Source organism: Dermacentor variabilis, chromosome 3, assembly GCF_050947875.1.
Source record: "Dermacentor variabilis isolate Ectoservices chromosome 3, ASM5094787v1, whole genome shotgun sequence".
NCBI classification, from domain to species: domain Eukaryota; kingdom Metazoa; phylum Arthropoda; class Arachnida; order Ixodida; family Ixodidae; genus Dermacentor; species Dermacentor variabilis.
In genome coordinates, this window is record NC_134570.1 from 209,358,216 (window position 1) to 209,430,304 (window position 72,089).

Here is a 72,089-nt window from a genome sequence, read left to right on the forward strand (position 1 = left end):
TATAGACAGTCTATAGACACAGACATTCTATACACAAGTCTACAAAAAGTGTATAAGCCCATAACTCCATAGCTATCGGCTACCTACAAGTTAGGTTACATCTTTGTTTACATGTGGTAACAAAAAAGTTTGAATGTACCTATGCATGTGCACCTGTTGCGTTTCAGCTACACTTATGCATTAACGTTAGTAGACAAATAATGCTCCTGAACCAGCTGTACTTTCATGTATGTTGCATAAACAGAAAGAATTTAATGCTGAGTCATGCAGTGCAAAAAATAAAACAAATGCACCGGCAATGTATTAACTGTTTTTATTGCACGAAATAATAGATGAATTCCTTAAAATGCGTGTCTTATGCTATTTTGGAAGCAGACTAAATATTTACACAACTTCCCCTTAGCAAGCATGGTGGACAGGCTGGCCTTGACCTTTGTGTCATTAGTCCCAAAGGTGCTGCAGGTGTATGCTGCAAATAAGTAGATGCAGCAATATGAGGCAAAAATAACAAGTGTGTATTCTTTGTATGTTCATTAAGCAGCTTAATATATTTGCTCAAACCATCTAAGTCAATACTTAATGCGGTTTAACTATGACTAAGGGATGCTTGTCAATACAAATCAGTACCTTTATACAATGTTTTATTTTATGGTATGGTGAACAATTAAACAGTCAGAACTGCTGCTCGTGCCAGCAACAGTATGTTCCGTTTTATGTTTTAGTTCATATATGATGCTATAATGTACTCATCCTAAACGATCTCTATATTTATTGCTGAAACGTTAACCAGTTGGACTGTCTGTACATTTTTTTGGCTGGTAGTTAAGTATGCCCGTGCAGAGGGATATGCTCAGAAGGCGTGAGTGGAATATTCACAGTATCATGCCAAACATTGTAGTTTATATTGCTTAATACACATTTAAATGTCTTTCTCATACTCTTAAATGAATGGGTCATTGTCCATAAATTCACCAGAAGGCAGATGGATTGATTGTATTGATATGGTCACTTAGTTTCTTACAGGTAATGAGGCCTCTTGGGCATGCTAGCAGGTTTCCAAGTTAGGTATACCCTAGAGCACCCAAAATACCACGCGAGCACTTTGTGTCATGCCACGACAGATATGCACCTCCTAGGAAACAGAACTGATGGTATAGTTCGAATGAATTCTATCACAGTAAATTATTTAAGGTGCTTTCAGAGATAAATTTTTTTCTGGGGTTTCGAGGTTGGCGAGAAATTGCCACATGTGGCAACCCTGAGATTCTAAAGAAACATGAGTGGGAACAAAGAAGCGCGTGTCAGATAGCCTCGAAGCCAGCTATTGACGACATGCGGCGGCCGCCTTCAGAAACAAAGTGGAAAGGAGGACGCTGTTTTAATAGCTGTTCACGCTTCAGAATGGTGCTGCCACTTGACCACGCTTCGGAGCACATAGTTATCAGTAACCGCAATATTGAACAGCTTTATCAATGTGCCCTGGCGATGCGATGTTCCACACATTGTGTAAACAGACGCATGGTGGGAGTGCCGACGTAAGCTATTTTTGTTACAGTGTCAAGCAGAATATGACAAGGTAGAAAATTGTCCTGATAATTTAAAGCGGCGGACACGTTACGGTAACTGTGTAATATTAGTTACGTGAAACAATGACACATGCTGCCTTTTCACTTGTTTTGCCAAGTGTTTTTCTGTAGTTCAAATCATGCATATTTTGACCAGTTGTTTCTTATTTTTGCAGTCCCCAAATCATACATTTAGTTAGTGTTTGTCAGAGTCAGGAAGTGGAGTTAGCAGACGACCTGCGAGGAATTCTTTGCGGCCGCGAGCGTGATGACAGCATATCTCCGCTGCTCAGTGTACTATGACCGTCTGCACTTTGCCTTTAAAATGCGAAGATAGTACGCCATGCCACGCAGTCCAGTGTTCCCGCTCACTATATTCATAATGAAACGACGTAGTCCGTGGCCAGGCGAAATCATTTCCCGAAGGTAACACAATAAAACACTCGAGTCGCAGCTAACGAAGCACTAAAATCAATACTGGATGCCATGTGGCCTCATATGCGGCGGGTTCCTGTGACAGCATCAAAACGAATTATTACAGGACAGAAAAAAATCTTAATTTCTGGTCACTTCAATAAGCTAGAAACTTGATCATAACTAAGAGCTAACGTCGCTGGTTAAGCTTTGTTGAGAACTCACACATACGTTTTTTTTCTCTCGCATCCACAGCAACAACAAGTACATTCTGAAAGGGCAATAATAGACAACAGTACATTTGTCAAGCCCACGGCTAGCCTTTAGGCGTGCTATAACAAAAAACAAATGTCAAATTTAATAACCAAATCCCACGTTGCCTCACAGAGCGCAACCTGTCGGAACCCGTGGTTGCTAAATTTTGTCACTGTACGCCTGAATTTTCTTTGCAGGCTACATTTTAGTCTTGTTCTATGTCAGGAGCACCTGGAAGACATTGGGTAGAAGAATACGTTGTCTACTGTTTATAATGTACATGAAAGAAAAACAACTCATCTCTTACGACTTTCGAAAGAAATGGAGCAGTGCTGAAATGCGTTCACACGAAGAGCAGCCATCTTGATTGTGGCACGGGGCATCAAAGCATTACCGCAAACAGCGCGTCGTGCGTGGTATATGCGAAGCAACGGCGTGTATGAAAAAAAAAGTATCTTATAGTTTTTGATGCAATTACAATAATTTAGAGTGGCTATATTTTTCTTTTGACTCGCTCTATAGGCTGCAGATCAAGAACAGGAAATTTCGTTTTTTTTTTACACTTGTATGTCATGAATCATTCACAGAAAATTTATTTTACGGTGCCCAAAATTTCTCTACATGCTAAATTAACCGATTTTTTGTTACAGTGTAGGTTCACTGACAAGTGACAAGTGATAGAACAGTGGGAAACATTCTAAAAAGTTCAGATACATGCAGCCGTGTGCTTCAATGAGGGTTGAACATTGGTTAGCCGGTGAAAAGGGGTCACTGGAGCAAGAAAAACAACCACACGTGTGAATGCATTCGTCCTAAATAAAGCATCGTCCCGATGGTTCTATTAAACGTTAGAGCGAAAAAAATTCATCGATGATTACGATACTCACTAATGTGAACCTTGAGTGCAGGTGTTTAAGTGTTTTTTCTTCGTGAGATATTGTGGTAAAGAAGCTGATCCTGAACGACAGGGTACTCTCGGCGGCGCTGCTGAGCCCCAGGGGTGAATCTCCGCATGGCTGCCATTGGCTGCTTTTAAGCAGACGCTCTTTAGACGCTAGCGCCAATGTCCCCGTCTGCTGCAGCCCTAGCAGGAGGCCGACACTTTGGTAAAATGACGTTGAGCGCAATGGTTTAGGTTGTACCCGCCGCGGTTGCTCAGTGGCTATGGTTTTGGGCTGCTGAGCACGAGGTCGCGGGATCGAATCCTGATCACGGCAGCCGCATTTCGATGGGGGCGAAATGTGAAAACACCCGTGTACTTAAATTTAGGTGCACGTTAAAGAACCCCAGGTGGGCAAAATTTCCGGAGTCCTCCACTACGGCGTGCCTCATAATCAGAAAGTGGTTTTGGCACGTAAAACCCCATAATTTTTGTTGTTTACGTTGTCATGGCTACAGGAACAGCAGCCGCGCGACGCCTCCGCACCCTAGCTCTCTTTGTGTTTTTCTTTTTTTTTCTTTCTTATGACAACTCGCTACGTCCGCTTTCGCCTTCTCCTTATGCCCCGCGCACCTTTACTTTTGCTTGGTTTGTGCCTGTCCACGGTGCCTATTTTTTTTTTATCGCGCGAGCTGTCGCTATGCCAGACATTGATTGGCATTGTTGTCACATTGCGCGTGTTTGCACGCGCGCAATGTTGTCCATGCTTTGAGTATGCCAGCCTATGCCAGAGCCTATATAAATTCAACTTCCAACACAACAGATCTTCGACCTTGGTTTATTGACTTTCATTTCCGAAAACAAAGATTTTAGCAGAACTTGGTATCATAAACACTCGGAAAATCAACAAAAGTGCAAAATTCATGGCATATACATGACAGATAAACAACATGAAAGTTCACAGACATGAAACAACAAAAAACAAGGTTGCGGGATAGAATCCCGGCCACGGCGGCCACATTTTGATGGGGGCGAAATGTGAAAAGACCCGTGTACTTAGATTAAGGTGCACGTTAAAGAACACCCGGTGGTCAAAATTTCCGCTATGGCGTGCCTCATAATCACAGTCCAAAATCAAGAAGGGGGCTGACAGATGGAATAGCACACTGTGGTATATAGTTTGTAAACAGGAATAAGGTGCCTCAGAAAGGCTGGCCAACGTTTCGATAGGAGGATCTATCTTCGTCAAAGGCGATGATAGGTCCTCCCATCGAAGATAGGTCGTTTGACGAAGATAGGTCCTCCTATGGAAACGTTGGCCAGCCTTTCTGAGGCACCTTATCCCTGTTTACATACTTTAGACCTCACAATCAGAATGCGGTTTTAGCACGTAAAGCCTCATGAATTTCATGAGAAAAGTTAATAAAATAAAACTCCACAAAACACGAAGGCTGTTGCATGCACACAAATATAAAAAAAACAATGTTATATAATGCCGTTAAGACCAAAGTGTAGAAGTACTGCTGCTATGTGCACTGAGAGCTTCTGATATACTCATTGAGATGTTTTACGCCACTGGACGACGTGTATGACATAGTCATCACAACTAACTAAAAGGAAAATTCACTGGTATTGGCAAAAACAATGACACGCTAAATAACAAAAACTAGAGTAAAATGCTAAGATTGTTTCATTGACAACCATAAAAAAAAACTTACCTATATACCCGCACAAAAGTATATAAAATGCGTGCCATATTTATTACTACTCAACAAAAAGAAAATGACATGACAGAACAAAAATAACATTGTACTAAAAACGGAAATGCACATTATCAGATTATTTCGCACTTGGTTACAGCTTGAGTAACGATGGCAAGGGAGAGCAGGAGGCAGTCAGCTTTTGCAGCGGCACATAGAAAACATTCGCAGAAATGCCTATTCCTCAATCAAAGACCACGTGAAATAAGCCAACAACACTTTTTTTCAGCACGAATGCAATGCTTAGCAGTAAAATTACGTAAGTTAAGGAAAGTGAACTGCTGGGCTTGTTGGTTAACCGACATAATATACGGAACAGAACAGCCCGGTGTTCACGGGGACAAGCTGGGAGAAACGACACGGACGAGCGCTGCTTGTCCCCGTTAACACCGCGCTATTCTGTTTCAAATATGTCTTACCAACTCGCCCACACGTCTGTTTAAATACTATACAAGTTTTGCACCAAAACCACACACACACGAAAGCACCCATGCTGTGGCCTTTTTATGTTTGTGGTTCTGGCGGAAAACTCGTTTATTATGTCACCCTAAGGCACTACGTCATACCTACTGGGCACTCCTTTGTGCAAATAAACACTAACTGCATATATCTGCATATAGGACACTTGCAATGATCATGCTTTCAAGAAAAAAGAAAGCGTATCATAGCCTACACATGAAGGTTGTTCGGGCGGTTTTTCCATCGGCAATTACTGAGAGAATACATAAACATGAACAGGAATTTTTTAGTTGTTAGTACGTTTCTAGAACGGTGACACACAGAAAAACAAGTGAGAGCGGAATGGAAAGCAGGGCCAGTTACTGGAGTTGCAAAATGAGACTTGGCACAGGAAAACACAACTCATAGATCAAGTGACAATGAGGAGGAACTTGTATTTGTCAGTTTTCTCAAGTGGTAAGAGGGAAGTGTAGCACAATGAATGCGCAACGACGTCCGGAGAGTCATGGTGCACACATGTCGACAATGGCCGTGTTCGTGTACACGCGCCTTCTTATGTCCTTCGTTCTGTGCGCTCACATGTTGTCTTTAGGCTCCTGGGAGAACTTTGCAAGGCTTGTTTTTGAGGTATTCCTGTAGAGCTTCACCATGCACGACCGGTGAGAGTCGTGAAACGGGTGAAACATCGTGGAGCACAAGCACGCAGTTATCGAGGACCACGAAACTGACGAAACTTCACTCACCGGCACAGGCACATCAGCGTGCGCTTCCCGATAACAGCAGATAAAGAAACGTGAAACTACATGCAGCTGGCAAAGCTAGCGCCGGGCGGGCGCGCGGGCCCAGAGACAGTTGAAGGTTTGGGAGGACAACGGGAGAGGAGTCGAGAGGAGGGGGCGAAAGAACACGGCGTCCTGAATCGGCGCGCAGGCGCGCAGGCGCGCGCCGATCTAAGTGGTTGTAGAATGTACGCGTATTTACTTTCCCGCCGTCCTGATTGATGGAGTAAATTACCTCTGCTACCGAAGCGGCGGAGTTTCCGAGGCCAGGATGAGCCTCTGCTCGGGTACCTAGTTTAGCTGTTGCGGCAGAGGAAACACTGCCGCAGAGGAAGCGCTTTCACTGATTGCGCCGCACATGGTTCAGAAAGAACTGGCTGACCCTATATTCTATTACGATTATATTGTCACGTGGTTGTGACAGTAGAGAACGACACAGTGTCGAAACTGTCATTCATTGGGCGAACTCGTGTCTAGCAAACCAACGAGGAGGAGGAGGAGGAGGAGGAAACAAAGGGGACGAAAGACAGGGAGGTTAGCCAATGTAAGTAGCGGCTGTCTACCCTGTGCTGGGGAAAGGGGTAAAGGGAAGAAAAGGAGAAAGGAGAAGAGAGGAAAAAGGAAACCGGAAAATTCACACAGTAACGCGATACTACGTGTTACAACACTCAAAGACGGTCGCATACTTCGCATGTCCTTAAAAACTTTAGCAAAGCCATTAAGGCCTTGAGTGCCCAGGCCCGTCTGGACGAGTGTCCTAGAAACAAACCAATTAACTCTCAAGCACAACAATAGCGATGAGCAGAGTCGGCGATCGTCGGAAATCTGGCCTGCGGGTCGAGCGCGTGGGCTTTTATACATGACTCATCGAAGTTCGAGCGCAATCGCTGGTGCGCGCATGGCTTCCACAATGTTCCAAACAAGTCGCTTCACGCGTGCAATCGGATTAGAAAAAATTACAAACCATGACAATCGAAACAAACACGATAGATATCAAACAATGCAAGCCAAACAAGTGCGAGCGAGAGCTGGCGCGAGTAGACGATATGGTACGATACGAGTTGTTGGGGTGGTCCGCATGAAACCAGTTTACCGCGCGCACGTCATTGAAGGGACCGCACTCAGTGGTATCCGCCGTACGGGGCTCGCCTCTTTCACATTCTGCTCAGTGTTCGCTCTTTCATCTTTCGCTCTGCTCGATCGCTCGGTTACGCCGCCTACGCCAACGCTCACCGCGGGAACGGGCACCTAAGAGTTGTGCTCCAGGAAAAATTTGACAGAACGCGTCCAACGAACAAACAAAAACTAAGTACTGAAGTTAGTAAGCGGGTGAAAAAAAAAAGTTTAATACGCACCACGCGCACAACGTCAAGTCGTGCGCGGCGCCCCTCTGATTGCGAAATGTCGCCTGGCGCGACCTCATTGTTCAGTGCGCAATAGGTCGGACGATCTCGTAGGCTCCATAATAGCGTCGCATAGCTTCATCACCAAGTCTCGTCGGCGTTTCGGTGTCCGAACTCAAACACGCTCGATGGTTTGATATTTCAAGCAGCACCGTCGAAGATTGTAGTGTCGGCTGTCGGAGGAGTTCATCGCCCTCCCTCGCCTCACCCCCAGGCAGCGCTCCACAGGAGAGGCCGCGCTTCCGGTCCGCCTTCCTCGCTCGCGCATGCGAGATTGAGTCGCCTTTGCCGGCTCACCTTCGCACGCCTGCGAAGGTGAGCCGCGGTGCTCACCTTCGCAGCATGCGGTGCCCGGCGAAGATTTTATCTTCCTTGGATTTTATACGGAACCCTATCTGCTGGATATTGATACGGAGTAGAGCGAGCTGTTTGGCTTCTTCGGTATGCTAGTGGTAAGCCTCGACCATTGACTTATTTCTAGGTGTTGACGTCGACAGTGGCCCCAACAAGTCCACTCCTATCTGCTGGAATTGTCGCTATGGTGGTTCGATTGGTTGCACCAATTACGCTGGCCTTTATTGTGGTGTCTTCCGTCGCGGGCAGTCTAGGCATGTCCTGACGTAGCGGGCAACGTCGGCGGTGAGGCGTGGCCAGTAATAGTTCTCTTGAATGCTCGACAGCGCACGGGAGGATCCGAAATCGTCAGCCGTCAGAACCTCATGTAAGACGTGCAGAACTTCTGAACGCCGTGCAGAGGGTACAACAAGAAGGTAGTTGACAAGGACTGGTCAGAAGTTCTTCTTTATGAGGACGCCGTACTGCAGGAAAAACGAAGACAATTTTCACCTAAATGTCCTTGGGACAAACGTCGGCGTTGCCTTCCAAGTACTCCACGAGGCTTTTCAGCACTGGGTGGGCTCACTGCTGTTCAGCGAAGTCTTTCGCTCTTGTTAATCCCAGGAAAGCGTCTTCATCTCTGTTCACCTGTGGTGGCGAGTCAATGAAGGCGCGTGGTATGCAGTCTGCATCATAGTGCTTCCTTCCGGACTTGTAGAGGTCGCTGATGTTAAATTCTTGGAGTCTGAAACTTCATCGTGTGAAGCATGTTCAAGGTTCGATTAAATTTGAAAGCCAACACACTACATGGTGGTCGCTTAGGACTTTGAAGGGCCTGCCGTATAGGCAAGGGCAGAATTTCATCATATCGTTGACTACACCGCCGCAGCGCAGTGGAGTCCCCGACGTCCTCTCCGTTCGCCTTCACCAGCACGGTGCTAACACCGCAGTGCTGACCGCACAGAGGAACAGGCCGTGGGCGACCAGTAAGCTCATATAGAGAAAAATAAAAGCAGTAACCAACGGAGGTGCTCTTGCTCTTCGTCGAAATTCCGAAGATCCTGTGCCCTCAAGAAAGATTAAAAAAAAACACCTCCCGACAAAGCAACGATGAGGTGACTCCCCGCGAACGAAGCTCTAAGGCAGGAAAACGCCGCCTAAGGGCATGAAGGCCCGATGTAATACAACGGGAACAACGACACGTAGGCGAGACACGCTGCCGCACCATAACTGCAACGCAAGGAAAAGAACCACCGACCTCGACGTGCCTCTCCACGGCCACGAAATCATGGCTCTTGTAGACAGGGTAGCCGAATACTCCGTCATAAATGGAATATTCGTCGCCAAGTTGAACAAAATCGGGACTTCGTGGGACGCACATTTAATTCGGACAGCTGGAGGACCGCTGTGAACACCGACTGCAGTCTTCGCGACAAAAATTAAAGTTCATGACTGGATCTATCATTCGACGTGCGTTGTCCCCCAGCAGCGCTAGCGAAAGGTAATTCTCCGCACAGACTTCGTTAGTAAACACGGCGCACTCATTGAATTGAAGTCATGTGGATAGCTCTATCCGAAGACCATGTGATATAGTTGAAAAGCTATATGGGTCACCATGCCTTGAGTGTGCTTCAAGATCAAGTCAACGTCCTGCCTCGCTACAGTATCATCGTGTCAGAGGGCACAAAAATGACAGAAGACGTAGAAGGTGTCGGCGAAGGCGACCAACACCTACTGCTACACGGCGAAGCTTGCGCCGCAAGAGGAATCACTCGACTGCATGGAGGAAAAGCGAAAGTAATGTCGACAAATTTCGCCAGGAGTACAAACACCTCAGCAAGGAGAGTCAATTTCATACATCGAGGTCATTGTGGCAATTAGAAATTCGCTTATCTCCTCGCATGCTGCCGCCTCTACCCATACAGCCATTGTTCCTACGTTCCTTCCAGGGGATAGAGTTGCGGCCTGACAGTGCGCTGGCGTGAGCTGGAAGGTGACCGGGACGTCAAGCAACGGTGGCGTACGTTATCACTTCAGGTTGGGGCTGTGTGATCCTGCCTGCACTTTGGGAACTCCCAATGACCACGAAATTTCTTCTCACACAAGGTCTGTGATTGACGTCACCTAACTCTGGAACGTTGGAAACATCATCTGTAGCTCCTCGAGCACATTTTTTGGATGGTCTCGCTCAAGTCATCGGAACCAAGTGCTTCGAGCTCGTACTTCGGCTTAAGCATTTAATGATCATATTCTCTGGAACGCATTTCCTGCGTGTTTCCGATGGCAGTAGTTTCTGATAAAAATCTCGCGGCGATCTTTGGTGGACCTCGAATTAGTCCGGCGAACACGAAATGAAACGAATGAGGAAACGAACTTCCTTCTCCTAAGGCGTATTGGGGCCTGCATGGAGAAACTGACAGGCCGTATGTTGCGTGTGAATCGCAGTGTTTTCGTTCGCGAGCTGCACTCGTGCTTCAAAGAGAGTTTTTGCCCTTTCCTTGCGCATGACGCTCTTGAGGTCGGCGGAAAGCCGTTAGAAACATGTGCCATGTGGTGAGGGTGGACTCCCGGTTCTCCAAACAGGTCCTCGCGGAATCTTCCAAGGAGACTTACACATGGCGCAACATGTACTGAGAGGTCCACTTGTCGAACGTCGCGACCCTTTCGTATGTATCTAGCCAGCTTTCGGGGTCTTCTGTCGATAAGCCGCGGAAGGACAGTGGCTCCCTCGGATATGGCAGGACTGTCGTAAACACAGGTGCTGTGATTTCGGCTGTTGGCTTGGTCTTGATCTTCCTGGAACTCTCCGGCAGGAATTTTCCAGCCAGTAGCTAGCTCGGTGGCCCGTGAAGAGATCGCCAACGTCGCCACGGCTTGGGCTTGCTTGGGGTTTCCTTTACACAACCAACCACCTTCACCAGATGTCACATTGTAGTGAGCGAAGAACACAATAGCAAAAATGGTGTATTACGAAACCAACTCTTTATTGGGCGAAGCCTTGTCCAGAAACAACATGCCACACTCATCCCAACAATCGCCAAATCACAAGGACAGCGGCAAGCGCAATGGGTGATATTGCATTTGATCTGCGGGTCAAGCACGTCGGATTTTATCCATGACTCTTCGAAAGTTCCAGCATAATCGCATGTGCCATTATGCCTTCCAGAAGGTACCAGACCATTTGTCCCCAAGGTTCTGTGAAAAAAGACAGTAGATAAAAGAATCGATAACATTTGGAAACATTCCGTTTACATGCAGGCGTGTCCTGCGCCGAGCGTTTAACATTTGTTAGCTGGTGAAAAGCGGTTACCGGAGCTATATAAACAAGTACACGTGTCAGCCTGCAGAAGTATCAATACATGACATAGTTTCGTGCGCATCCCCATTGCCTTTATCATTGAGACACCATTCTAGACATTCAATAATTTATTGTTGCACTCACAAAAAACTACGCTTTCCTACAAATATACGCAGGTTGAACGGGGTGTTCAATCTGATGTAACATTTCATGTGGAAACTGTTCAGCAAGATTGCATAGAAACAATGTCATATGTCATCAGATATCTGTCTCGCGATTTCTCTGATCACTTCTATAAGGTTTTCTTTCCTGGGCACCTTCATATACACTTAATCAAGCTCCCTGTTCGGACGCTGTTGTCGTTGCAGTAGTGCACTGCAAGGTGCATACGAACGCAACGGGCATTGTCAGTTCAGACTGTCTGCACACTGCGAGTGTGCCTTGAACTGCTTTCAGAGAGTGGCCTTCGGTCAACTGTTTGCGGACTGTTGCTTTCGCTGTAGCGCAGCCTTCTGTGACGCCTACGGCGGTTCCTCCGCCTGGCACTCGAATGAGTCCGTCGGTGCGGTGGCTCCCTCTTCCACCGGAGATAAGCCTTCGGGTAAAGCCTGAGAAGGAAGAAAAGACGAACGGCGCCATCGGGAACATCCTATGGGCTATACCAGAATGCCTCCCCTGTTTGCTTTCACACAAGAGAGGCCTGCTTTATCGAACTAATATATATTATATTTGCGCGACTATTACGTTTTTACATAAAGTGAGTTGATGCTCGCTATGGCTACTCCCGGTTCAACGGCCAAGTGATAGAGTGGCTTTACAAGTAGCCGGCTTTGCCATGATGGTCGACGGAATTCCGAGTCACTAGACCACTCAGACTGTGTGCTTTCTTTAGCATACCATTACAAAAAAGCACTAAAGCTCCTGCGGCACCTGCAAAGCTGGATTTACATCTGGGGGCAAACACCAGCCTGCCCTATTGGCCAAACAGTCCGGTAATAAATTCATGCAGGTGCCATCGGGCAAGGTTACATTTGCATGACCCGATGGTGCTTGCGCAATTGCCACCCCTACTCTCGACTCCAACGCTTATGCGTGTCGCTGAAGCGCCGGAGCCGAGAGCGTTGTTCGCTGGATGTCGCTCACGGCGCCAGCTGATATGTGGAACCCGCGCGGGCCAGCAAGCGCTAGGTAGTTTGAGTTCGCAACTTAAGTATTTTCATGCCGTGAGGCAACGAATATGGCACGTCAGTTTCAAGCAAAACAGATGTGAGCCTTTGCCCACAGTTGCCTTAGCACGACGCGTCGAGCCAAGCTCAGTCACTGGCCATGCGTCTTGCGAGAAGCGCATGCTCTCCTATGTTCTATCACGTCAATGCCCTGTTATTTCAGAAGGCGAACGCACGTGTCTCAAGATGCTCGTTCAATATGCTGACGTGTAATGGCAGCACGTGCTACTGAAAGCTGTCTCCTCCGCTCACGGGGCAGAGTGTTAAGACTACTCTTGGTACGCGAAGTTTCAGCGCTGGATGTTCAGGCCGTGCAATTCGACTATAGCACGTGTCCATCAAAGGCAAATCAAGAAAGCAAAGCAAAAAAAAAAAAAAGAGAACGCCTGCGTGATCGCAAGTGTGATTTCCCACCACTAGGCTAGCGTAGCGAGCCTCAACATACAAGCCATTATGGACTGACTTGACGCTGCTAAGGTTTGACAGCCCACCGTCAAATGGACGGACGGACGCCCTAGATTTTCCATCCGACCTGCGAGTGCCGAAAGTCGAACTCTGGAACGAAATAGAAAAGAAAAATATTTGTTTTTGGTTTAGGTTGGCTACCTTGAGATATTTTCATCCATGCGTTGACTGCACTTTTAGCTCTACCATGCTCTACCATGTAAATTTACAAGAGGCTGCTGTCATTTGAGAACTGACAGCACCGTTACTGCTGTTTTCAGCGTGTCGTGTCGGGATGTAGACGTAGGAGCAAACGGAGTGCGATCGTTTATAATTGGCGAACGTCAATGAATTGTCTAGTGGTGGGAGACATAAACAAACGCTGAAACTAAAAAGCGACTCCTTGCTCAGTGGTCGCTTCTCCGACACAAAATTATAAATTAAAGTACGGGCCTATGAAATAAGTAATTGTGCAGAGGAATTACTTCCGAGTTGGGCATCAAAGTGTAATCTTTCTTGCAGATAGTTGTAAAATATTCAAGGTTGGCAAATACGCTACTTATATTTCAGATTAGGTTAGTAAATGAGCATAAACCGCTTCAAATGGACCTAGTCATTATTTTTTTCCGTTGCAATTGAATCACACCAATGACTCTGCTTTGTGCAGTTATTGACACATGACCTATCCCATGTGACCCCTAGCTTAGTGCTGCCAAATATAGTGCAATTTCTCTATATCTAGAAACTTCAGGGGTTGTTTAGAGAAAGGGAGTATTTGTCCATATCGAGAGAAATCGCGCACTGACACATTGAAACAATGCAACGGCTGACGTAACAGAAGTGTTTTTATGTCACTCACTGCAAATTGCCTTCGCATTAGCATGCGATGTATGACGTTTGATTGTACCGCAGCGCAGTGTGCGCATGTTGCCAAGTTCAATGGCGGCAGATGCACAGGGCTCTTTAACAAAGTACTCCTACTGCAGTACCACTGTTCGTACCTGTAGCTGTATTTTCGATCCCTGTGCGTTCCGAGTGAAAGGGTTACGTTGTCTGCAATTGGCGAAATAAACGTCTGCTGCGACACCCAAAAAGTACGAAGCACGGGGAATTCTGGGCGGAAGGCGGTAACAGAAAACGTATCCTAAGACCGAGCACCACAATGTGGCCGTAGCGCTCAGCCGCCGACTATATGCACACGCATGCCAACGTTTATCAAGAACTACCCAGAGGCGAAGGAACCTTGGACAGAGTACCAATTATCATGTGTTTGTTTCCTTTCAAAAGAAAATCATGAATTGGCCGCCGCCTACCCTGCGCGATTCGCTGCAAATGACATGAGAGCACATAGTACGCGGCATGCGAAAAAATATTACCACCATTTACAAAGGTTCTGTCCACTGGCACATTTTTTCACATTGCTACATCCTGCAAGGGTCGTTCGTTGCCCGACTTTCTTCAAAAGAAGTTTCGCGTAATTCTGACACCCTGCTCTTCGTACAATACAAGTTTGGACAACAGCAAAAAATAGTCGGGCTGTCATGTTCTTTTGTCGTTATTGAAAACTTAACAAGAGCAATTCTTGTTAGCAAATAAGTTGCATTTCGATATCATTTCAGCTTGAATGCAGTGACTTCACTACTCCAATTTTGATGCAAAATCGTCAAATGGCCCATTAAGCGAAAGTGTCTATCGTCTCCAGCAGCGAAACAGCAACAAAACTAGCATTGCCATTGGCTGCGATGCCACATCACGAGCTGCGCCTCGACGGTGATCTTGGAAACACAAGCTGTACAATAGCGCGCGAGGTGTAGCGTGAAAGGTGAGGCAGTCGCCGCGACCTTAGCATGCGGCGTTGCCACCACAGGCTTGCTGGCTCGGCCATCACGCATCGCTGTGGCAGATTACTCGCAAGGCAGAACTCGAAGCACCGCTCAGCGCTGTTGAATTGGACATTACTTTTTTGGAATTAACAGCTCATAGTGCTTAGGTGTCATCAGATTTTTTAACGTGTTTACAAACAAATTTCAGCTATATTATTTGTAATATTTTCCCTATACAAGCAAAAATTTATTTTTTGAGAAATCGTATTGACAAACAAAATACGAACAACTTTTTACAAAAAAATAGAATTTAAAGAATCTAAGTAAGCCTTTTATCCAAGCGAAGGAAGAACCGTCATTGGAGGTCGGCAGCTCTTCGCTCCCGTCGCTTTTAAGCTGAATGCTGTGCACTTGTCACGTGAAATTCGGGATTGAAAGGATAAACAGAACCACCTCGGCCTCAACGTGCAAATTCTGCATCTTCTTTTACTAGTAATCACTTTTGACAGAAAAATTATCTTCGGAAAGATCACAAAACCCTCAGAAGTGTGTCTAGGCGATGCGGCAACATGTTTTAAGGGTAAGAAATATGAAAATCTTCGTCGCGGTGGCGGACATCGTTAGGAACTATGAATACGTCCATCCATCGATAAGGTCCCCCATACCAGCCTATATTTGAGATCAATGTGTGGACCAATATTGTGGAGTGGCATTAAAAAGAAACATTAGCTCGGGTGCTCTTATCTAAATACGTGTAAAAGGAGAATTCGTTTTTCTCGGCAACCACTGCACAAACATTGAGGAGGTTTGTTGCATTTGAAAGAAAAACAAAATCTAGTGACTGCTAGTTTTGAATGTTTGATTATAAGGTCAATTTTTATCGAGAATTGGCAAATGTCAAAAATATTCAAAAAACAAAACTATCAAGTTTAGAGTTCTAACTAAGCAAGCAAAAATGATGTCACAATTCTGTGAATTGCGCCTAATAGTATATCTAAAGCTGGCAAAATTGGTATGTTGCACATCATTATAAAAATAAAATTAGTAATACGTAAATACAGCTTTTGCAGAATCCATGTACACAACGCAAGAAGTTCACGTAAGATTGCCTTGACTGATCTAATAGATGCCTTTTACAGAACCGCGATATCTGTTCTTGATGCAGAGATACTTACTTATAAACTTCGTGAGTCTATCTTTCTTGAACATGCGAATCTTTTAAATTTCTTTAAGCAAAATTTAAACCCTTAAGCGAAATTCTGCTTCCTATATTCACTAAAATTTACCTTTCTGCCTCAAATGCGAGAAATTTAATTAAAATCGCTCCAAGGGTTATCTCAGAAAAGTTTTTGTGCGTTTTACATGTATTTTAATAGGCCGCATCGGAGTGGGGCACGAGCTAAAGCTTCCTCTTAAAGGGCCCAATTTGAGGCTGCATCGGAAATTTTAGTAAGTTTTCAAGCCACATCAAGAACTGACAAAACTCAGGGTGTCTACCAACCGTGAAAACTAGAAATTCTCAAGAATCTTGAATAGCTTGGGAATACTCAGGGAAATCTCAGGGAATATGTGATTCTAACAGGGAAAGTTAGCTGTAATTTTGTTGAAAGGGAACGAAAGTCGCGGCAATGCGGGCTCGAGTAACAGAGAAGAATCGTTACGAGTGTACAGTCAACGACCGACATTCCGGACACTCGATAATTTGGACGGCTTGGCGGCCCCACCATGCAACACCCCCCCCCCCCCGCACCCCCATAGAGTCAAAGTATAAGAACGTCTGAAATTTCGGCCGCGAAAATCCATCGCCATCCGATTTTCAGGACTTTTCGCCGTGACCGTGACTTGAAACGGCAGTGATGAAAGCCACCACCACCGCCATTTTGATTAACTTGCCGTCTCGAACCGGTCCTCTCACACGCAGGTCCGCTGGCAGCCATAGCCACCACCGCGACACCGCTCTAGGCCTACTGCTTCAACATTCGCTATTAAGCTTTTTGCCATTCTGTGCCTTGTTTTTCATTGAACTTGTAACTGTAATTGTAATTTTAGCTGCACCAAGAAATGTCGGCGTACACGGTGGGCGTACACGGTAGTCGGAAAGGTAAAAACCCTTACGCGTGAGCGCCCGTTAGCCAACCACCATATAGGCACCCGCTGTCAGAAATTACACAGACTACGCCTTTGTGGTCCTCGCGATTGGCTTCGAAGCTGGGGAAAGCACGCCGCGTTGCATAATGCCGTTTGCTGAAAGCCAACTTCGCCTCAATGTAGCATTGTTACATGATGAAGCATACGCAAAAGTATTCGGTGAAGCATAAAAATTGTGGGAAGGGGCCATTGTCACGGAACACAGTGAGTATTCCTTAATTATACACGCGTGAACCCGCCATCTCCTGTCACAGTTCAAGCACCGATATACCTAATAAGTGTACTGGCAGACCTTCAGAGCTTTTTCGGATGTTCCTGTGGCAATTTGAGCCGTTAAGGGCAGTCTCTTCGAACTGCCCGATTTTTTCGGACGCTTTCACGGCCCCTAGGAAGTCCGAAATGCGGACTTTGACTGTACATCTTGCTAAGAGAACGCTTCAATTGGTCCGTGGGGCGAACGCGCGGCGGAAGGATGATGAGAACAGAAAGAACCTATGCACGGGAAAGGAGGCGTGCGGCCGCATTTTTGAAAGAGCTTCAGCTAAAAAAACAAAGTGTTGGTTGACGCTGAGATGCAATGTCGCTCAGCCAAACCAAAATAAACACTTTAAAGCAGTGAAATGCAACATTCAAGCGTTGTGCGCGGGCTGAGAGCATCGCAGGACAGTAGAGGTTGGCTTACCAGCTGTTGAGAAAGTATCTCACTTGTGACAATGTTCAGACTCATAGCAATGAGCTTGCTTTCAGTTGAGAGAAATAGCTCACGTTTTCGAAAATATTTGCTTCTGTATGCATCTTCTTTTTATTTGTATTTGAGAATGTTCGACTCGATTTTCAATGGGTATTACCATTTTTGGTAATATATTCGCTGGGCATTTTACTAACCCTGCCCTTCTATTTTCTTTTTTTTTTCATAAAATACACAGTACCCCTTACTATTCGAACTAGATTAAGTCGTTTAGTTATTTTTTAACATGCTTACTAGAGAGTGACAGCATCAGTCCACATGATGTCCGACCCGTCTTGACATAAAACAAAGTTCTGTGTCGCTCGGGGATTTTCGCAAAGGCACGGAGGGAAAACCAGAAAAACTCAGGGAATTTCCAAATGTAAAATTGGTAGACACGCTGAATACGGTTCATTGGCAGATTGAAACAAATGAGTTGTTGACTGGCTTGTGCCCAAGTTCACACCGTTAAAGAAGATTTCATTCGGGGAAAAGGTCCATTCATAAAACTAGCAGAAGACTTCAAATGGTTGTTATATAGCGAGGTGTATTCGGAAGGCGAAATATATAGGTAAAAGGGCTACAAAAAGTCACCTATTGGCCCCTTGGTTAGCTATGGTGGGAGTGATTTTGTCGGTAAGGTTAATTCCAGGGCTGAATTGCCGGGCCAATAAAAGTTTTATCTTAAATCTGCGAATTTCTAGGCCACTGAAAGATTTATTTGCAGTATCCCGCTTGAACAAGGAGGAGTGCATTTTGTCCGCACCTTTTATATTCAGTTCCCGTTACTCGAGGCGGCCAGGCCAGTTATTAACGCTTAGCTATAGCCGAACTAGTCGCCAATGGTGGGCTTACCAAAGCGCGTAGATTGCCGCCAGGCCCCAGAAACAGCTCTGCGTGGCGAGCAACAGGATCACGGGCGCGGCGAGCGGCCAGGACACGTTCGCCAGGGCCACGTCAACCTCGAGCCAGGCGAACGTGAGCGCCATTATCATGCTGCCCGCGAAGGCGACGCTGATCAGGAACATCAGGTGATCTTCGACGTGATCATCATCCGTCAGCCATTGGGCGAACGACTGCGCGCCCATTAGAACCGTCGTGTTACACAAGCCAGTCGGGACCTCCGAAAGCTGGATGTTACGTAGGGTTGACCACGTAACTTTATCCAAACTTTAAATATATGCAGATGCCATGTAGGTGGACAAAACCAAGGTAATATTCATTGCCATCGCTTGCACATATTCGGATTATATTTCTTATTGCATTGAATTACATAATTGGCCTTAATTATAGAAGTTCTCATATACTATAGTTCGATCAAAACTACCACTGAGAAAATTCTACAGCAGTATGCTGAACTAACTCCCGATAAGGATTCAGTTGCTCAATACGCGCTGCATAAAATTGTTTTTCGAAGCATGAAAGGAGCCCGTGAGTACAAACAAAGCATCGCGACGGCCCGTCGCGGGACGATTTTGCGTGTAATCGCGGGCTACTCTCATGCCTACAAAAGCACTTTTATGTACCATTGAGCAACAGAAAGCTTTATCGGGATTTTTTCATGTTGCTCCACAATTTTCTCATTTACACTTCTCATCCATTTATAATATTTGAGAAGTTGATGAATTAATGAAGAGTAATTATGCGATGAAGCATAATGCAAAAAAAAAACTAATGTCAGTATCTCTATTCGACGGCAAATAACATTTAGTTGGCTTTCTCTATCTACATGGTACCTGGATATGTCGCAGATGGTTGCTTTAAGAATTCGTGTTGCCTGTAAATAAGCAGCATTCTTTAAACATTGGCCCTATATAAGTGGTCCATTTGAAAACTTCCCCGTACATAATAGTTTCGAACACTTGATAAATAATTTTATAAAGGCAGTATTTCAACCAAGGTATTTCGAATTTTACTTCGTGTGAACGTTGGCCATGATGTCTCCCCATTGTCACTAAAAGTGATCTTTGTGTCGCTTGAAATTACAACATAACAACAGCTTCCAGCATGAATTTGGTAATACGCACCTAATACGGTCCGGATAAATCGCATGCGCAATTTTCATCTGAGGCTCATGTATTGTCGACGCACAATTAAGTTCGTCCACACAAAAGCAGGCCTCTAATATTTCACAAATATGAGCAAGGTGTCTTTATTCGTTTACCAAGTGTTGAAAAGACTTGCGCTAGCGCTATGTAAGCTGTTTGATCAATCAAGCGCATTCGAAAGACGTGAGTCTCTCTTCAACGTAGTCTCTGGTGTCGAAAGGCGGGAGAGGACTGGCATCTTGCATCAATGATGGATCGACGGCGACGCAGCAGGGGGCGTGCTTTGAGCCGTTGCTACAAGGTTCATCTCCTCCCCTACCAAGCACTACAACCGAGCATCCTTTGCCACGCTACCTGAAAGATATTTCGGATGACCTGCAGGACAAGGACTCTGCGCCTGCAACGCTTAAAGAGAAGATTGCCAACCTCATGAACGACGGTGACGAGTACGAGGCGAAAGCCACCGCAGCTCTCGAGTACCACGGCTAGATCCACAACACCATGAGCCGGGTCGGGTTCTATCTGAATTCCACTGCATGGGCCCGGGGCACAGCCAGCTAAGCGTTCTGAACGAAGCCACCACACAAGACGTCTCCATGCAAGCAAGTTCCCGAGCACCGATACAACGAGTTACGGTATCGAAACTACAGGTACCCCTTTTCTCCGGTGAACTTCGCTAGTGGCAGGGCTTCTGGGAACATAGCAACCGCGAGCTGTCCGGCATAGAAAACTTCAGAATAGCGGCTAGTAGGGCTTGTTCCTATGGACACATTCTTTAGCGAACAGCGCGAAGAACGGCATACAGGTTGGAGCTCAGTCACTGTGTCGTGTGTCTCTTTTCTCTGTCCCGTTATTCGCGCTGTTTGCAAAACAAAGGACATAGAAAAGCTTTCGTATTTATGAACACACTTAACCAGTACAGCAAAGCGTGCAATTTAACTGTGTGCCTGGCGGAAGCCAGCTACGCGGTAACAGTGAAGATGCTCGGAGAGAGATCCGGTTGTCCAATCACGCTCATCGATGACTTTATTCAAAGGATGCATGCCATCGTGCCCGTTGATTGCTCTTCTCAGGTATCGCAGCTGCAAGAACTCTACTAGGAGGTGCACTTTCATACAAGCTGCGTCCACAGCATCAGAGTCCAAGCGTCACAACTTGGTCATACTTCGTGGTCTTATGTGATCGCCAGCGGGAGATATCGCTATTCTCTGCCGTTAACGCATGAAGTAAACTGAGGCCGATGAGGGGGCTACTCCGAGGTCGCGGCAAGACCAGGTGAAAATTCCTGCAGGCGCAAGTCGAGGGCAGAGGAGAGAGCCAGGCCTCCCATTCAAGATGCTTGCCGAAAAATTCCACAGTGTGACATGGGCGATGCCAACTTTGTCTACGACCACCTGTACCGTCACCATAAGCGCTGGCCGCAGGATCGGCATCATACGACTATCCCTGCTTTGTAATGTGCAATGACTGTGACTACGCCGCAATGGAATACGCCACTTGTATCTAGGCTCAGACAGTCGCCACAGAAGCCGGCCTCTTAACGCTGGCACAATAGCGTCGACGACCCCAGTCAGCCTCGTGCCAGCCCGTCCTCGAAATTTGAGTCCATCCTGTCCATCTGCCACGACGACAAGCGACATTTGAACGAGTTGCAAATACGGTGTCTCAAGCTCGACCATTAGTTCAGAGTTATAGAGAACAACCACAGCCCCACGATGAAATCAACCATCGCTGAAAAGAGCGTTTTCACTGAGCAAGAAAGTAGGCTGAACGGAAACCGCCGAGGGACCAGTGACTGTGACAGAGAAAAGTCTTCGAAGAGAGCGAGGTCACCTGAGTCACGACCTATACAAAGGTCACGGTCGACGAGGATGCCCAAGAGACCAGTTGCTGAACCGCTCAGCCACCATTACAGTCTTACACGAGACCAAAACAGTCAACGCTCAACGCGCGCAGATCTCGCGTCAAAGGCCAGTCGCCTAATACCAGCCGACCTGTTTGTTGAGAAGTACATTCGTCCCAGTTACATTGTGAACAAAGTGTGTAATAAACAGAAATTGGCGCGGCAAAATTATCACCCCTCCTCCTACCGCCACCGCAGTAAGAAAACCAAACATAACAGGGGCTCAGTGCTCGGAACCGTGGTATCGACTTCACCATCTCGACGGTTTTGAGAAAGGACTGCAATTTTATCTCTGTGAGGGACCGCTACATGCAGCTGCACCGGCTGGTGCAGCTGCCTACAATGACGAGTCCGGTATCCTGAAAAGCTTCTTCGACGGCGTTGGCAACGGAAGAAGAAGGGACACTTCCCGTTTATATGCTCTGTTCAACGCACCAAGCCGATGGTCTGTTCAAACTAACAGCCTGAAGTTCTTGTCGTGGAAGAAATAATGAAAGGCATGGAAGAGCGGCCGTGTCGTCAAGGTGTTTCCAGGAATAGACGGTATTACGCAGTCCATCCTGATACTACTGTTAATCAGCGTGAACAAAATCCTGAGCATCATCGCTACCTTCTGGAAGTGCACACGTGGAACCTGGACGCGCAGGTGTGTTCAAAACTGTAGAAAAAGAAGGCGAGAACGCATAAGGCGAAGGTTTGCGCTAGCCCCAACCTAACACTTGGATCAATCAACCGCATGCAACGGACGTCGGTCACTGTCTTTAACACCGAGGACACAGGGGAAACCAACTGAGAACCTTTAAAACCCGAAAAGAAAAAATGGTGAAGTAATTGTTTAGCACGGTTGTAATGAAGGGAAGAACAAAGTTATGCAGATCCCGCGCGCTGTGGTAATCGTTGAAAGCGATGCTTTCTATGCTGGATGCTTTGATTAATGATAATTATCGGTGACGTTGACAACTAAAGCTTAATTTCTTCAACGTTTAGGCTGAGAGGAGAGTGATCAGTTGATGTTAAACGTTACTTTGCCTGCACCACTGCTGTTTGTCTGCGTAGAACACAGAACACACAGGGAGAGGTCATTGCTTGAGGAGTTTTGTGGGCCATATTTTATCTCAACTGTTCGAATTAATTACTGACCTTCATTGTGCTGTCCATGCTCACTCTAAAATAGACGCCGTATTTGTAGATTTCGCCAAAGCATTCAATAAAGTTCCACACAAACGTCAAATAAAAAAAATTTGACAATCTGAACATTAATTCGAAGGTTATTTTATGGATAAGAAGTTTTTTGTCCAATTGCTACCAATCAGTCTTTTTAATGGCCCTTCACAAACCCTCTCCCACGTTAAACCTTGAGTACGACAAGGGTCTGTACTCAGACCTATGTTATTCTTAGTTTATAATACTGACATAAGCTATACCCAGAGTTCTACGGTCAGATTGTTTGCAGATGAATGCGTGATATACAGACAAATTAATGGGGCTTTTGATTCCCTTCAGTTACAATCGGACATAGACAAGATTAACAATTAGTGCACGCAACGGGAAACGGAAATTACCACTTTAAAAGTAAAGTCGTGAGGATTACCATAATATCTGACCCGGAACCTCGACATCACACTGTAAACGGCATGACCGTAGAATCGGTACCTGTCATAAAATATTTAGGGATCCATTTAGCATCTGTCCTTTCGTGGAACATTCATATAGATACAGTTATTAATAAGGCTTCTAAAACACTCGGATTTCTCAGACGCAATCTGCGTTTACCTAACGCAGACACAAAAATTTTAGCATACACTACGTTAGTGCGCTCGCACTTGGATTACGCCTCTTTCATTTGGAACCCGTACCAGGCATACTTAATAACAAAGTTAAGTCTCTTCAAAATAAAGCCGCTCGATTCATATCAAAGGACTACTCGCGTACGGCAAGTTGGACTAAAATAAAGAAAGCTCTCAAGTTACCTTTTCTTGGACATTATGGAATACTTTCCATTCTGTCCGTTTTCCACAAATTATATCACAGGCACTCTTCCTCTGCTATGTCCCACATCACGCCAGCGCATCGCATATTCCCAAGCATTGACCACCAACTGAAAGTCGAATCCATCTTTGCTCACACTAATCTCCTCCCTCATTCGCCTGTCGTCTTCGCCATCCGTCAATGGAGTGTTCTGCCTGGCACCATTGCATCGGTTATTGATTACGAAGCGTTTGTAACCAGCCGGAAAGTCATTTTCAGCCCTAACCTGCATCCTACACACACACACACACACACACACACACACACACACACACACACACACACACACACACACACACACACACACACACACACACACACACACACACACACACACACACGCACGCGCACACACACACACACACACACCGTGTGTGCGACATGGGCGACTTGTGTCCTAGCAGAACGTCTACGAGTGTTCGTGAGGCGCGCGAGAGAATAATTCTCTTCGCTGACTTTGTCGATGACAATATACGGTCCATCGTGGTTTGCCAGATGCTTTTGCCCCAAACCGCGCTTCCTTGTGGGAGTCCAAAGCCAAACAAGATCACCAGGGTGATATGTAACAGGCCGACGTCGTGCGTCGTAGCAGGCTTAGGAATTTTCTTGTGATGCTAGTTCGCAGACGCGCAAGTCTCCGAGCCTCTTCATCGAGGCATAGTGTATCGGCCACTGTAAGATTGTCATGGTGGTAAAAAAGGAGGACAGTGTCAAGCGTATACCGGGACGGCCGAGCATATAGAAGGAAGAAGGGGCTGTAGCCGGTTGTCTCGTTCTTGGCGGTGCTGTAGGCGTAAGTAATAAACGGTAGAACTTCATCCCAATTCTTGTGATCGGACGCAACATACATGGAAAGCATATTGTTGATTGTTCGATTAGTGCGCTCAGTGAGGTCGTTTGTTTGCGGATGATACGGCGTCGAGGGCCTGAGGTGCGAGTCACATAAACGCACAAGCTCTAGCACGACATCCGCCGTGAATTGACCTCCCCAGTCGCTTATGAAAACACCAGGCGGTCCATGTCGCAGAAGAATAGCGTGAAGTAAGAAAAGCGACACTTCGGCGGCAGTGGCTGATGGTAAAGCCGCCGTCTCGCAATAGCGTGTAGTAAAGGTATGTCGTTCCCTTGTTCTGAGCGACTTGCTGATCATTGACAGAAGATTTTCGTCAGAGACGGGTCAAAGGTCAGCAGGTTCACACGGCGGGTCTGTTAGTACGGCTACGGACGAAGACGTGTACTATTCTTTAAAGTAGGCGAGTTTCAAGCCGTCTGGAAGCAGGACGGGTTCTGCCGAGCAGTTGGCCGTCCACAAGCCAGCACGCCCTTTGCCGATGGATAGCGCACACTGAGGGACAAAAACGTTCTCTTTCGCGCAATTTGGATGCATTGGTTCTACGGAGGCATCGAAACTTTCTGCGACTTCACCGCGACATACAACCGGCACGCACACAGAGGTGGAAGCAGGCACAACACACGAAGTTCACCTTGATTGCAAGTCTCCTCTATTAACCCGGACGAAACATGACCATGGACGCAAACTTCCCCCGTGCGACAATCAACGGTCGCGTCATCATCATCATCATCATCATCATCATCATCATCATCATCATCATCATCATCATCATCATCATCATCATCATCATCATCATCATCATCAGCCTGGTTACGCCCACTGCAAGGCAAAGGCCTCTCCCATACTTCTCCAACAACCCCGGTCATGTACTAATTGTGGCCATGCCATGCCTGCAAACTTCTTAATCTCATCCGCCCACCTAACTTTCTGCCGCCCCCTGTTACGCTTCCCTTCCCTTGGGATCCAGTCCGTAACCCTTAATGACCATCGGTTATCTTCCCTCCTCATTACATGTCCTGCCCATGCCCATTTCTTTTACTTGATTTCAACTAAGATGTCATTAACTCGCGTTTGTTCCCTCACCCAATCTGCTCTTTTCTTATCCCTTAACTTTACACCTATCATTCTTCTTTCCATAGCTCGTTGCGTCGTCCTCAATTTGAGTAGAACCCTTTTCGTAAGCCTCCAGGCTTCTGCCCCGTAGGTGAGTACTGGTAAGACACAGCTATTATATACTTTTCTCTTGAGGGATAATGGCAACCTGCTGTTCATGATCTTAGAATGCCTGCCAAACGCACCCCAGCCCATTCTTATTCTTCTGGTTATTTCCGTCTCATGATCCGGATCCGCCGTCACTACCTGCCCTAAATAGATGTATTCCCTTACGACTTCCAGTGCTTCGCTGCCTGTTGTAAATTGCTGTTCTCTTCCAAGACTTTCAAGCATTACTTTAGTCTTCTGCAGATTAATTTTTAGACCCACTCTTCTGCTTTGCCTCTCCAGGTCAGTGAGCATGCATTGCAATTGGTCCCCTGAGTTACTAAGCAAGGCAATATCATCAGCGAATCGCAAGTTACTAAGGTATTCTCCATTAACTTTTATCCCCAATTCTTCCCAATCCAGGTCTCTGAATACCTCCTGTAAACACGCTGTGAATAGCATTGGAGATATCGTATCTCGCTGCCTGACGCCTTTCTTTTTTTTTGGGACAGTGTGGTCGCACCACACTGTCGCAAAAAGTCGATGCCCAAAATCACTTCGTGCGTCGATCGGGGAATAACAACAAAGACCGTCGCGAAAACTCCACCAGCCAAGGATACTTCACCAGTGCACACACAAAAAGGGCGCAGCGACTGGCCGCTCATTCCACAAAACGTTGCAGCCTGGTCCCCCGGAAGTACAACTTTGTGCCCTAATCGACATTTGAAACCGAGACTTACGTATACAGTTGCCCCGGTATCCACTAAAGCCATTGCAGGAAGACCATCAACAAGTACATGCACTTTGTTTTTAATCATAGCAATTGCAGGTGGAATTTCTGTCGATAGCACGTGTCGAGCGGCCTCACCCCCATCGGCCGCGCTAGCTAGTTTTCCAGTTGTGAAGGCGAGGAGGGGCGGCGCACTGGCGATTGAGATTGGCATAAACTCTGGGCACGAGAACTTGGCGGTGGCGTCAAACTCCTGTCAGATGCCCGCGAGCGGCTCCGAAAGCTCCTCTGCCAGTAATCGTTGCCGGGAGGGACGCCCGCTGACCAAGAGGTGGTGTACGGCTGTTGAGTTGTCCTCATAGGACGTGTGGTCCTTGTTGAAGACCCCAATCGACGATTCCACGTTGTTGGGCGACCATTGCAAAACGTTGCTATGTGGCCCGTGACACCTCATAGGAAACACACCCCCTGATGCCGCAAATTTCGATGTTCTTCCACGTAGTCACGCATGTTGCTGCCGACTGCATAGCCAGCAGGTGGGTCACATTCATCATGGCTAGGCACTTGCTGCCGGGAAGCATGCGTGCGGCGAGGGCGTTGGCCGTAGTCATGATCTTGATAGCTTATGGTCCCTCTCGTTTGTGGGGTAGGTCTATACTTGACGGTAGTTGAGTGAACCGTGGGTTGCCATGCAGTCGAAACGGCCGTGTTTCTCATCTCGTGTGGTAAGTACGCACCAGTGATGCCGGGTGTGCAACGGTACATCTCTTCCCGATGGAGCAACTCTTCGCGAGCAATTTGCCGTATTGTTGATGGAAGGTCAACACACGAGCTCGGGTCTACACTTGCCACCGTTGTGACATTAGCCAGGAGACCAAATTTCGGTATTATCCATCGCATCTTCAGCGTCTCAAAGGTCCTGCAGTGGTGAATGACGTCAGACACGCTTTCCTTGCCGATCAAAAAAATTGTAGACGTCTTGGGCTATTCCGTTCAACAAATGTCCAACTTTGTCATCTTCAGACATATGACAGTTGACTTTTTTACAGAGTTTCAGCACTTCTTCGATATAAATCGTGCCGGACTCGCCGGGAATCTGAGCACTTTGCGAAAGCGTCAGTTCAGCGCGTTTCTTTTTTGCGCTGAAGTCTCCAAAACACGCTCTGAGCTCGTCGACGAAAAGCTCCCATGAAGTGAGCGTGTCTTCGTGATTCTCATACCAGACAAGCGGTGTGTCGGTAAGGGAATACAGAACATTGGACAACTGTTTGGTCGAGTTTCAACCATTAGACCGGCTCACCCTTCGGTAGTTCGTGAGCCACTCGTCGGCATCTTCTCCGGCTTTTCCTCCTAAAGTGAGTGGCACCCGGTTGTATTGCCACGGAACACCCGGTGCTGGCCTTGAAGCCGCGTCAGATCCTTCGGGAATCTGGCAGGCGTATTCAGGCATGTCGGGTGAGGGTTGCGTAAGTCTGGCAAGTCGATGGCTTCGGCGAAGCTGTAGCAGCGCAGGCTCCGCGGTTACGAGGTGTACCCCGCACCGTCCACGAATTTGTTACAAGCACGGGGAAAAGGGGTTTATTTAGGCGTGCGAGAGCAGGAACGGCAGGCTACGAACAACAGGAAAGGCCACTGCGCAGTCTCCGTTTTCCTCTTCGCTCCTGTCTTCTTGATCTCGCGTCCCTTTTACACGCTGGGACGTGTAACAAGATATATATATATATATATATATATATATATATATATATATATATATATATATATATATATATATATATATATATATATATATATATATATATATATATATATATATCTGTACTACGAACGCTACTCTCTGTAAAAATTGAATGCTTTTTCATGCGTGTTGCTATCTGTTTTCTGTTTTGAGTTTTTCTTTTCAACATGTAGCTAATGGCGAACGAGTTCTGTACACATCGCAGTGCGGTGTTGCATATACTTACTGTTGCCCCCCCACCCTATGTAATGCCTACCCGGGCCTTTAGGTTATTTGACTAAATAATGAATAAATAACCTCCGAGAGGCTGGAGCGTTGTCATTTCCTCGCATGGTACATCGCATTGGGTCAGAAGTATTAAACTTGAATTGGAATTATGGGGCTGTAGGCGCCAAAACCACACTCGGATTATGAGGCAAGCCGTAGTGGCGGACTCCAGAATTATTTTGACACTGAGATGTTCGTGTCCCACAATTTACGTGCACGCGCGTTTTCTATTTCGCCCCCATCAAAATGCGGCTGCCAGGATTGGGATCAAATCCACGACCTCTAGCAATGTCACAGGCGCAAAGCTAATGCGGCGGGCACAGAAGTGTTGATTTGACGGTCGACCGCTTCCATAGTATCTCCTGGACCCTACTTTAATTAATGCGGCTCTGCTTCTGCGCGCTCTGCGTAAGTTGCCCGCTTCACATATTTGCATGGCGGTTATTTTTCAGAAATAGCAGCATTGTACTGTATCGTACCTTGAAAAGCATATCACGTTTTCCTGCAACCGCTGTCCTATCGTCATCATCATCATCATCAGCCTGGTTACGCCCACTGCAGGGCAGAGGCGTCGCCCATACTTCTCCAACAACCCCGGTCATGTACTAATTGCGGCCATGTCGTCCCCGCAAACTTCTTAATCTCATCCGCCCACCTAACTTTCTGCCTGCCCCTGCTACGCTTTCCTTCGCTTAGAATCCAGTCCGTAACCCTTAATGACCATCCCTTCTGATTAAATGTCTTGCCCATGCCCCATTTCTTTTTCTTTATTTCAACTAAGATGTCATTAACTCGCGTTTGTTCCCTCACCCAATCTGTTCTTTTCTTATCCCTTAACGTTACACCTATAATTCTTTTTTCCATAGCTCGTTACGTCGTCCTCAATTTGAGTAGCACCCTTTTCGTGACCCTCCAGGTTTCTGCCCCGTAGGTGAGTACTGGTAAGACACAGCTATTATACACTTTTCTCTTGAGGGATAATGGGAACCTGCTGTTCATGATCTGAGAATGCCTGCCAAACGCACCCCAGCCCATTCTTATAGTACTATAAGTACTATAGTGCTATGCTGTCCTATAGTATTGGGGTTTTCTTGGCTTCTCACATCACCCCCCTCCCTTGTATGGGAACTGGCTCTACTCCTCCCTTTCCATCTTCTGCTCTTCTCCTCTCTACAGTTCTACCTATGCCTCCTCTGGCCTCGCACGTTAATAGAAAGGGAAGCGCTCAGTTTCTGTAATGCTTCTGAGGGGAGTCACGAATATTTATAGCTGTCAAGTGGCTAAAGGGGCGATGGCCAGGAACCTCCAGATGGCACTGTGCACATTGTACGCGGTGGGGTGAAAACGAGTTGCTCCCGTTGCTTTTCCTCTCTTACTCGTGCCTCTGAACCCCCCCCCCCCGACGCGGTGTGCGTGACAGCGTGATGGTGTGCGTGAGCCGGAGGCTCATAGCAATACGCCTACGATTTGTGATAGGAATGCCTTTCCATGATCGCTCAGGATGACACAGCGAGCACCATGGCGCAAGAATAATGCTTGAAGTATAAATGCAGCCACTTGAGAAGCCGACGCCGACGTCACGCAAGCTGTTTCGGCGTAACGTTTCAAGTGGTCCACGGCTGCTATTATCTATCGATTATCGGTGAGAGACGTGGGAAGGGGACCGCACAGGTCAATGCCAACGACTTCGAATGGTGCCGACGGACATGGGAGTTGTTTCAACTCTTCGCTTTAAGGTGATGTTTGGAGCTTTCGGAACTAACAAAAGGCGCAGGAAGCTACGTACCTCGCTACACCAACGGATAAGCCAGGCCAGTAGAAATAAAGTTTGATGCGGTCGTATGTTTTCTGAAAATCAAGGTGACCAGCAGTCCTGTCGTCATGGCAGGCGTGAAGAACATAAACGCGAAGAGAGCGAGACAGAACGGGCACCGAGCGTTGACATTCAGCGTGATAGACAGGGCGGTAGAGGACGCAGTTCTCGATTTTGTATTGCGTCAGCTGTGGACGAAGTCGAGCGTTGGACCATCGCGAAGTTCCCTGAAGGTGGTTTAGCATGCGTGGACAGTAAGAGTCAGCAAGTTGGCGAAATATGAGAGATCGGTGATCATGAGATGAAATCTGGTCAACAGCGGTTAAGGACAACAGAGGTGTGGAAGGACCGTCGGAAAGCTTGAAGCCGAAGGTAGTAGCGAAACCATGGCGTGGTGCCGTAGGAAGCGGGCAGCGAGCAAGCGCATCTGCGTCCTGGTGTTTCGTGCCACACCTGCAAGTGAGAGTGAAGTTCTAATTTTGCAGACGGATAATCCAGCGAACAAGGCTTCCAGACAAGTGGAAAGCCATCATAAGGCGTGGTGGTCCGATACGATGGTGCAATAGTGGCCGTGAAGATAAGGTCGAACATCTGTACCGACGAAACGCCAGCTAGACAGTCCTGCGCAGGGATGGTATAATTCTTCCGGGCGTTTGTGAGTACGCGGCTTGCCTACCCGACGACGCTCTCAAGTAAAAATTTGTCTTGCAGTAGGAGAATACCACCGATGCCATGACCACGAGCGTCAGTATGCAGGAGTGTGGGTCCGATTTCATCGAAATAGCGAAGTACTCGTTCAGATGAGAGGGTGCTTTTCACATGGGTAAGCACCGCTTCGCATTCGGGAGACCAATCAAAGGGAACACCAGAATAGAGCAATTTGTGCAAAGGCGCCGCTACTGAGGCGAAATCTCATACGAATTGGCGAAAGTAAGAACTGTGGCCAAGGCAGCTGCGCAAATCTTTGGACTTTTTTTGGGCCAGGGAAGTGGAGAACCACTGAACCCTTGTCAAAACCAGGACGAATGCAGTCCTTGCTCACAATGTGACCCAAGATCTGAATTGTTTTTCTGGCAAAATGGCACTTCTTTGCGTTTAGCTATAGGCCAGCGCTGGGGGCAAGGCACGTGAAAACTTCGTCCAGACGTTGCAAGTGGTGCGAGAAGGTTGATGAGAAAACGAATTTCGGTTGATGGTAAGAAACGAATTTTCGCCGATGACTGCGTGATTTACCATCATGTTTCTAATGCTAATTACGAAAACACCTTACAACAAGGTCTTAGCAACGTGCAGTCTTGGAGTGAAGATTGGCTGATGACCCTTAATCCCAACAAATGTAAACATATATCGTTTAGCCGCCGCCGTAACCCTTTCCTGACCTCTTATACAATAGTAAACGTACCCATAGAATCAGTAGGATCATTTGTGTGCTTGGGCGTCACACTTTCTCGTGATCTCAGTTGGGGTGCGCATATTTCCAACGTACTTTCGTCAGCTAACCAAACTTTTGGCATCATGAGACGACACTTGCGTGACGCCCCGCAAAACGTAAAACTCCTAGCTTTCAAATCCCTTGTCAGACCGAAAGTTGAATATGCATCACTCATCTGGAATCTATATCAAGTCAATCTAGTTAACCAGCTCGCGTCCCTTCAAAACCGTGTCGTCAGATACAACCATTCATCCTACTCATATGACGTAAGCGTATCACCCTTAAGAGCAAAATCTGATCAACAGCCCCTTGCACGTCGCCACGCTACTGCCAGCCTTTGCCACTTTCATAAGTTCTTTTACAGTTCCTTCTTTCCCGAGCGATATATCACACCACCCGCACGCATATCACTAGGAACTGGGCGCGCATTACAAGTCTTACGCCCACGCTCCCACGCAACTACTTTTTCTTCGTATTTTTTTCCCGCAGAGCATCAGGTTGGAACGCCCTTCCCCACCACGTCGCTGCAATCACTTGCCCGACATCGTTTTTCGAAAATGTGTCTTTGTTGGCTAATCAATTACCTGCTTTTTCACGCGTTATTCTTTCTGTTTTTATGCACTTGCAAAATAGTAGCTTTCTTGTACAAATTTTTCTGTATATCTGTGTTTATGTTTGCATTATCAACTGTACCCACGCCTTATGTAATACCCAGGTCTTTAAGGAAGTAAAACTGAACTGAACTGAACAGAACAATGTCGTCCAGATAGCACAAGCTGGCCTTCCACTTCAGACCACGCAGAACGGTGTCAATCATGCGTTCGAATGTTGCGGGAGCGTTTCAGGGGTCGAATGGCATTACATTGAACTCGTATAGCTCATCTTGTGCTGAAAACACAGTTTTTTCTTTATTGTCGTCATTGCATAGGTATCTGCCAGTAGCCCGAACGCAGATCGAGACTCGAGAAGTACTCGGCACCCTGTAGCGAATCCGACGAATCGTCTATGCGTGGCATAGGATATACATTCTTGCGCGTGATCTTGTTGAGTGTCCGATATTCTACACAAAACCGCACAGAGCCGTTTTTTCCAAACTAGAACGACGGGGGATAACCAAGAACTAGCGGAGTAGCGTATTATTTTCGGTTGCAGCATGTCATCGACGTTTTCTTCAATGTTGTTCATTTCGGCTAGAGATACGCGATATTGTCAACGGCGAACGATAGACCCGCCACCTGTGTCTATCTGATGCATGGTGACGGAAGTCTGTCCCACTGAAGTCGAACGCGCGTCAAACAAAGCTTCATGCTTTTTCAGTAAAGGAAACAACTGTGTTGGCTGCGAAGGGGACAGGTCGGTACCGATGGCAGCTGCAAAGGCAGAGAGAGATGCGGAACGGCTAAGAGAAGGAGCTGCAGAGGAAGCAGCTTCAATCGAAGCAACAGAGAGAGGCTGTGATTAAGTGACGCCAGCCAACGTAGTGCCCGTTGCATCATCATCGACCCATCATCTGCGTGAACCGAATAGGCGGTATCGGTCATGTCGGGAACACGTTGCTGGTAGCAAATGGAAGCGGACGCTGTAGAAAGAAAATCCAATATTAATACCAGCTGTTGGGCTCACAAACTTAGCACTAGAAATTGTACATAATGCAGATGTCCATCAGTATTACACACGAGCAGTACACCTGGCGGAAGGTCGAATGGCGTCCACTTGAGCAGCGAGTAGTTCAGGTCCCTCATAGGGAGTTGTAACTATACCGAGACGCGAACACATATTACGGTGAATAATTGACAAAATATCGCCACTGCCTATTATACTTCCAAGTATACTCCTTTCACTAAAACAAATAGAATATCATGCGGACGCGCTGGAGGAATTTCTGTCCTGTGGTTCAATGCAGCTTTTCCTCCAAAAACTGTATAGTTTAGTTTTACTGCTTATTGTTGGCGAATTGAGAGGCTGGTCAAATTGACGACGTAGAGTGACGAAGGGTTGACGGCGAGCGGCGTCTAGCACGACGAGAGCTAGGAGCCTTTTTGGACATTGCAGATGGCGATGGAGAGCGGCTGAGACGCGGAGCAAAGGACGGCGGTGAAAAGTGGCCCCATCAGAAAAGTCGTCTCGCTCGTATATGGCAAATCGGCAACGCTCGGCTTGCTGACGCTTGTGACAAAAACTTGCGATGTGACCACAATATCCACAGCCGTAACAGATTGGCGGATGGTAAGGTTGGGTAAGTGCGCTGGTAGAGATCGCAGCCAAGGGTCCAGCGTAAGTTTTGCAGGCATCGATGTAACGAAGGCTGAGGTAACCGCGGGCATTTTCGCATATGTTGATAGGGGCCTAGGGGCTAGAGTATCCGTACACGCACTACCAGCCATGGACGCCAACTCCTCCGTGAAAACGTCACGCAATATGGTAGTTGAGACGACCGAAAGAATCGGACCTGCCGAGAAGCCAAGAGACTGCAGCCCTTCTAGTATAATTGCGTGGCCCATTACGGCCAAATAGGGATCTGCTGTGGGGTTCATTCCATGTTTGTTCTGCAGCAATCGTACAGATTTGACTTCATCAAGGCGCTGGCACGTACAAGCAATACCAGCCAACTCATTGCAGGTTATTGTCCCGATGCCTTTGAGTATGTGTCGTACTCTGCCTGATTCCGTCATGGAAACGTTGACGCGTCGACAAAAAGCGAGGACATCCTCTATTTGCGAAGTATATGACTCGCCGAGTTGTTGCTTGCGAGTGCCGAGTGTCTTTGCGAGGGCGGAACGAACCGCCGGAGAACCCAAAGCTGGTCGGAGCCGCTGTTTGAAAGTACTCCATGCGGTGAATTCGAACGCGTGGTTGAAAAATCAAGTCTTCACTACACCGGTGAGATAGGAGGATACGTGGTGTAGCTTAAGCGCTTCGTCCCAACGGCTAGCAGCAATCACCCGGTCGCAATTGTCGAGTCAATTCTTTGCATCTTCCTCACGAAGGCCATTGATGGGATGGGGGTCGCGCTGGCGCCCACTAACAATCTAAGAAGGAGAGGCTGCGGCAGGCGTAGCCAAGATTGTAGATGTAGAAGTGCCGGAAGGCTCGTCCTGTGGCATGATTTTGGGTAGCTGGCACAAACGGTGACCTGAGCTAAGCTCCAGGAGATAGCGCGGGCAAGAAGAGGACGGGGGACCGAGGAGCAACCTCCACCACGTGCGACGTAGCAGCTAATACGACCTTTAATAGGCCCCGACGTCATGGCGGAGAGGTAACACTATAGGCACAGATCAATCTCGAGATGAGTCGCCACAAGCGACGAAGGCGAAGAACCCGATGTGATGATAATCATGTGCAGACGATGAATCAGAGCATAAGAAATGCCCATAATATTAACAATGTGCCTCGCATATTTCACCGAGGAAACTGCCTAAAAGCAACTATGCTTGCTTCGTAGAACGAATAAAAACTGCGGCGGGAATAGTATTCAGGCATCCTTTTCAAATTTTCAAAGCCCATAATTAACCTACACAATTCGGCCTTTCAGCTCACGTCAAGCATTGCGTGTGACCCACTTGCTCTAATTATGAAATCTGTGACGTTAACGTATTTTCGCACGGAAGCAGGAAAATTTCGTATGTGTTTCGTATAACGCTTTTTGCCGGCCAAGAACGAGCGTTTAGGAATTATTTATTTGGCCCAAACAAGCACAAGCCCTTAAAAATTTGGCTCCTCATTGTCAATTACAATTCACCAATTTCAGTAAGTATATAAACTCAGTCAGCTGACTAATGTTTTCCAGAACGTTGTGAAAACTAGCGCGCAAAACTTTTGAGAGGTTCAAGTCGCATAGCAGCTATGCCGTGGAAAAAATATGCAGTTTTTCCGCAGCCGCCTGTGACAGATGGTTTTGTTTAGAAGCGTGACCTATTTTCTGTTACTTATTTTTTATTGTTGGTGCTTCTTGTTGTTGGGTAGTGATATATGTCGGTTTTGGTTTATTCATCACTAACACATTAAATATCTGCATGAAAAAGGTTAACAAAAAAAGTTCCGGAAGTAGAAACTATGGGGCAGGGGGGAATAATCTACAATATTATTAACAAAATACAGGGAGCTTAGCGAATAAAAAACAAATGGGCTAGTTATTTTACCCAACAACATTTCGGCAAGTAATCAGTTTGAGCGATTTTATAATTGACAAATGTGGACCCCGTGTTGCTCGAACTGGTTCTAAACAGCTCAACATCCTGGCCTTGTCTGCGCAGCGTTGTCCGCTCCCGCTACATATCACGCAATGCTACCGTTCTGTATGCTTCCTGACAGAGGTCAAACCAATGCTACCAATGTGATTGAATATGGAGTGTTTGTGGAATCTGCTGAAGTGTGAGAGGAAAAAAAAAGATTGTTTGTGTGTTCGTGTGCGGCGCTCCTCAGTCTCAGCGTATGTTAAAATAGTGCAGTAGAACGATCCAAGTACCTTCTGATGGTTTTGTCGAGTGGCAACGTCGTCGGTAGAATAGATGACATCCATACGCAAAATGCGTATCTGGATGTGAGTGCAGGGAGTTGCGTTTTCTGCATAAGTAAGAGAAAAAGAGATAATGCTGAGAGGTAATATTTAAATAACTTGCCGGTTGGTCTTCACAAAAAAAAAGACCTCACAAGAAAGATTTAAGAAATGTGCAGCTCCAACACACGTCTTGGAATATACACCCTAAAAAAGTTTACACCCTTTGTGCTGTTTCTTATGCCCAAAGAATAATCATCAACTGTCTTGCCCGCATTTACTTTCTTGAACGCTGCGAGCCCGGTACTTGCATGGCAGCAACGGCATGCGCGTTATTAGCATGACACAGCATTCTCGACTAGAAAGTAGTGAGCGCCGAGTTTCAAGAAAACCCAAGCAAGGCAGATGACAATTACTGTTGTAGGACAAATATACACCCCGAAGGTGCAACCGTTTTAAGACAGCTATTTCAAAGAGCTACACTCCTAACAAAATTACACCCTTTGGGTCGTATCGTGCCACACAGTAATAATCATCATCTGCCTTGTCCGCATTTCCGTTCTTTAACGCTGCGAGCCCTGTACTTCCTATTCACGAACGGCAAGCGCAATATCAGCTTTACAGAGGATTCTTGACAGGAAAGTCGCGAGCGCAGCGTTTTCAAGAAAATTTTCAAGAAAAAAGTGCAAATGTTTAGAGTGTGCACTCTAAAAACATCTGCACCCTTGGGTTGTATATTCGCCACACAAAAATAATCGTCATTTGTCTTGCTTCGGTTTCCTTTCGTGAAAACTCCACGCTCGTTACTTTCCTGTCGAGAATGCTCTGTCATGATGATAACACGCATGCCGTTCGTGAATAGGAAGTACCGGGCTTGCAGCGTTAAAGAAAGGAAAATGTGGGCAAGACAGATGACAATTATTGCTGTATGGCATAATAAACACCTCGATGGGTGCTACTTCTTTTAAAGCGTAGAAGGCATTATGTGTACCGGCCATTCGTCTTCAAGTCCCTGTCTTGGGTATGTATCATAGCAAGCAAATCATCTTCATAATGAACACGTGGTGACCATCTTAAAGTACTAGTTGGTGTTTGCATGGGAGATGCGTCCATCCATGCGCCATTCACCTCATGACCGCAACACCTGCCTGACACGCGGGGGGGTGGGGAGGCGGTTGAGGGTCGAACTTCAGCCCCGTATGGCCTTCCTTTTCTTCAAGTGAATGCGAATTTGACTGGGAAGAACCCGACCAGCTACCGAGCAACCAACCCAGGCTAAACAATGGAATAGTAGGCGAAGAAAACTCCTCTTTAAAATGTAAAGCGATGCAAGTTTATACCTAAATTCGGAAATGATCCTCACAGCGTTATCACAATACTGTTATGTACCACAGAAGGCCCATATTTTCGGCCCTGGAGAGCATTAACCGATTTACTGTGGTTATAATAATAAGAGAAAGTGTTCTAAAACTTTCATTTCACATTGATAAAAAAAATCTTCTGGCGTCGATGAAATAACCAACGCATTTTTCATCCCCTATCCAGGGCGGTGCTCGAAACTCTTATGGGTGATTTTTAATAACTTGTTATGCCTATCCGAGTTGCCCCATGACTGGGAATTTAGAAATATTGTTCCCATACCAGAATGAGGAGACTCATCACTGGTTTCTACCTACCGACCATTTCGATACTATGCACACATTCCAAACTTCTTCAGCGCATTATCTTTAAACAGTTAGCATTTTTCTTGAGCTTCATGTTTTTGTTGACCCCAGGCATCAGGGATTTCGTAAAGGCCTTTAAACCCCTACTCAGCTTTTAGAAAGCATTCATAATTTTGCAGCTATTCTGGTTGAGCAAGGGGAGAATTGATATCTTTTTCTACATTTCGAGAAAGCATTCTTTCGAGTATCTCACACCAAACTCATGATAAAATTCAACCCTATTCTTAAAAATCACTCCCTTCTACCTTCGATTCAAGCATACTTCCCTTCAAGATGGCCAACTGAAAAAATCGACAGAACACATTCACTTTAAAAAAAAACTGCACTATCCGGAATCCCACAGGGATGAATGCTTCGGTCATTATTTTTTTTTCAATATTTAATAATGATATGACGCAGGGCTTGCCAGTTTAAAATAAAATTGTTTGCTGACGATTGTGTTTCGCATAAGAAAATCCGTATTCCCGCTGACAAATCGATGTTACGTACCTCGCTGTGTACATTGCAATCGCGGTACAGTGCATGGCAAATGAAAATCAACACGATAAATACTGTTGTAATGACAATGACGCGGAAACGACACCCGTTAAACAATCCGTACACACTCGATGGACAAATTTTACAGCTACACTCTTAAACAAAATTACACCCTTTGGGTCGTATCTTGCCACAAAACAATAATCGTCATCTGTCTTGTCCGCATTTCCTTTCTTTAACCCTGCGAGCCCAGTACTTCTACGTGACGAACGACATGCGCGTTATCAGCATGACAGAGCATCGCGACAGGAATGCAGCGGGCGCAGTGTTTTCAAGAAAGCAAGCGCAAGCAAGGCAGATTACGATTATAGTTGTGTGGCAAACATACACCCCAAAGGGTGTACAATTGCCTAATAGTATAGTCACAATCTGCAAATACTTGGGCGTAGTTATAAGTTCGGACTTAGATTGTTATGAGCACGTCTCATAGATAGAAAAAAAATATAGCCCCGCAGCAGCTCTTTTACTTGAGGTGTTGCTTTAAAAATTCACCCCGTGAGATTTAGCTACTAGCTTACAAAACTTGGGTCCTCCCATTTACTGACTATGGGCGCGCCGTCTGCGATCCACATAGCGATGATAACATAAAAAAGGCACAAAAGTTTCACAGAAAGGCGATGAGATCTGCATTGAATTCTTTTGCCCGGTATGCATCACAAAGTGCAATGCTCGAAACAGCAGAACTAGTTACCCTACCAAAACGGCGGTATGTAGAATGATATAATTACAGGTATCTACTTTAGCACTGAAAACTAACCATAGACAAGGACACTTATACTAAGCCACTTACCTGTCGATCTATCCGGTATAGCCGCGCTAAGCTTCCTAAAGATTGCTACTGCGATAGTGAAGCCTTTAGAAATTCAGATTTTCCCCGAACCATTAGGGAATGAAACATATTTCCTGCTGCGGCGGTTGTCTGCAACGCCATTGATTTATTTTTTGAAACTACTCAATGGTATTGTATCAATGTGCGGGGTATATCGACTGCCCTCCCTCCTTTTCTTTGTTTTAGTCTGACCTTCCACTTTATTGCACGCATGTGTTTTCTCATGCGTCTTCCACTGCTAAGTATTCCTGCACAGCTCATTTCACTATGTTTCTCTGATAGGGTGTATGTTGTGAAACTGTCTGCCACTCGTCGTGTACATACAGGTTGTTTCCCGCAAATTGAGCCAAATATTTTAAAAGAAGTGGTTAGCCGCAGCTGAATGAAACCCACGGCATCTGGTTTGCCGCCATGTGGCTCTTCTTAGACAGACAGACAGACAGACAGACAGACAGACAGACAGACAGACAGACAGACAGACAGACAGACAAAGAACTTTAATAATTTAATAACAAGGTCCTGAGAATCTTTGCCCTAGGGCAGAGTTGCGGGCCGCTCCCACGCGGGGACTGGCAGGCCGAGCCTAACCGCCGCATCGTGGGCTCTCTGGACAGCCCAAGTTTGACGTGCATATTCTGAGCTCCAGATGGCAGAGCTCCATTCTAGTTCTCTGATGCGATTGGGTCCCTGTAACGAGGGTCATCGCCAGAGCATGTGTGCGAGATTACTAACAGCGCCACAGTCGGGGCAAGTAGAGCTGAGAGCCTCTGGAGTGATCGTGTTAAAAAGGGCCAGGTTTGGATAGCACTTCGTTTGAAACATGCGTAAAGTGGACGCCAGAGGTCTAGCCAGTTTGCTGTGAGGGGGAGGATAAGTCCTCCTACCCAGGTGATAGTGCGTAGTAATTTCGCTGAAAGTAGTGAGAGTGTCCCGAAACTCGAGAACCCTGGATTCTGAGCTCGATCCCGCTCCCGCGCGGTGGGTTAGTGCGCGTGCTTGGGAGTGGGCAATTTCATTGAGATTGGGAAACGAATCAAGCTGGGAGTCGAGGTGAGCCGGAAACCACTTGATGGTGTGCGGAGAGTTTATCTTGCTCTTGAGAATCTTGTGAGCCTCCTCAGCGATGGATCCTGAAGCGAAAGCCCTGACCGCCGATCTCGAATCAGTGAAGATTTGTGATCTGCTGTTGTCTAGGAGTGCTATAGCAACTGCGACCTGCTCCGCTCTGGTTGGTGTTGTGCACTTCAGGAAAGCCACATTCACTATCTGTCCGTTGTGATCAACGAGGGCAATGGCGAAGTTAGACGACTGTCCATATTGGGCTGCGTCGACAAAACATGCCGAGTAGGGATCGTCTTTGGTACGCTTGAGGAGGGCGAGGGCTCTTGCCCTGCGTCTGCCTACGTTGTGTTGAGGATGAACATTACGGGGAAACGGTGCAACTCGTATGTTGTTCCTTTGATTTTCTGAAATTTCATATTTCCGCTTTTCCATGAGGATAGGGTTGATCCCAAGAACTGCCAGGATCTTCTTTCCAGCTGGGGTAGAGGATAGACGGGCCAGTTGGGCTGACTCCTGGGCCTCGATTATCTCGTCCAATGTGTTGTGCACTCCTAGTTGCATAAGGAGGTCCGTGCTCACCCGTAACGGAATGCCTAGTACTTTTGTTATACTTTTTTCTGATGAGCGTGTTTAATCGTTTCTTCTCGTAGTTATACCAGTTGTGCATGGCTGCCACATAAACTATATGACTCATGAGGAAGGCGTGGAACAACCAGAGGAGGTTGTCTTCCTTTAAGCCTCAACGCCCATTCGAGACTCTGTTGAGGAGTCTCATAATGTTCTCAGTCTTGGCTGTGAGCTTGTTGAGCGTCGTATTATTACTGCCATTGGATTCGATGAACATGCCAAGGACCCGAATGGTGCCTACTCTGGGGATAGTACAGCCGCGTTTAGTGTGGAGTTTGATGTTTATTTCAGACAACGGCTTCCAGCCTCTAGGTCTAAGCCTAGGATGCTTCTTATATCTCTTGTGGTGTTGTCAATGATTTGACATTTGATGAGTTTTATGACGTCTTGCGCTGACAGGGCCGAACGAAAGCCGATCATGCTGTACGGAAACAATCCTTGTTTCTCGATGTGCTTAGAAATTCGATTGTGTATGACATGTTCCGCTACTTTCCCCACGCAGGACGTGAGGGAAATGGGTCTGAGGTTTGAGAGACTCGGGGGCCTTCCAGGCTTTGGAATGAGGATGACCGATGCCATTTTCCAGGACTACGGGACAAACCCTCGTTCCCATATTCCATTAATCTCCTCTGTCAACCATTCTATAGAGCAGTCGTCCAGGTTCCTGAGGGCGTGGTTGGGGATGCCATCAGGACCAGGCGCAGACCTGCCATTTAGATTCTAGAGAGCTTCCCTTACTTCGCATGCCTTGAAGGGGTTATCTAGCTCGGGGTAAGATGAGCCTTTGTAGGGGGGATAGTCTTCGTCACTCGAGTTGCCCAGTGGCAGATACCTGCGAGCGAGTCTGTCGAGTACGGTCTGCAATTTCTCTGATTGTGATGCCTGGTGTAGAACCTTCGCTATCACTTGTCTTTGGTTTGACTTGGTATTGGTATTATCGAGCAGATGCTTGAGTAGGTTCCATTTACCTCCAACTCTCATCTGGCCATCCACGGAATTGCAGACCTGATCCCACTGTTGTCTGCTCAAGGTTTGGCAGTGATCTTCTATAGTTTTGCTGAGCTCAGCGATCTTTTTTCGGAGCCTCCGGTTGAGTTTCTGCCCTTTCCATCGTTTCAATAGTGACGTTTTAGCTTCTAGAAGATGAGCGAGCCGGCTATCCATCTTGTCCACCTCCAGTTCAGTCTGGATTTTCTTTGTCGCCGCGCTGATATCCTCCTTTAACTGTTCAGCCCACTGCTCCAGGCTAAGTGCTGAGTCATGCGTTTGCGAAAGTAATCCGAATCTTGCGAAAGTAATCCTAATCTGTAATAGTGAACTCTTTGAGGTACCCGCTCCTCACGTTGACGGAGGTGGCCAGGATATTGTGATAACTGCCAAGGTCCACTTGGAGGTTGGACCAAGATGCCGATTCCACATTCCGTATGAAAAATAGATCGGTTGTAGTATCCCTAGAGCAGGAGTTTAACGATCCTGGTCGGAAAAGCCGGATCTCTTATAAGCGTGAGCTTATTATTGACTGTAGTTTGCCATAGGTCAACGCCCTTGTGGTTAGCTTGTTGGTACCCCCATGCTTGATGCGGAGCGTTAAACTCCGGCCACCAGGAGTGGAAATGTTTTGGCCTTGCTTGTAGCCCTGTTGATAATTGCCGCGAATCTTTGCCTGATGTCTTTGGGTGTACTGTATACGTTAAGTATAATTATACTTGTCTTGAATGGTCCGCTGGAGATGATTTCAACAAGCGAGTGTTCAACCTTATTGGATTCAAGATTCAGATCATGGGCTATGAACGCACATTTGTTCGTGACCAATGTGCTGATTCCCCTCTTCCCATCAGCATATTGGGTATGCGATTTATAGCCTGGTAGGGTGACCATATCCGTAAGCGTTTCTTGTGATAGGATTACATGCGGCTTTTCCAAGTGGGTCCGAATGAACAGTTGGATGACGTTCCTTTTACGATGGAATCGCCTACAGTTCCACTGCCAGATGTTAATTACCCTGTGATGTGCCGCCATGGTGGGACGTAGCAGATAGCTTGTATTATAAAATGCTGCGGAGCGAAGTCGCTGCCGACCTATCAGTGTCGGTGTTATTCACTTTTTCCAACGGTGTAACTGAAGCCATTGTAGAAACGTGGCATTCCAGATTATCGCATCTGATTCCTAGTGCTCTCACTGCCTCCGCAAGTTTGTCAATAACAATTTGAAATTTTTCGTGGGATTCATCAATTTTATCTATCGTTTCTTCCAATTTTCGAACACTGGCGCTCTTGTCTGAGGCATGAACTGCCAGAGCCCTTTTTTTGGGTAGACCATTGGCAGTCGGTTCCGCTGCGAGGATCACCATGGGCGTTTCTACTGCTGGGGCCAGACTGGCTTGAACTGTCTCTCGCTTGCTGGCTTTTTTTAGTTCTGCAATTTCTGTTGTGAGCTGCTCTATTGCGTATTTTAACGAAGCGTTCTCTCTTTCTAATTGTCCGATCCTATCGTGCTCTGGCGATTGACCCCCCGTTACCTTTTTCGGTGATTCTTTCACCCGGTCAGCCCATGTGGTATCACGATGAGCAGGCTCCTGGATCTGAACAGCAGGCCCCCTGGAACGACAGTGGCCTCTGGAGCGGGAGCGGGTGCCGGGGGCCTTGCGGCCCCTGGAAGACGAGCATTCCGTCGAGCGACCCCTAGAAGGGGCACGGTCCTGGTAGCCGCTATCCTCGCCGCCAGGGTCTCGGGATTGGCTCTTGGATCTGTGCGAGCTGCTGAGGGCCGGCTTGAGAGGCATTGGCAACCCAGTTGGTTGTTTAGATTGGTCGCGCTTGCGCCGTTTTCTTCTCCGTTGTCTAACTACAAACGCAATTTGGAATCTTTGCTTGCAGGTCCTGTCAGCCGTGGGATGAGGGCCTCCACAGAGGATGCACTTCGGCGTACATTAGTGCCTATTGTCCAGGTTGCCCGCACCACAGCCGCGGCAGATGGCATTTTCAGGGGCTGGGCAAACGTCAGCTCTATGGCAAAGCTTTCCACATGCATAGCAAACGTCAGTTTGTCTGCGACAGAGCGAGGATTTGACCAAACGGGAACCGCATTTTACGTAGTCCGGGACTTTGAGTCAATCAAACAGGATGACTACCGTGCTTGCGTTCTTGATTGCTCTTCTTATGGTATTTTTTATATTTCGCTTAATTAGTTATGTGATTAAGATCAATTATTAAAAAAATTCACTTCAGGACGAAGTGCGTGGAGAGACTTGCATTCATGTCGAAGTTTGGTACGGGAAATACGGTCGTCGGGGTAGATGCGGTAGAATCCGAGAGGACAAACGCATTCCTGGTTTCCAGAATTTCCCCGACGTATGCGGCCGCCCTGCCCTTGTTGATGTGTTTAAACTCCTGGCTGAAGATTCTCAACATCACTTTTGCTTTTCCTACATGCGGTCGAGCGATCCCTCTGGCGACGCAAATTTCATGGTTGAGCAGTATACGTATGTCGCCCTCGATGACGCCTTCTATGTCTGCGAGTGTTTCGGTGCCCACTGAAATGATACTGCTCATGCGAAGCGAGGCGAGATGCTCATTTCATCTTCGAGCACACTCAAGGCATGGAGACTACGAGGGCGCTCCAGCAGTATCGCTTCATCTTCAGAAAGCGTTATTGACTTCGACTTCAGGTCGATGATTGCGCCGTGTTGGTTCAGGAAGTCCATGCCGAGAATGACGCCTCGTGAACACTGTTGGAGGATGACGAAGGTGGCAGGGTAGGTGTGGTCATGAACGGTAATTCTTGCCGTGCAGATTCCAGTAGGCGTAATTAGGTGTCCTCCAATTATCCGAATTTGAGGGCCTTACCATGCAGTCTTAACTTTCTTCAGCTCGGTGGCGATGGGTCCACTCATGATGGAATAACGACTGGCTGACTTGCATTTGCAGGATGGCGTCAATTTGTATATTCCGAACTACGGCAATTAACATTGCTTCGTACGCTAGATTGCATTATTATTTCACCCTGTGCCCAAGTGATGTGTTTTCTGGTGTTGTGAATAAATAATATAAAGCAGAAACCATCTGTGACCGGTGTTGAGCAAGGTGACTGCTACACGTCGAGGGTGAGTGGTAGTTACTAAGTTATACACGGGCCCTGATACAGGGAAATACACGGGTGACTGTTACATCTTTTAGTAACGCCGTGCGCACAAATGAAGGATATGGAAGATCGATTATCACCTCCAGCAGCATTTTCCCTTCAATTTTACTAAGTGTTACGAAGTATGTAGCACGTCAGCGCAAACGGATATCGCAGTGTAAAGTGAAGCGCGATAGGCATCTCACTGCCGACATCGAAACTGGAACGACAGCGAGCGCCACGAAACGTATATTCAAAGTATGCATTATGTTCCTTGCAAAAGAAGCGCCCTTGCTTATGATTTGTATCTTACATTTTCTTTCTAGTCTATTGTGCTAGCACTTGTACATTATAATATAGACAAAGTGTATTCTTCAACATACGGTAAAGTACACGTTTTAGTAAAAAAACACCCCCCAAGCACTCCGTGCAGATGGTTAACCAGTGAAGCTGAAACGTGCGGCCCCGGTGTTTATCACTGGCTTAATGCCGATGGTTCATTAAACGGCGGCTTCATAGGCTGCGGGTCCTCAGTACGCACTTGCTGCTTGCAATCGGCTGCACGAGCCAGTTCTTGTGCCAGGTCTGCGGCATCGGCACGGTGTACATGAGCTCTTTCCCGTTTCACGTATGACACGTGGACTACCTATTTCGGAGCCGGAGATAAACTAAAACTTTAGACAAAGCTAAACAACAAGAAATAGCCAAAAGATCTCAAAATGTAGCCCAAAAATAGCCAGAAACAAATTTTTGTCAGCAAAATGTAGCTAAAAACACAGCCGAAACGTTTGATGATGTACTGCAGGTGATGTATTTCCGGCTCCGAAGCTACTCCGCCGCATGTCATCAGCACAGCACTCGCCTCAAGGTCTACGTAAAGAATTCTAGTGGGACGTGCCAATCAAACGTGTATCTGAACGCAACTTATTGTGACAATAAGTCAAAGGATTTGTTTTCGAATTTGCTCATGACGTTGTTGCTATTTCTGAGCCACGTCCTGAGCTAACATTAAATCACGCCTTGCTTTACCCGAGGCATTTTTTAAAGAAGAGTCGGCCATACTATGGGCAGCTTTTTTTTTACAGGGAACAGGTGCCCGATGATACCGGATAACTGCACGCACATCCACTGACGACCACGTTGTCAGCACACGTCTGTCTGCCATCGTGATTTGTACTTGAATAACGTCGAGGACGCCAGTCTGCTGCTACTCTGTCTTCTTCAGCGCCCTATGCATGCGTCATTCCTTCTCCGCTGAAGCTCCTTCCTCCGGTCAACCAGCAACGGGAGCGGATTCTTATGGCGATTGTTTAACCTGCGGCCCTATAATGTAAAACTATTCCAATATGTTTTTATACCAATCTCCTGACGTGAAACTTACATAAACGAAGACGCAAGCATCGGGCAATGACCCGCAGCAGAGCCTGAACAGCCCAATTAAACGCTCTCCTCATTTATAGGAGGTCACTTGTTTGCTTTCAAAACAAATACCACTGGCTACAATCAGCGATTTTTCTTGCCTAATTGGCTGGCAAGAGGCGAGGACAATGCTCAACTGGAGAGGGTTTCGATGGGGCCGAGCCAACGCACTGAAAATAGATCAGCGGACGAGTAGAGAGGTGCCGACGTCTGCGATTGGTCCGCTTTCCCTTCCTTAGCTTTGGGTGGCTTGTCTAAATTGCGGCGGCGTGCAACGGACCGTTTAAAATGCCGCTAAGACGGATCGTTAACACAGCACAGTTGGCTGAGCGATGTCGTATACGTGCCGAAAGGGTTCGATAACGTTAAACGGCCACGCAAAAACTTTTGATATACGCAAACAAACCCATGCTGTCCGGCAGGTGCGAGTAGCAAGTGCCTGAGCAAGCAGCGGCAGCCATCTTCTATTCATTTCGGAACGAGGCTACTCCGGCTACTCAGAAAAAAATACAGTTTTGTTTGGCGCATTAACGCAACTTTAACACGTATATGTCACTTTCACACAATGGGGTGTCGCGATTTTGTGACGTCGAGTGACAGACAGGGGCAGTGGGTGGCAGCCTGAAACCCCTTGACCAATACAAGATGGTTAATGGTGAAAAGGCGTGGAATCAGAAATTATAATTTTTGTTTTGTTCGGTCAAATCACGCACAGTTTGTGTGTGCACGTCATGTCAGATTGGGAATTATCGTGGTTCTCGTGGCGTCTCACGTGAGACAGGCGAGATTAGGGTGGGCGAAAAAAGGTTATGGCCAATCGCGGAGATCTTATTGCAGAATTGCAACAGAAAAGCTTGCAATAGCTTTACGTTATCGCGAGGTGTGCGATCCTCTCTTGAAAAAATGACGAAAGTTACTTCCGGAACGTCTCTGGAATATAATTTACAGATTGGCAGGAAATCTTTCCCAAGCACTTCTGCGATGCTTGCAAAAATAATAAAATAAGAACGTAACAGTACTACAAGCACCGCTTCTGTATCTCAAATGCAGTTTTTTTTTCTTTTATCATAGCTGGAAAATACGCCAAAAAGAAGGGAGCTTGGCACTGGAATGACATAAACATGGCAGCAAAGACTTAACGCCCTGATCCCAGCGCCAACACTGCCTAAAACAGCCTTCAGGATCGCCTGCATGTCTGTGTTTTAGCAGCAATGAGTTATGGGTTTTCGTAAACCGGCGTTTCCAAAATTAGCAGACTTACGTGGTCCTTGGGATTCAGCAGTACCAAAGACAAAAATAGGCCAAATATAGCCATATAGCCAACTCGAAATTTTTGGTGCCAACCCGCACAAAAAGTAGCCCAATTTGGCGAATAATAGGGTAATATAGCAACCCTGGCGCGCTCGGCCCGGCCTAGGAATCTCCGCCGCTTAGGTGGCAGAGCTAATTGGCGACATCCATCAGGCGAGCGGGAATGCTGACCCGCTTCTGTTGCACGGCTTCCTAGATCGGCAAGCGCGGGCGCTCGTCGATCCAGCTGGCCATAGGGTGCCTTGATGCCGGCACGCGCCGTTGAGGGTGAGGACTTCCGCGTTGTCGGCTATGACGGCCGCCATTACGCCGACCGCCGCAGCTGGATGGCATGCGATTGTGGTTGTACGCAAAAGCTACCTACAATGTCCCGATGTTGCACCTGCCGTTTATTTATCGGCGAGCATGACTCAGTTCTGACGTGCTCCGAATGCGGATTTCTTTTTCAGATTGGTCAGTGTTCTGGCGTGAATGAGGCCAAACGAGGAGCCTTCAAGAAAAATTGGAAGTGCAAGACATCTCAAGGGAAAGGAGGCAAAACTGTTGCGCCTCTGCAGGGTCAGGTAAAAGATCCGGAAATCATGGTGAAGCTGGTAGAATAGCATAAGAAGCCCAATTTGCTTTTGGACTTGCCAAGTAAGTGGCATTGAGCAATCTGTCCAAATGCTGTCTGATCAATTTGATGATATTAAGAGACGTCTGGGCTGTCAGGAAAAAGACATCAACAATGTAAAGCACAGGATGGAAAAGATGGAAGGGGCTCGAGCCCCTGAGGACGTTAATAAGCTTCGGGATGGAATTGACGCTCTTGAATGGCACAGCAGGCGCCTGAACCTAGAAATTCATGAAGTTCCTGAGACTGAGGGCGAGAACTTGTTATCTCAGGTGAACGAAATAGCACAACTTAACATCGAATGTTTATCGGAGCAGGACATTGTGGCTATACACAGGCTGCCAGCTAGGTCGGGCAGGACCCGTGGCATTATTGTGCACTTCGCGCGTGAGGAACTGCGAAATGCCTGGCTTGCTAAGAAACGATCACTCAGAGATAGTTCGATGAAAGTTTTCATTGCCGAGAACATGACAACTCGATCCAGAAACCTTCTGGCCGCCGCTAAGGAATGACCAAACATTCCGGGTACAAGTATGCATGGTAAACGAATGGGCATGTGCTTGTACGCAAAGAAAATGGTGCCCAGGCTGTAGTCATTAAGCACGAGGATGAGCTCTCGACTCCTACTTTGAATTCTTTGCTGATGTACTCGCTGTTGCTTTTTTTTTCAGCACCATGAATCACTTAGGGTCGCTTTCTATACAAGAATGGTTTGCCCACATAGAAGCCGAACAAAAGGGAATTACTTGTGTTCATATTAACGCTAAATCCGTTTCTAGCAAAATAGAAGAACTGGAAAGCTTTTTTTGTGGGGATAGATAAGCTGTGTGACGTTCTTATGATAAGTGAAACCTGGTATACGAATGACCATATCATTTTTCAGCTTCCGCACATGAAAATATTTTGCCTTAATAGGTTAACATGACGCGGGGAGGTGTGTCCCTATTAGTGTCTGACCATATACCTTGTGATATACTTCCTAATTTTTCGCGTACAACGAGTGATTACGAAGTGCTATGTGTTAATTAACAGAAAGACCTCTTTGCTGTATGCTACCGCCCTCCTGATGGCATTCATGCCCATTTTGTTGAATTTTTTGATGATCTGGTATTTGCAAATGGAAACCACCTGAACGTAACTATTAGAGGAGATTTTAATATAAATATTGGCGCGAATACGGTACGCCAGTCTTATCTTGAAAAGGTATTAATTTCAAATGGTTGTATAAATACAATTTACTCCAGCACTAGAATAACAGAAATACGGAAACTACGCTTGATTTGTTTATAACGAAAAACTGGAATAGCTGGCACCTCGCACACAGACACAAGCAGAACCTTCCAGAAAGTAACCGAGGACACCCTAACACCTTTTCAAACAGAGCTGAAGCTAATTAACTGGGATGACGTTTTACAGGAAACATCATGCTGAATCAGCGTACAGAATTTTTCTTAGCAGGTTTGTTGCCGTGTATAAAAAACATTTTGTTTACAAAGTTAACAGGAGAAAAAAATGCCTCAGAAAGCCATGGTTAACGAATCCTCTTTGTAAAAAAAATGAAGAAGCGTGACAAGCTATATGCCAAATTTATCAAAACTCAAGAGCCTCTGGAGTTAAAAACATTCAAAATGTTTCGTAACAAATTAAGCAATGAGCCAGGGAAAGCACGTGATGCTTATTTTCTGCAGATGTTTTCGTCTTGTATGATTGACTCAAAGAAACTATGGAACAGAATAAATGCGCGTATGAATAGAAATCAGAGGTGTGATCCAATTGAACAAATTAGTTTAAACGGTACATTGTTGGTAAAGGAGAATTTGGCAAACGCCTTCAATGATTATTTTGTACACACAGATGTTGACCTCAATCTTCCCATGCTGCACTATGCGCAGACTACTCCAAACGCAAACACAATATTTTTTTCAGCCACTCATGCCTTCGGGTGTATGTTCTGTATACCTAAGACTCATAACACTTCGCAGCTGCGGTGCCGATGGTTTACAGATTCAACCTATAAAATTTGTTATATATGATATAGCCTTTATTTCGACACATATTTATAATTTCTGCATTTCCACAGGCGTATTTCCAGAAAAGATGAAGGTTGCTAAGGTAGTATTATTATTTAAAAAGGGTAATAAATGCGATATACGAAAGTATCGCCCGATCTTGATCCTGCCTGTTTTTTAACAAGGTCCTGAAAAAATTATTCTAGGTAAGTTGTCTGCATTCTTTGAAAAATACAAGATAATTTCAAATGCTCAATATGGTTTCGGTAAAAACAGGTTGACTGAATTAGCTCTTCTCGATCAAAAAGAATTTGCATTGCAGAACTTCGAGCATAAGCTATTAGCAATAGGCATATTTGTCGACTATACACAGGCGTTTTATCATATTATTCACAACATATGATTCTACAAACTAGAGAAATGAGGGATTAGAGGTAATGCACTTCAATTATTAAAGTCTTATCTTAACAGCAGACGCCAGTTTGTTTCTGTAGGCCACAATACATCGGTAAGCAAAGAAATATTTTGTGGCGTCCCACAGGGTGGCATTTTGGGCCCGTTCCTATTTAACTTATATGCTAACGATATTACTTCCGTCTACGAAAAGGCGAAATTTAAAATTCACGCAGATAACATAAGTGTTTTCATCTCGTCCGGTTCTTGCACCAATTTAATTACTATGGCAAATGGCTTCTTGTGCAGCCTATCCTATTGGTCCACTGATAACTGTTTAAACGTAAATACAGTAAAAACAAAAGCCGTAATTTTTCATACCAAAGGCATGAGTCTACCTACAGATCTAACATTAGCGTATAGATCCACAAATATCGAACTTGCTCTTTCTGCAAAGGTGTTAGGGGTACACTTCACAAGTACTATGCAATGGGACGACCACGTAAGCTTCGTACTCCAAAAACTTAGCCGCATAGCAGGTGTTTTAAATCGCTACAGATATACTTTACCCGTCTGTGTAAAATTAATAATTTATAATGCCTTATTTGCGTCTCACATACATTATGGGCATCTTGTATGGGGCACCACCACTAGATGTAACTTGAGTAAATCATTTCGCATGCAGAAGAAAATAACACGTGTCATCGCTAATGTACCGTTTGCCGCCCATACTGAAAACCGCCCATAACATTAACTGCACACTATTACGCGAGTATTACTTTAGTACCAAACGTAAAAATGCTTTACTTGTAGAACTACCAAATCTATCCGTCAATTCATACCGTTATTCAACTCGCACACCTGAAATATGGAAGGTTCCGTGCTCCAGAACTAACTACGGTTGTCAAATGTTGTGTAACAACCTTCCAAGATTACTGAATTCATATGACAGAGCAGGCTACAATTTCCAGGATTTATCGCTGTCAGAAATTAAAATTCTATTGCTTTCATCTCTTTAGATCGCGTTTGTTAATGATGAATAATGCATGTTATGTTCTTTTTCTGTCTATGTTACTAAGTTTATATCATTTAATTATTTCAATGCCGCAGTGTGTTTTGCATTGTTATTGTGGAAATATTTCCCTGTTTTTTCATATATTGATAACTGCAGCGTTTTATGGGCACTATATAAATGTAATTTATATGGCGCTTGACGTGTTACCGCATACAGCCGTACTGTACTTAAGGGGGCGAGGCTACCTCAAGCCACGTCTGTGGGGCTTTTTTCCCTCATCCACCTCCACTTACCGCTCCTCTGGACAAGTGTGTGTGTGTGTAAATGTAAATCAATAAATAAATCGAATCAAATGCGCTACCAATTGCGGTGAACCGGGTACGTTTGGCAACAAGTGCACGTTAGCCAGCTTTTTTTTTTAAGCTTGGACAGCACTTAGTGCCCTTGTTGCCTAAATGCTTGTTAAGGGATCGATGTACTTAAGGGAACGATGTATTAAGGGAACGATGGGGGGGGGAGGCGCATTGATGCACTCTAAGTGGCCGTGCCCTCTCCCCCACAAGTCCTCTTCCCTCGCCCTCCCTCTCAACTCCCTCCTAACTACCTCAACTTCGACTGTCCCCGCGTGCCCGCGGCCGACGCGGCGCCAGCATTTGCTGCTGCAAAAGCTAGCTACGTTCTGCTCCCCTTTGCCAATTTTACCAAATTGGTGGGCAAGTGCAAAATAATGTGTATTTTAGTTTTTAGTACAATGTTATCTTTTGTTCTGGCGTGTCTGCTTTTTCATTTTGCTTAGTTGCAATAAACATGTAACGCATTTCATATACTTTTGTGCAGGCAGAGAATTAATTATTTTCTGTTTTTTTTTGTATGGCTGTTAATAAAACAATCTTTGCTTTTCGTTCAATTTTTTAGGTATTTTTGGTGTCATTGTGTTTGCCAGTGCCAGTGAATTTTCACTTCCTTTAGTTGTCATGACAATGTCATAGACGTCGCCCAGTTTCGCGCAATATCACAGTGCATATATCAGAAGCTCGTCTGCAGTTTGGTCTTTAAGGTGTTATATTAAAACCTTGTTTATTTTTGTACGTGTACATGCAACAACCTTCGCGGTTTCTTGCGTTTTATTTTTGTGTTTTGACTGTATGTGAACTATTGCGTTCTTCAGAAGTGATGTACATGTCATGCATCTTTCATTTTTGTTCATTTTCCTAGCGTGTATCGTAATATGTTTTAAGGAAAATGTTTGTTTTCGGAAAGAAGTCAATAGAACGAGGCCAAATATCTATAGTGTTGGAAATGGAATTATGGGTTCTGTGTTCCGGCACATGCTGGTATAATTTAAGTATGGACAAGACTGCATCCGCGCAAACACGTAACCCACGGCGCACCACGTGCCAGCTCACAAGCAATGCCAATCTGCGGCGTAGGGTGCGCGTGCGATAAAAAACAAAAATACCCGCCGCGTACAGGCAAAAAAGAAAGCAAAAGAAAACAGTGCGCACATCATAGGATAAAGGGGGAAAGGGAGAGGACCTGGTTGGCCTAATAAAAACAAAGGAAATAAGAGAAAATGAGCGCTAGGCAGAGGAGGCGCGCGGCTGCTGTTCCGGTTGCCATGACAATGTAAAAAATCGTGTCACAGCCTGTTACAACCGTAACTGGTGGGGCCTTGGCGCTAGCGTCGAAAGAGCGCTTGCATTAAAACAGCCAATGGCAGCCATGCGCAGCTTCACTCCTGGGGGCTCGGCTACGATGGAGAGCAAAGACGTCACTACTGGCGCAGCAAATCCAACACCACCTAGATAGCAGATGGCATTTTCACTCCGATCCATGATGTCATGTTACCTGGCTCGACTGTGTATGTCATAGAGTTTCTCACTACATTACCTAGAGGGAAATCTGGCGCTGCTGCGCTGTGGTATGCATGGGAATGCCGGTATATTGTGGATTCGGATTGGCATCGTTCTCGTAGAGACAGGACACCATGAAGACGCGCTTGGCAAGTACCGTTCCGTCTGTCACAATGATTCACATTCTACTAAAGCAGCACGTGAAAAGCTGTTTTAGCTTTATTATTACGCGAAAACATGTTTTGTTTAACTATGAGAACTTGTTATTGTGTGCACGACTACATGTTACGTAAAAAGTATCAGCGGGCCGCTAAAGTTGGAGGACAGACGACAAGGTTCGCGCTCGCTTTGAAACAGTTGGTCGTCTGTTCTTACTTTTCTTCACTTGGTCATGCATTGTGGGTGAGTAAAGATGTAATATGCGTGAGTGGAAACATTTTATGAAGATTTTACTTTGAGAACGCGTTATTTGCGTAGCCATATCCACGTTTTAGACGAAGCCTCTTACAACAGCACCCAACAAGAGCCTCGCAGACACATATACCGTCATTCCCATGACGGCACGGTGCCCCCTTAAGAAACTCCCATAGACGGTGGCGCCAGATTACCCTCTAGGTGTTATGCTGAGAAACTCTATGGTGTATGTAATGGGGATGCCCCCGAGTAGGGGCACTAGTGATTTTGACGTCATTGCTTTAATCGCGCCAACCTTGTCATTTCGGGCTAGGCAGCGTGACATGATGAATCGGAGTAAACAGACCTTGTGCTATCTAGGTGGTGTTGGATTATTCACGCGCCTCTCTTTCTCTCTCTTTTCTTTTCGCGCATGCGCGCGGGGTAGCACCGGAAGAGTTTTCGGCGTACAAGTGAGCGACCGGCAGACGGACGGACGGACGAATTGGCTAGTCATATACAACTTCGCTGTAAAAACACTTTCATTATTTATGGCATGTATTTATTACTGCAGAAATTTTCTGTTCCCTTTGCAAATCAGAATCACTTGGGCACTGTATGGAACACCTCCGGAGGCGGAATTTTTCCGCAGGAAAATACTCTTAAATATGGCCATTATGATAATTTACTGGTGACTTTCTTGGCAGCTGCTCACTTCGTTATGGTCAAATTCGTTCTTTTGGGACCATGCATTTGAAATGTACAAAGCTTGATATGAACTTTTGTTGCCGCCGTCACTTGCAGCAGCCGAAGTTGATTAGAGCAACCATCATTAACGCAAGCGTCACCTTTACTAGTTTTTACCATAACTCATAATTTTACCTTAACTCAAACTATAAATATAGTTTTACCATAACTATGTCCATACACAATTCTTTGCCGTTTCGGACATAATAGGCTACCATAGAAAGGCATTGTAGTGTGCAGATTAAACAAGATTCATATGAGCTCGGCTCACTACTTGAACGAAAATCCTGACTGTCAGCTTTTTCGGACATCTCTCTACAGGTTCCTACTGCCTGAAACTTGAACCACTGCCACGTATGGTGACTGAGCCCACTGGCCAACGTACCCGAGCAGCTGCACGACGTGATCATCCTAGTCTGGTTGTCGCTGGCAAGGCTGAAGCGCACTCTACCCACTGGCGGACGGTCGGGTACTGCTGGGACTTTAGCCTCTGCACTTTGGCATCCATCCACAACGGTGTCTACGTACCTCACCCCGTCAACAGCTGAGGTTGCGGGTTGTTCAAGAGCCAAAATGGCAGCCGTGGCCGTAGGCAACTCCTCAGCATGATGCCCACCTTCTCGGGTCTCGGTTAGTGCATCTTCGCCTGTGGTTTCACTCATCTGTTTTTGAAAGTACAAACCAGAGAACGTCAATAGTTTGCCCAAAATTCCCGAGATATCTACCGTCGTTTCTCAGCAAGCAGCAACAATCTTAAATTTCTAATCATAACGTAGCCCTCATATAGCCGATGTTGACACGAGGACCGGTAAATGAATGTTGCCGGTGTTGAGGCTGACCGACTGCAACAGGCAATAGACGTCAAGTGTCAAGAGTAGCTGCACCATAACTCCTATATTTTTTGCATCGAAGGTTTTGAGTCTAAACAGAAGGCGCATGCTGCCTGGTGCATGTGACTGCCTGAGAATTCGAAAATATATGCCATCATCGTAATTGGAATACCACAGTGGGCCATTGCCACGATCAAGGGGCAGGAAATTATTGCTGCAAATTAAAGAAACGTGGCGTTACTGTGGGACATGTTTTCGGAGCCAGATTGTACTCTTTTTAAAGATATGTTTTAATTTCCAGATGAATTCCTCCTTTTGTACAGGCGGAGCATATAAGACATCATCATCATCAGCCTGGCTACGCTCACTGCAGGGCAAAGGCCTCTCCCATACTCCTCCAACTACCCCGGTCATAAGCTAATTGTGGCCATCTTGTCCCTGCAAACTTTTTAATCTCATCCGCGCACCTAACTTTCTGCCGCTCCGTGCTACGCTTCCCTTCTCTTGGAAACCAGTGCGTAACACTTAATGACCATCGGTTATCTTCCCTCCTCAATACATGTCCTGCCCATGCCCCCCCCCCCCACTTCTCTTTCTTGATTTCAACTAAGATGTCATTAACTCGCGTTTGTTCCCTCACCCGATCTGCTCTCTTCCTATCCCTTAACGTTACACCCATCATTCTTCTTTCCGGAGCTCATTGCGTCGTCCTCAATTTAAGTGGAACCCTTTTCATAAGCCTCCAGGTTTCTACCCCATAGGTGAGTACTGGTAAGACGCAGTTGTTATTATACACTTTTCTTTTGATGGGTAATGGTAAGCTAATGTTTATGATCAGAGAATGCCTGACAAGCGCGCCTCAGCTAATTCTTTTTCTTCTGATTATTTCATTCTCATGATCCGGATCCGGGGTCACTACCGGCCCTAAGTAGATGTATTCCCTGACCACTTCCAGTGCCTCGCTATCTATCATAAACTGCTGTTCTCTTCCCCCGAGACTGTTAAACATTAGTTTAGTTTTCTGCAGATTAATTTTTAAACCCGCCCTTCGGCCTTGCCCCTCTAGGTCAGTCAGTCTGCATTGCAATTGGTTCCCTGAGTTACTAAGCAAGCAATATCGTGAACCAGTCGCAAGTTACTAAGGTATTCTCCATTAACTATTATCCCCAATTCTTCCCAATACAGGTCTCTGTGTATCTCCTGTAAACACGCTCTGAATAGCATTGGAGAGATCGTATCTCCCTGCCTGACACCCTTCTTTATTGGGATTTCTTTGCTTTCTTTATGGAGGAATACGGTGGCTGTGGAGCCGCTATAGGTATCTCTCAGTATTTTTGCATACGGCTCGTCTACACCCTGATTCCGTAGTGCCTGCGTGAGTGCTGAGGTTTTGACTGAATCGTATGCTTTCTCGTAATCAATGAAAGCTACATATAAGGCTTGGTTATATTCCGCACATTTCTCTATCGCCTGACTGATAGTGTGAATATAGTCTACTGTTGAGTAGCCGTTACGAAATCCTGCCTGGTGATTTGGTTGACAGAAGTCTAAGGTGTTCCTTATTCTATTTGCGATTACCTTATTGAATACTTTGTAGGGATGGATAGTAAGCTGCTCGGTCTGTAATCTTTAAAGTCTTGGCTTCCTTTTTCTTATGGATTAAAACTATGTTGGCGTTCTTCCAAGATTCCGGTACGCTTGACGTCATGAGGCATTGCGCTTAAGGGTGGCCAGTTCTTCTAGAACAATGTGCCAACCATCCTTCAACAAATATGCTGTTACGTGATCCTACCCAGCTGCCTTCCTCCTTTGCATAGCTCCCAAGGCCTTCTTTACTTTTTCCGGCGTCATTTGTGGGATGTCAAATTCCTCTAGAGTATCCCCTCATCCATTGTCGTCGTGGGTGCCACTGGTACTGCTAGGAGTGGGCAATAGAAGTTGGTGGTAACTTCGTTAGACAGGATACCAGTAAGCTGTCGCAGGAGACGAAATATCTGATTAAGAAACGTGAACGTATGAAAGCCTCTAACCCTACAGCTAGAATAGAACTGGCAGAACTCTCCAAGTTGATCAACAAGCGTAAGGCAGCTGCCATAAGGAAGTATAATATGAATAGAATTGAACATGCTCTCAGAATCAGAGCAAGCCTAAAAGCAGTGAATAATAAACTAGGAATAGGCAAAAATCAGATGTATGCGTTAACAGACAAAGCCGGCAATATCATTACTAATATGGATGAGATAGTTCAAGTGGCTGAGGAGTTACATAGATATTTATGCAGTTCCAGTGGCACCCGCGAGCATATTAGACATACACACCTTATTCAAACGAGCGCTTATTGGACTAATATACACCTCTATGCTTCCTTGTTTTCTCATTTCGTTTTTGTTCCCGTACACATTAACATCACCTATTATAATTTAGAGCTTTGAAGGAATATATGCTTTTGTCACAAATAACGTTGGCTATGGTTTAAAGACCTCCTGGTGCACTATAGCAGGACACGAGTAAAATCTTGCTGTTTGCAATTTTATGCAGCAAGTCACTATTTCTTTCGTATTGCCATTACACAATTAAATGAACAAGGCACGACCAAACATGGAAACAATAATTGATTTTTTTGCTTTGTGCTGATCCTATATTTGCGCAGAAGCTACACGTGTTAGGAAGGGTAACGCCCTAGTGCCCATGCTTATGTACAAGAAAGAGAGGACACAACGGGGAGAAATAAAAAGTACACATCACTAGCGCTAAACTCGCAACAAGATGTTTATTCTGGAAAGAGCCGAGGCGTACATAAATGTATTCATAAAAAATAGCAGTTTCGCCCGATGGCTGAAGCATTGACGTCGACAACAAGGTTTACTGTTGAGTTCCTCTGTGCTTTAACTATACGCTGTTCCGACTGCTTGACGCAAGCCTGCACGCAAGGCAATTGCGACCTGGCAGAGGTAACAGTGGCACCGGCAGCTTCTTGCTTCATAAGAAGCGCTGGAAGTTGCGTTGCGGGTGTTACACCTGTGCCTGGACAGTAGGGCTTGTTTCGATATCAGCAAAGTAGTAGTCGCCATAGCGCTGGCAGCCAAAGGAAAATTCAATAAGGTGTGTATATGTAGCTTTATGTTTTCAACCTACATAGTAATAATGCTAAGTGATGCAGTTATGTGCAGAAATAAAATATGCTTTCGGCTATTTTCGTTTTTCGGCATCCAAAATGTTTATTTAGTCACTTTATTTCTTGCACCAAACAGTGGTGCTTTCAATATTACTACTTCGGCTGTCATTTTAGTTTCTCCGCTCCTGCTCTTTTCTACGCACATGCACGTTTTTTCTTTTCGGACATTCTGCAGGTGAACATTTTTTTATGTGCCCGTGAACTCTCCGGCAATGTCGGAAAACCTGAGGATAGGGCAGAAGGCATGCTGCGCGGCTGTGTGGTGTGGCGACTCGGGGAGGAACGGAAAAGCGAAATTTTTCCCCTTTCCCAAGGGCAGGCAGGCAAGCGTACATTTTTTTTTGCACTCTTTATAAAGAAAGGAGTGTCGTCCTTATCAAAAGAGCTATGTACAGGACGAAACGAAAGGTCTTCCGTGGTTGCTTTCTAGTGAATATCTTTTTTGGTTTGGTGTGGCCCAATTTTCCTGCAGTGTTGTACGAAACTGAAGCTATTGGTTGATAGTTGCTCATGAGCCGATGGATACGTGCTGACGTGGAATGTAAATCGCGCTTTGGTATATGTTAGCGGTTGTTCTTCATTTTTCCCATGAGTAGAAAATTTGCTATTTATATTTTCCGAAGGTACATGACTGCTTGCTGCACAAAGTGGTTGCGCTGGAAAGTATTCCAGTGACCAGTTTCTGGTCGCTACTTTAGCACCACTGAATGTTCACCAACACTGCAGAAGACAAAAAAAAACATATCTGTTACGTAGGAGTCGGCGTTTCTCTTGTTAATTACATTATGAAGTTCGAGCTAGATGCGCGACAAGCGAGATGCGCTTCACTTTCAACCTGTGCCTAGAAGGACAAAATTTTTTTCATCTCTTCTTCGTACTCTAAATTTTAGTTTCCCTTTAGGTGCTCTTTAACCACGACCGCGCGGTGCTTTCCCCATTTTTTTCAGGTGTGACATATGGCCAAATTACGCTGAATGGAGAGTCCTGGCGGGGCTGACATTGGGGAAGATGTACAGCATCGTCCACTCTTAGTGCACTTCGTTCGTAGTAAGAGTGGACGACCCTTTGCAACGGCCACCTCCTCTGCTCGGTCCGCTTCACAAAAAAGATCTACGCCGACCTGGCCTAAACAAGACTGTTGTGGTCGGCTTTGTCGACTGCTGGAGTGGAAGAGCAATCCGCAGTCGATGAAGCTAAGCAAAAGAAGTTGTTAGTGCTTGCGAACCTGCGCTTCTGCAGTACATTTTTTTTTCGTACAGAAACCGTTCCTCCTTAATTTACGTACAGGACACGGCGCAAGCGCCATTAGCACGGCGAGCGCTGTCTTTCCCACGTCGGATCATAAGGCGCCGGGTGCCTTCCTACGTTACGCAGCCAAATATGTTCCGCGTGCGCCTAGAAACTGCGTTCTTGTTTGTTTTTCTTTATCGTTTGCTTTATCGTTTGCTTTACAGCTTGCTATCTTTATCGTATGCGGGGCGCAATGCTCCCCATTATTGGCTAAACTGAAGAGCCGAACAGTTTTCGCTGACAATGAGCGCATTCTCCTTCGTAATACCTTGCGCCTCGTTTGGCGTTACAGCAAACGATAGGATGAAGACAGTTCTTGCCGCGTGCTGCCGTTTTCTCACTAAGTTTGGTTTGCCGCCTTATAGCAAAAATTTTTCTGGAGTAAAAATCGCATTTCTCAGTTGCCCAGCAGCTGTAAAGCATTGGAAGTTAGTTTTCCTCTGACCGAGATTTTGCAGAGAAATGAAGCCAAAGTAAATAAAACGATTAATTTTGTAATCCGTAACAATATTCAAACATGCATATTGCGTGTTTCTTGTGGACGATGAACGCGGGCGCCCCGACGCAAATGACGAACGCTCGCGTGCTGATACCGATATGATTCAAAAACTTTCATCGATCAAGAAAACTAGCCTAACAAAACTGACGCCTAGTATTTTCCGCCAGCTATTGAGAAACCCGCAACTCTTAATATGTTACAAGAAACTCTCGGAGCTCTAAAACTTGGAACTTGGGGGCATATTTCTAGTTGAAGTCCTGTTAACAAATATAATCAAAACTGGCCTGCATGGATAGAAAATACTATTTTGTTAGCATTGCTTCGTTTTCGCTAGTCCGAGGTGTTCAGCAACCATGCATGGAGCTTTCTTTTTTTTTGTGGGTGTAGCAGAATAGACTCACACAAAGAGAATCGCAAAATTTCAGTTCCTTGTTTATTGATGAATAAGTAGCCAAGTTTAGTGCAGAAAGAAGCTATAACCAGCCTTTGTTCCAAGAAAAGAGGAAAAATTTAATTCTTTATCAGCTGTTCACGTAATTTGTGGGCTGATATTCAACTTCCGCAATGTGCACAGTTATGCAGAAAAGGATTTCACCCGTTATTTCTTTGCGTGTTGGTGCTGTTTCCCCAAACTATTGCATGTCATCTGAGCAAATATGAACACCTGTAGCGCTATATTCTGTGTTTTCATAGGCTCCAGCTAAAGGCCAGTTCACCGTGCTTCCCCATAGCCGGGACCGTATGGCCTTGCTGCAGACTGCAGTGGGGAGGTGCGTTTGGCGTCTCCGGAAACATTCGGCCAGGAAAAACCGAGCATGCACACTAGTTTTACTGACGGCTTTTCATAGATATGCTAATTCTGTTAGCTATTTTTACTCGTAGATTAAAATAGAGGCTCCTCCCTCCTTTTTTATAAAGTTATTAGGTTATTATTTAAACCAGAAAGTAATCCATCGTCATCACATGTCCAATATGGAATAGTTTTCATATATATGACGTACACAATTAGTGAAAATATTCGATTTGCGAACGCTGGACGTCTCATGCTAGTTTTGATAACGGTGACCATATCATGAAATTCTGTCTGTATGAACGGTGGCTTTAATGATGATACAGCTACCTCAATCGAAGCCTAAAATTCTTAGAGGTACCTCAGCAGCATATTAAGATCGTTTCTGTAACGTGCGCTAGAAATTTGATAATATACAGCCTTTTTCTGTCGTGTTTCCATAAATAGGAAGCGATGTGAAATGACACGCATTCGTCGCCAATGAAATTCGCTTTACAATGAATCATCACACTTATGAATGGACAGCACGTGGCCCTTGTGCTACATGCCTGTGCGTAGTATTCCTTTACAGAGCGTGCAAATATGGTGAAATTTTGCTAAGCAGCCCAACAAGATGTCCTAATGACGTATCTTTTTTTACAAGTTCTACACCACCACACCGAGGCTGACGCGAAGACATACGTACCAGACACCGCAGGTGCCATCAAACGACTGAGCAATTTTAGACAAAGTCGAAAAAAGGCGAACCATCGACTGCGACAGCAAATTAGTGCACAGCAATACGCAGTAAGGGTAGTAGTTTTATCGGCAGTATAAAATTGTAAACGTTCGCTTACTAACTTAACAAGCATGATGTCTATGCGCACAAGCAAACACGAACACGTCACATTCGATGAGCGCCGACACTCGCTGTAAAGCGCTGGACGCTGGTGTGGGCAAGTGCGGCGGCAGCAGGAAGCAAATTGACCTTAGTGCCGTATATCGGCTTAACGCAAGGGCGACGAGACCACCGCACACAAAAGTATGAGCCATCCGCGGATCCCTTTCAAGATACGGCGCGCAAAGCACACACTTGCTGGTGGAGTCGAACGCGGCCCGGCCCCCCTCCTCCCGCGTGGCGTTCCCGTGTTCCTCCACACATTGCGCGTGATATTAAGCCGCGATCGTCAGTTCCTTTACTGCGTGGTCGCGAAGTGCTCAGTTGCTGCCGGAGCACAAGGCAGCCCCCTCCCTCCCGCCTACAAGCCCCCCACCCCCACGGTCTTTCGCGCGAAGGAAGACGGCGTGTTTCCTCTCCGCTTTCTCCTTCGCGCACGCCAGATTGAGCCACCATGCCGGCTTTATACGTAACATCACGGCGACGGCAGTGCCAACGTGAAAAATGCGCCAGGAGTGCCCATATATTTACTATCGCAATAAAAGGCACCGCAAGTCAGTGAAGATAACGAGCTCCGGAAATATTACCACGGGGGAAGCACTACAGTAGTTGATGTATCATGTGAGCCCAGAGTTGTACCTACACTTGGGGAGGCAGGCAACGCCCCATTGTAGCTAGAGGAAGTAAAGGACACGGAGAAATGTTTTCTAGAGCAGCTTGGCGCGGTCAAGCAATTGAGCGGCGTGACCACAGTACTGAAATATAACCTAAACAGCAGTCTACTATAAGAAACCTGTTTCTCTAATAAGTATCGCACAGACTTGCTTCAGCTCTTCTGCTATGCATGGCTTATGCGATATATAAATACATCAATCTGGATCGCAAGAACCAGCGTGAAAGTCCGCTGCAAAAAGAAAGCTCCACAAGCTTGAAAATTGGGAAACATTTCCTCACTAATGTTTTAGTCTTTTTTGCAATTCTTATAGTTCTTAAGGTGGTCTTCTGATTAGCCTGTCTTTACAAAATATTTCATAACATTTGGATATTTGCACGAACGTCGCGCAGCGTATTGTCTTTGTGCAGAAAATCGTTGCTACCACAATTGCACCCTCCTCTTTGCAAATTATTACGTAGCTACCATACACGAATGTTGGCACGCAAGAACCTTCCTGAGCCTACTTTGGTAAAGTTGTGTAAGTAATAATGTTGCTCGACACTCCTCACTTCACTATTTTCATTATTAGGGCAAAGGTGTGCGTGTATGTGTGTGTGGGGGGGAGCGCTCCTTCCGGCAAAGCCATGAATAACCTTAATAAGCAAAGTACGCATGGCGTGCCAGAAACGACCGTTCTAGAAAAGTTTATATACTTTCGCCTCCTCATTGTATCAACATCGAAATTATCATGACAAATTACCTCTAGTAAATGACTAAACTCAATACACAGCTATAACAGCTTTCCTATATTTCAAACAGGTCGCACGAAACTGAGTCCATGGGCTCTGTTAAAGAAAGCCCTAATGTACGTTCAGCGCATTGGGGGACGGTCTTGAGAAACACTTTAAGAGAATTGTTCTGAGCAGGTTGCCGTGATGCATTGAATGCAGCCCATGAAGGTTGCTTTTAAAAATATTTGTCCATGTCCCAAAAGTACGCCTTTATTCATGCCTTCGTACATCACTCTGTCGTTACTCAACCTCAACTGACCATCAACCGCCGATTGGCACATGCTTTTTTCTGTTTATCGACTAAAATAGGTGACATTTGTTGTTGCCTTGCAAATGTGTCATTTATGCCTGGATGATAATGGAACAAAGCACATATACAAATATTAAGAAATATCTGGAATATGCTTGTAAGGATTTTTGTAATGTTACCTTGTTAGCAATGTTACAGCTCTGAATGTAATTTTACTGGTTTTGCATGTTGTATCACGATACAACCGAATATCACAAAATAAACGTAGAGATATTCAATTTAATTGATAAATATTTATTGCCAAATTAGCACAAGGAAAGGTATGCAGAAAATTTATTAGGTATAGTATCATTTCTTGACTAGCAGGTATACTGGTTGTACGGAATAAAAATATTTCTATTTAAATGCGAAAGATCTGGATCTGTGGCTCATGATAAGCTGTTGGTTCTTCATAAATAGATGCTGCGACAACAATGACTTCGGCAGAGTTGTGTTGTGCACAGCAAACAAACGTGGCTTCTGTAGTAATTTTCTGTCTGTGAGAATATGTAGGAAGTTGTCTTACGTATCTATGATTATAGTATAGAATGCACCAATTTGTACTGAGTAATGACATAATCAATTATACGTAATTGCGTTGTCTATGAATGTCATCGGTTGCTAATAAAGAAGTTGCAGTTTCGCCCGGAAGGCGAAGCGCCGATTGCAATAGCAAATTAGTCGACAGCTATACGCAGTAAAGTAGCTTTATTGGCCGCATAAAGTTGGAAATGTTCGCTCATCATCATCATCATCATCAGCCTGGTTATGCCCACTGCAGGGCAAAGGCCTCTCGCATACTTCTCCAACTACCCCGGTCATGTACTAATGTGGCCATGTTGTCCCTGCAAACTTCTTAATCTCATCCGCCCACCTAACTTCCTGCCGCCCTCTGCTACGCTTCCCTTCCCTTGGGATCCATTCCGTAACTCTTAATGACCATAGGTTATCTTCCCTCTTCATTACGTGTCCTGCCCATGCCCATTTCTTTTTCTTGATTTCAACTAAGATATCATTAACTCGCACTTGTTCTCTCACCCAATCTGCTCTTTTCTTATCCCTTAACGTTGCACCTATCATTCTTCTTTCCATAGCTCGTTGCGTCGTCCTCAATTTAAGTAGAACCTTTTTGGTAAGCCTCCAGGTTTCTGCCCCGTACGTGAGTACTGGTAAGACACAGCTGTTATAAACTTTTCTCTTGAGGGATAATGGCAACCTGCTGTTCATGATCTGAGAATCCCTGTCAAACGCACCCCAGCCCATTCTTATTCTTATGACTATTTCAGTCTCATGATCCGGATCCGCAGTCACTACCTGTCCTAAGTAGAGGTATTCCTTTACCACTTCCAGTGCCTCACTACCTATTGTAAACTGCTGTTCTCTTCCGAGACTGTTAAACATTACTTTAGTTTTCTGCAGATTAATTTTTAGACCCACCCTTCGGGTTTGCCTCTCCAGGTCAGTGAGCATGCATCGCAGTTGGTCCCCTGAGTTACTAAGCAAGGCAATATCATCAGCGAATCGCAAGTTACTAAGGTATTCTCCAATAACCCTTATCCCCAATTCTTCCCAATCCACGTCTCTGAATACCTCCTGTAAACACGCTGTAAAGAGCATTGGAGAGATCGTATCTCCCTGCCTGACACCTTTCTTTATTGGGAGTTTGTTGCTTTCTTTATGGACGACTACGGCGGCTGTGGACCCGCTATATATGTCTTTCAGTATTTTTACATACGGCTCGTCTACACCCTGATTCCGCAATGCCTTCATGACTGCTGAGCTTTCGACTGAATCAAATGCTTTCTCGTAATCAATGAAAGCTATATATAAAGGTTGGTTATATTCCGCACATTTTTCTATCACCTGATTGATAGTGTGAACATGGTCTATGGTTGAGTAGCCTTTACGGAATCCTGCCTGGTCCCTTGGTTGACGGAAGTCTAAGGTGTTCCTGATTCTATTTGAAATTACCTTAGTAAATACTTTGTAGGCGACGGACTGTAAACTGATCGGTCTATAATTTTTCAGGTCTTTGGCGTCCCCTTTCTTATGGATTAGGATTATGGTAGCGTTTTTCCAAGATTCTGGTACGCTTACTAACTGAAATAGCAGGCATGATATCATGGCGCACAAGCGAACATGAACACATCACACTCTATTACAGCGGACACTCGCTATCAAAACGTTGGCGTGAGCAAACGCGGTAGCAGCAGCGAGCCTCCTTCGAGCGGTTTATCGCTTCAACGCAAGAGCGGCGAGAACACAGCGCGCACAAACGTATGAGCCACCTGCAGATCCTTCTTAAATATACGGCGCCTGCGACCGGGCGCGGCCGTGCAAAGTGCATATTTGTTTGCAGAGTCGGAACCACCCCCTGTCTCTCCTGCGCTGCCTTTCCGCTAGGCATGGTCGATTAACTTTTATTGGAACAGCAGCTATACCGACACTTCAAGCGCATTTGCTCGGTTGGCGTAGGCGTCACCGTGATGTCCTGCATAAGGCCCAAAGGCGATAACACCGTGGCCGCGCGTCCTACGCTGCATGTTCGAGTGAAGGGTTGGGAGCAGTGTTGCCACGACACGTTAAAAGATAGTAGTAGTTTTTTTCGCGAAAAATCAGTAGAAATCAGTAGATTTTTAATTTCAATTTTTGCACTTAGTTTATGAGCCCACGAATTCAGCGCTTATATTAGTAATCTGTTGAAGTATCGTAGCTTCCAGGAAATAGTACAAAAATTGACCCCGATATTCCTAGCGATACTTTTGAAAAACCCGGGGATCTAGAGAGCCATTGTCAAGCACGAATTTGAAAACAGTGAAGCCCTCCGATGGCCTATTCAAATGCGTCAGATGGTAGTTAGTACCTGAAAGCATTAGAGTATAGTATCTTCCATACAGGGGTAATTGGGGATCGCTGGGAGAGGCCTCCATAGAGGCCTCCGTGCTGCAGTGCACATAAAAATAGGTTGGTCATGATGGTGATGATGACAATGGTGGTTTCATAGTTGTGGGGTTCGGTAGTGCACCAACTTTCACAAATTCACCGCCTCACCTTTTCCCATAGAGCACAGAAACTCTATGCCTTTTCCACACTTTGCTCAAAGACAGAGGTAGCGCCACGTTTGAGTCTGGAAATGCAAGAATGTATGTTAACCTCGGAGCCAACCACGTTTTTTTTTTCTCTCGCTAGGTGGCATCACATTATTATAACCTCTGTAACCTCTATAAACATCCATCCTCTGTACTGAAAAAGTTGCAGAATTCGCTTTCGTTTCAGTTGAAAAGCAAGAAAATCAGCAGATTCAAGCACTTTATCACTGAATCAGCTGAAAATTTTAAAAATCAGTAGATCTGATAAATCAGCAGCCGTGGCATCACGGCTTGCGAGGGGTGCCGACGACAGCGGCACCATTTCGCCCGCGCGAATGTGACGAACGTGGGCAGGAAGCGCGCCGTATCCTGGCGGGCGGAAGCCACTGGGGAGGGGGAAAAAGAGAAGAAGGAGGAGCGGCGTGATACCCTGGCTGCAACTGCGCATGTGGTGGCTGCGCGCGGTCGCCCGGCCGTATCTTGAGACCGATCTGCATTGGGGGTAGAGTCTAGGTGCGTCGGCGGTTTGTAGGTTTGTGCATGCTGTGTGTTCTCGGCGCTCACTTTTCATTGAAGCGATAGAAAGATGAACGCAATTTCGCTCGCTGCTGCTGCCGCGTTTCCTCACGCGAGCGTTCTAACATAGAGTTTCTACGGTCATCGAGTCAGATGTGGTCGTCTTTGCTTGTGCACGTGTTGACACTAAGGGTGTTAGTTTATTTAGTGTACCTATGTTTACAAGTTGATACGGCCGAAAAAAACACTATCCCTAAGGCTCATTCACACCGGCGACTGACAGTGGTCGCAGAGCGACCAGTCGCAAATGATCGCTAATGGTCGCTTTTCTCAAAAAGCGACCATTTTGGGCTAGTCGCTCGCTGCTCGATTTTTCAGTCGCGCGAACGTGGTCGCAAAACTCATAAACCAATCAGCGGCGCACCAGAAGTGATCTTTCATGTGTCTACGTCCGGCCTCCTCCCGCATCGTGGCAAATACAAAGTGCACGCCACCAAAGATTCCGAGAGTTCTCGCTGAGAACGATAATATCCGGGATTGCGACTTGCGGGTCGCGCACAGCCGGGCTTGCCGGTGTGTGTGAACATCAGTCGTCTTCGGGGGCTTTTTGGTCGCGAGTCGCAAATGGTCGCGCGACCTCCTTAAGTCGCTGGTGTGATTGAGCCTTTACTTCGTATAGCTGTCCATTCATTTCATATCGCTAACAGAGCTTGGCGTTTCGGGCGGAACAACGACTTCTTATTCGATTAACGAATAATCATTCATTATGTTAGCCTTTAATCAATCATCCATTAATTTATTAATTTAAATTTTTGGCAGGCACTTTCAGAAATCTTCAAACACAGTTATACACTTTCTTAGGAACCTAATTTAGTGCTTGAGAGGAGGAAGCAAGCTAGAAACAGAACTGTATAAAGCTTTCGATAAAGAATAATATTTACCTCGTTAAGTAGTAAATATAGTTGGAACCAAGCCTTCGAAAATTTAAACAGTATATGTCATAAAAAGGCACTTACTGCAGAATTAAATCAGATACAAGGTACTAGTGAAGCCATGTACAGTACAGTTAAACAAGCAATAAAACAATTGCAAAAATTACAGTTGAATGCCTACGAAAATATTCAAGAAACTGCAGTAGGCATAGGCAAAAAGAAAATTGCTGGTTAAGGATATCAAACCACGTGCTCTTTTCTACAGAATGGAGGAATGCCAAGTGGCGGAGATGTTTGGGTGAAACAGACACGTTCTTTGAATTGCCACACCACCAGCATGCGGGAATAGACGCTCGCACGCTATAGCGTGGATTCCAGTGAATGTATATATAGAGCTGCTGGAATCAAGATCAACTCCATCGCTATGTAAAATACATGCTCCGAACCGGCGCGCATGATTTTCCAAGTCTTTAGTCAACTGGGAGGGGCAATACAATCAAGGATTAGGTTGCTATAGTATGCCTTGAATTGCGAGTGCACTTGAAGCCTCCGGCTTCGGGCGGCGTGGGGAAAGAGAGAGCAAGCTCTCGGCCTCACTCGGTAAAGCAGTCGCTCTACCACAGTCGCACAGTCACTTCTTGTGCGCTGCCATTCCAGTTCAATTTAATGTTTTCGTGGCACTACTGTTACGCACACGAAAACAATTAATCGAACCGCGGCCTAATTAGTTAAATCGTTTAATTGTAAAGTGTACGCTGATGAAGTATAATGCTTTTGCAGGGTAAATTTATTCGAAAATCGATTAACATCCATCGATATTACCAGTCCTACTCCCCGCTTTCGTACCTTCCGCGCGTGAGATGGAGCCGTGATTGAGCGCCCGGACCCTAGATACGCAGTGGCGGCCGGAGTACAACGCCGCAGCCAGCCCCCTCCCTCCCATCCCCGCACGGCATTTCGCGCGACGGAAGACGGCGCGTTTGTTCTCCACCTTCATCCTTAGGACGCGCCAGACTGAGCCGCGATCGTCTTCCTCCCTCGCGTGATTTCACACGCACATACAGAATACCGCGCTTGGCGACGGTGTTATCGCCTGTGGACTTTATACGGAACCTCATGGCGACGACGACAACAGAACCACGCCTGGAGTGTCTAGTTAATTGCTATCGCAATTAAATCAGCGAATAAACAGCATTTTTTTACCTGCCTGTGTTTTGCCGAAACAAAATAGCCGTGCGCCATGGCGTGCACGCTCGCGAAGCATGAACAGAAAATGGTAGGTTTTCACGCAGATGCATTGCACAAACGTTGTGAGCTAGACATGAAATTTAGAAGCAGAAGGGTGTTGAAAAGAAGATCTTAATGAGGAAAACAATGTAGAGTGAGTTAGTAATGACTTTATGGGAAAAGAAGGTATTGACGGGTGTCCTTGTGGTTAGGCAGACACTAGCCCCTGTGGGAAATAAATGTGGCAATGTGGCAAATAAATGTAAGCGTCTTTGTTTCCACTGGCGCCTGCTGACAAAGTCGTGTGCTCGACCTTCTCGAGTGCATAGCAGACGACAAGAGGCATGGTGTTTCCCCATTGAAGATCAGAAAAAAAAGCGAGAAGAAAAAAACTGTTGCCGTCGCTGCATCTTTGAGGTTTTTTTTTGTCTCGAAAGGTTGTTAGACCAAGCAACAGGGGAATAATTGCGGCTTGTAATGAAATTACCGTTTACGTGGGGTGTAAGCCAGATGACATAGGGGTACTGCCACCTCGACGGTGCACGAGCTGATACTGATGGGAAACCATCGGTGTTAATTAGCATCCAGCGACGCACTAGATGAACTTAGCTTCACTTTACTGCCGCTAGCACTCACATCAGGGCATACGATGCAGATGAGCCGGAAAGCAAGCCTGATCATAGTGGGCGTACTTAGAGCGCTCTCGCTACCAGTGGAAGGGAGAGCAGAGTGTCAGATGATCACTTTAGTAAATATCATTACTTTCACAAATTTCTGGCCCTTTGCCAAGCTTACTATCTTCCCACAGTGCCACGAATCCTGTCGCAGGAATTTCCATAAAAATCTTGCGAAATTGGAAAAAAAATATAGTGATGAAAAAAATGCCACCGAGGCGATTGGGCATAGCGTTCACGGTGCCTGCACGGCGCTTCGTCGTGTTTGTAGCTAAAGAAATCCACCTTTCTCAAAAACATCCAACGCTTATCGCGTTAGCTGCGCATCGGAAGAGCATCACTATGGCTGTGGCCGCGGCGACCGCGGCCACCGCCGCGGCCTAGGTCACCCGTGTAATTGGTATCACAATATAAACAAAAAAACTATTACACAGATTCACGAGATCATGTATAATACAGAAATCTACGTTTAAAAGTAGGATGCGCAATGTGCAAACGCACCATTATGTATCTTTACATGCAAAAGCCTGGCCCTGAGGAGCATTCACGCTTCGTCAGGAATGAGCTCGGATTATACCTGGCCGTGCAGTCCAGAACGGGTGGTCGCAACACCCATTTAGGACGACATAAATTGAAGAGTATCGGAACCAGGCACAATTGACAAAAGTAATAATGGAGACATACTTTCTGTCGATGAAGGCCACCACTGTGGTAGCAAAGCCACCGTAGCTGTAGGCGAAAAGTGAATTGTGGTTGTAACGTTCGTTAAAGGGCATGCGTTTGTGCACACTCTGAATCTTGCTTTTAGACGCCTGTCCTTGCTTACAGGTGTGGTGGCCCATATGTATATATATATATATAGACATATAGCATTAAAGGAAAGGTTCTGTAGGTCCGGTACATAGGTATTTGAAGAAAGAAAAGAGGACACTTATGAATTTTGGATTTACCTTAAAAATACAATTTACGTAAGTGTGCTCCTTCGCTTCTTCAACTATATATATATATATATATATATATATATATATATATATATATATATATATATTGATATGGCATGAGCCGGGCGAGGAGAAGAGGAGGCAGACGTTAGCTGGCGCAGCTTCGGGACGCCATCTTGACTTCACCATCAACCTCGTCCCTTAAATAAAGCGGGCTCAACATTAACCGTAACAGTTTTGTGGTGGAGGTGCTGGGTACTTCGACCAAGACGACGGAGTTGCTGCAGCAAGTTCCACGCCGGAGCCGACGCCTCGCTCGACTGCCTCCGACACCGCTTGAGATCCTGATGTCCCACAGCGGCGACCAACAGCCTTCTCTGGCTGCTCCAGTGCGAACAACCGGCGCCTGGATGCATCAGATAGAGCCTCGCACTTCCTCAGGAACATTCGGTGAGGACGTGGAGGAAAGGCTCACCCACTACAAGCGTGTAAGCAATTACAACGGCTGGAACTCCACGGCTCAACTCAACAATGTCGTTCTGTTCCTCACAGACACTGCGCTAGCGTGGTTCGAGAACCATGAAGATACCTTCACAACGTGGGACAGCTTCGTTACTGCCCTCACAGAGTGCTTTGGCGATTCCACCACGAAAAGGAAGCGAGCGGAGCAGACATTGCTTCAGCGTGCTCAAGTCCTAGGTGAGACCTGTATTACGTACATAGAAGCGATCCTGAAGCTTTGCAAAACGGTCAATCCTCGAATGTCCGAAAATGACAAAGTTGGACACCTTCTGAAAGGCATAGCCGAGGATGTTTACAATTATTTAATCGGAAAGGAG

The 72,089-nt window shown here is 45.9% G+C and overlaps 1 protein-coding gene across 1 annotated transcript; it reads right to left on the reverse strand.

Moving 5' to 3' along the window:
• Positions 1 to 11,343: 11,343 nt before the first annotated feature.
• Positions 11,344 to 36,202, reverse strand: LOC142574413 (uncharacterized). The gene is made up of 3 exons (XM_075683502.1): positions 35,995 to 36,202; positions 18,373 to 18,593; positions 11,344 to 11,757 (listed from the first exon to the last, which is right to left on the reverse strand). Exons 1-3 carry the CDS (start codon positions 36,046 to 36,048, stop codon positions 11,562 to 11,564), a joined length of 471 nt encoding a protein of 156 aa, XP_075539617.1. The 5' UTR covers positions 36,049 to 36,202; the 3' UTR covers positions 11,344 to 11,561.
• Between the last annotated feature and the right edge of the window lie 35,887 nt (positions 36,203 to 72,089).

Coding starts and splice junctions, on each gene's coding strand:
- LOC142574413 (XM_075683502.1), bottom strand. CDS start 36,048: ATGGATGTCATCTATTCTACCGACGACGTTGCCACTCGACAAAACCAT. Junction 18,594..35,994: donor CTCGACAAAACCATCAGAAG/GTACTTGGATCG, acceptor ATGGGCGCGCAG/TCGTTCGCCCAATGGCTGAC. Junction 11,758..18,372: donor GCGGCAATCTACGCGCTTTG/GTAAGCCCACCA, acceptor CTTCCTTCTCAG/GCTTTACCCGAAGGCTTATC.